This window comes from Liolophura sinensis, chromosome 12, assembly GCF_032854445.1.
Source record: "Liolophura sinensis isolate JHLJ2023 chromosome 12, CUHK_Ljap_v2, whole genome shotgun sequence".
Taxonomy (NCBI): Eukaryota; Metazoa; Mollusca; class Polyplacophora; order Chitonida; family Chitonidae; genus Liolophura; species Liolophura sinensis.
In genome coordinates this window covers 19673954-19746042 of record NC_088306.1, presented here as the reverse complement: position 1 = coordinate 19746042, position 72089 = coordinate 19673954, and the positions used below count along the sequence as shown (strand labels likewise).

At 40.8% G+C, this 72089-nt stretch overlaps 1 protein-coding gene across 3 annotated transcripts; it reads left to right on the top strand.

Annotated features, from left to right (window-relative positions):
- The first annotated feature begins 34443 nt into the window (after positions 1-34443).
- Positions 34444-68233, top strand: LOC135479012 (medium-chain acyl-CoA ligase ACSF2, mitochondrial-like). 3 transcript variants are annotated; one of them, XM_064758713.1, is made up of 17 exons: positions 34444-34526; positions 49699-49879; positions 50652-50786; positions 51857-51907; positions 52389-52498; positions 53855-53905; positions 54977-55091; positions 56449-56541; positions 57181-57353; positions 60779-60870; positions 61489-61559; positions 62537-62787; positions 63580-63727; positions 64259-64314; positions 65513-65570; positions 65916-65987; positions 67850-68233. In XM_064758713.1, the coding sequence occupies exons 1-17, from the start codon at positions 34495-34497 to the stop codon at positions 67916-67918; spliced, it is 1758 nt and encodes a 585-aa protein (XP_064614783.1). In that variant the 5' UTR covers positions 34444-34494; the 3' UTR covers positions 67919-68233. The 3 variants fall into 3 exon arrangements, with proteins under 3 accessions (XP_064614783.1, XP_064614782.1, XP_064614780.1); XM_064758712.1 differs by lacking the exon at positions 34444-34526 and adding an exon at positions 36575-37215; XM_064758710.1 differs by lacking the exon at positions 34444-34526 and adding an exon at positions 45393-48854.
- The last annotated feature ends 3856 nt before the right edge of the window (positions 68234-72089 follow it).

Genomic DNA, 72089 nt, shown 5'->3' with positions numbered 1-72089 from the left:
CGTTACTACAGTGGCAACCAGCAATGTTGGCATTATGCCCCCATGGCCGTAACATGCTTGTAACGTTAAGTGGGCTTCATACAAGTGATCATCATGAAGATGCATCCCTCTGTCAGCCCTCACAAAGGCAGGAAAGGTGAAGGCCATGCAACAATTACACAGAAAGCTTATGGCATTTTCTGTTTCATCAAGTCCAATTTCTTGTATGATTTTTCCTTACAAACTACGTCCATGTTTCGACTGATTTTATATAAAGCTCTTTTAAACAAGGACATTGATTCATGTTGTACAATAGGTCAATGTACAACGTAATACCAACAGTACTTCATACACTGCTGATGACTTACCTGTAACGCTAAGCATGCTTTCTGGGATGCCACAGTACTGTAAGCATAATGTTACCATTGTAGTTACATGCTAAGAACTCTTTGTAAAAAGAACTCCAGTACTTGTAAGCGTAACGTTGTTGTGGTTACACCAGACATGGATACTTTTTCCTCTGGATAATTAATTTTGCCAAAAGGCTTTCATCACAGCAGAATGTCTCCTGATATCAGCCATTTGAAGAAAAAAACTTTTTTTTTTATATATATATAATTCATTCATAACACTGGGGTGGCTAATCTGCGTGTTAAGGGTCACCATATGGTCGTCTGTTTGTTTGTGTGTCTGTTTGTTTGGCTGTACTTTTGTTTTTTTTTTTGGTGTGTGTGTGTGTGTTTGTTTGTATGTTACTAGACTATACGGGATGAACAGTATGTCAGAAACCAGCCCTTGGTTAGTATTAGGTACTGAATCTCAGAAACCATAATCAACTGCCTTTTGTAGAAATAATAATAATAAGCAAAAAATATATTTTTATCAGAAAAATTATTGTTTTGTTTGTTTTTACCTTCCTGGTCAAGTCTTCGTGGGTTACAGACGCCCACTGGTATTGTGGACGTATTTGACATGATTTCACTTCGTACTGTGACCACATGTGACAGGAGTTCACCAGATACCGGATATCTCCTGACATAACGCTGGGCTCGCGGTAACCACTGTCCTTGACCAGGTACCGGATTTATCTCCTGACATAGGGCTGGGTTCATTGTGAAGCACTGTCCTTCACCAGGTACCGAAAATACCTCCTGACACAAGACTGGGATCGTCGTAAACCATTGTCCTTCTCCAGGCACAGATGTATACATGGCGTAGATCACCTGGGACGCTTATATCAAAAATTTATACTTGGCTTAGGAGATCTCCTGGGACGTATCTATCAAAAACGTACACATGGCATAGGGGATCATACATGGCATGTAATGTATAGAGGAAATTATGGGTAGTGGTGGTGTGGGGTGTTATCAGAAATGCTTACACTACATGAGAGATTACCGTATTAATTACATGTAAATAAATGTCGAGGCTAGCAGCACAGCGGGTCGCTGTCAGTGTTACTAAAGAATCTCGTCCCTTCATGTTGTACGGCCTAGGAATTAAAAGATCAGCGTTTGGCTTGAGATAAACTGACAGTCGAAAAGGTAAGGTAGAAAAGTGCCCAGATATTTACGGTCATGGAGACTTATTTGAAGAGCAATTTTGTCTCAAACGCGACGTCATGATCTTTATTATTCTCGCATAATGGAGTGATATGATGTGAAATTCCCATAAGATCACGGGAGACCTGTTTTCGTGGCGCACGTTCAGCTTTAACAATCAGAGTAAGTAATGATTCAGAGCGGTTAATGTGAAAGCTAAAACCTGAAAACATGGCTAACCGATATCACAGCTGTGTACTGCTGACCTACAATAGAGCCAAAGCTGGGGTCTACGTGGCCGAGGTGTTTAGCACGCCAGCGTGGCGCACATTCAGCTTTAACAATCAGAAAAAGTAATGATTCAGAGCGGTAAATGTGAAAGCTAAAACCTGAAAACATGGCTAACAGATATCACAGCTGAGTACTGCTGACCTAAATAGAGCCAAAGCTGGAATCTACGTGGCCGGCGTCGTTAGCACGCAAGCGCGCCGCAATGACACAGCAGCTTGCACCAATGCGTCGCTATGAGTTCGCCCAGCTCATGCTGGCGTCCTCTCCTGCCGTACGTGGGAAGGTCTGCCAACAACTTGTCGTGGGTTTCCCCTGTTCTCTGCCCGGTTTCCTCCCGCCATAATGCTGGTCGTCGTCATATAAGTGAAATATTCTCGGGTACGGCGTAAAACACCAATCAAATCTGTACTGCCTCACTTCCTACACGCGAGGTAGTTATCAGTTTTGTTAACCAACAACTCGTTCCTTGTGAATGAGTAGATGCTTTATTAATGCAATGGAGATATGAATATAAGCGTCAAGTCCGACATTCCTATACCATTCGTAGTCCGTAAAGGGCGTTCCAAGTCGATAACCGCAAGATCCATTTCCACAACAACGTTTAACACTAAATCCCGAAGACAAACGTATGTAAGAAATTATACAAATAAGAAATAAAGCCGGTAACACACAAGAGAGAAGCGGTCATCAGTTTTCAATGATGCCGGGCAGACAATGAATATTCCAGGCATGAATTCCATATCAAAGTTCAAATTCGTAGTCCGTGAATGAGTTCCATGTCAAATAACAGCTAAACAAGTATCTCAGTCGCGCTTTCATTGCAACAGTTCATAAATGCATCATGCTGATGTAATTAGCATGGCTACCTTTACGGCCCGTAGATCCAGGTTAAGCGGTATTAGATACAGTTTGAAAATGACGAGCGCTACACACCCTAACCGATCAGATTATGATTCAAAAGTAACGGACGATTACGTCTTTCCTGTTAATATGTAAAGATCTCATGCTACAAGAGGCGCCATCTATGATGTTACACATGACATACAAGATAGACGGTTACACGGGCAACCAACGCCATCTATGTTGTTAAATACCATGTACGTGATAGATATGTACATAGGGATAAAGATACATAGCGATGAAGGTGGTGAGAACTTTGTGTGTCAGGTTTCTGGAAGGAATGTCCTGCATTATTGAATTCAAAATTTGACGAGTGGTCCGTATCAAGCGTTCCCAGGCTCCACACATGTGGGAAGAGTGCGGTGGGTTAAAGATCCACACTGTTCCGGTGTTGTAGAGAAAGACTTTGACTGGACCATCTTCGAAGATGATAGTGTTGATTTTCAGTTCTTTAGTCGCTCCAAAAAAGCTGGTTCCACGGTCTGAACGGAACTGAGAAACCTTACCACGGATAGCGATGAATCTCCGCAGGGCATTTATGAAGCTGGAGCTGGTCATTTCCTCGATGACCTCGAGATGAATGGCTCGAGTGATAAGGCAGGTGAAGATGACTACCCACCTTTTGGCGTTTGCTTGTCCTCGTCTGGTTTTCCTCGTGACAACTGACTAGGGTCCGAAAACATCGACCCCCACGTAGGTAAAGGCTGGCGCAGGGCTCAAGCGATCGACTGGCAGATCTGCCATCTTCTGGTCCCTTGGCTTGCCACGTTGTTTCCTGCATTTGGCGCACGCGTGGATGATCGTGGAGACTCGGCGTTTGCATCCAGTATTCCAATATCCTGCTGTCCGGAGAGCACCTTCGGTGAAATGACGTCCTTGGTGTTTTACTTCATTGTGGAAGTGTCGAATCAACCGTGTTGCAATGTGATGGCGCCTAGGTATAATCAGTGGGTTCTTCTCTGCAGACGGAAAATCAGCCTTGCTAATTCTCCCACCGACTCTGAGCATTCCATTCTTGTCAAGGATAGGATTGAGCTTAGAAATGGGACTGGTTTTAGTCACTGGTATGCCTTGTTGGATCTGATTCATCTCTTCCCCGAATATTTCTAGCTGTACCTGCTTGATCACGGGAAGCTCTGCCTCTTCGTAAAGTCTTACGGATCTCGATTCCGTTCCCAAGTCCCATCCCTTACAGGAGTTGTCCCCGTGATAGGATCGGCTGATGTACTTCAAGTGAGCAATGGTCTTGACTAGCCTTTTTCAGACGGAGAAACGTTCAAATCTGTGTGATCCCAGAAGCCTAGTCGTCGACGTTTTCAGCACTTGCACATCAGGTCTTATCTCTTTGTCACTTTCTGGAAATTGCAGTGGGTATGAATCCTCAAAGGTCATTTCCTCTTTGAGAAGACAAGGTGGTCTCTTCAACCACATGCTTTATCGCATATCTACAAAAGACTGTGGTCTGGTGGCAAAATCTGCTGGGTTCGACCCGGTTGGGACATACATCCACTGCCCTGTTTTTGGAAAATCTGGTGATGCGTTCTACACGGTTGCTGACGTACATGTGGAAGCATCTAGAAGTGTTATGGATGTATCCCAAAAAGATTCTACTGTCGGAATGGAATTTGATGGTATCTGGCTGGACATCCAACTGTTCTGCGATTCTTTCGGCCATGTCAACAGCCAACACTGCGGCGCAGAGTTCCAATCTGGGCACGGTGCGTCCATGAGAAGGTGATGAATCCAACTTCCTTGAAGTCATTCACGTCTGTCGTAGACAGGTAAGCTACGGCAGCGATTGCTTGTTCAGATGCATCACAAAAGACGTGCACTTCCTTCGAAACGGTTTCTGTGAGGGAGGTTTTGACGTATGTCAATATGAAGGTTCCCAAGTTCTTTTATGAAATCTCTCCAGGCTTCTCAATGTCTCTTGCGCTCTACAGGCAGAGGCTCGTCCCAATCCTTGGTTTGGGAGATCAGCTCTCGAAGAAGGAGCTTGCCTTGAATAATCACGGGGGAAACGAATCCTAGGGGATCATACAGACTGTTAACTGTAGATAAAGTCCCACGGCGGGTGTAAGGTTTTTCCTGAGTTGACACTTTGAAAGTGAATGTATCCGACTCCAAATCCCACAAGAGCCCTAGACTGCGTTGGGTTGGAAGAGTATCGGACCCTAGGTCGAGGTCTTTAAGTTCCTTGACGAGATCGTTCGTAGGAAAGGCACCCATGACATCGGTATCATTGGATGCAATCTTGTGAAGTCTTGTAAAGTGACTCCATCGTCTACATAAAAGTCTCTGTCGACGAAATTCCTCATGTCGGTTCCAAAAACCCTTTCTCCGGTCAGAGCTGTTCTTCGGAGTCCGAAAGTTGCTACAACCGGGGAGAACGTGTTTCCAAACACATGTACGCACATTCGGAATTCAATCATGTCCTTCGCTGGGTCGTTGTCGCGATACCAGAAAGAACGCAGAAAATTGCGATGCTCCGGGCAAATAAAGAAGCAGTGAAACATTTGCGGAATGTCTGCAGTGACATTCGATCTAGGGATCTTGCACGCTTCAGGACTTCGGATCCGTTGTTTGGCAACCTACGCCTGTATTGTCGAAAAAGGTAGAGGGGCAACCCTGTTGCCTTGAGAGTTTCTGTACATCTGTTTGTTCATGATAGCCAGAAAATCCCTGTTATCTGCGGACAGACCTGGTTTGTTGTCATCAGGACGCCTTTCAAAGACATTGGTACTGAAGTCAGACGTGGAGTCTCCTAGGTGAAGACTTTCTTTCAAGTTAAACTTGTTGGCGCAAGGCAGGAAGATTGACGGCCGTCCATTGTGGAGAACATTTGTTTTGTTTACGCTGATGTGGCCTTTCCCAGGCATGACTCACCGACTATGACCCAACCCAGGGCTAACCTTTGAGCGAATGGTGTGTGACGGGCTTCTGGGCGTTGGTCAGCGATATGGTGTGCTTCAGGGAGATTCCGGCCTACGAGGAGCAGAATGTCAACACTGTTATCCAAGGGTGGTACCAAGTGGGCCATGTCTCTCAAGTGGGGTAAGCCTGGGCTACTTGTGGAGTTGGGATTTCCTCTCTGATATTCGGGATGTTGTTGCATTCAATTAAACTTGGAATCCTGAAGTTGGTCTTGCCATCAAGGGACTGTACGATAAGTTTTTAGTTCTTCTGCCTGAAGAATTTACCGTTCCCACGCAAGATGAAAGTGAGTAGGGAAAAACCTCACCTTGAAGGCCGAGTGCGTCGAACAACTTTGATTTTGCAAGTGACGCATTGCTTTGATCGTCGAGCATGGCATACATGACAAATGACCTTTCTGGGTAGCCTTTTGGAAACACTTTGACGAGAATAGTTTTTTTCACACGATTTACCCTTGAATGCATCAACACATACCTGGGCACATTTCGTATGGAAGGCAGTGGAGTCCTGGCTATCATCCCTATTCTTCTCCCCGCCATAGTTCTGTGACATGGTGAACTCAGCTGTCCATGTGTGAAGTGCGGTTGGGTGTCTATCACTTTCACATTCCTTGCATTTTACAGACTCCTTACATGCTGGAGCAAGGTGTCTTGTAGAATCACAACACCTGTAGCAAAATCCTCACTGTTTCAGAAGATCCTTGCGTTCTTGGTAAGATTTGCTTCTAAATCCTGTACAGTCATTCAGCCGATGATTAGACTTGTGTAGAGGGCACCTTGCGTCACCTGGTTTAGAATCTGGTTCAGGAATATGCTGTTGGGCGATGGCGGTTTTCTTTGTTGCTACTGAACTCTTGACGTTTAACGACTTGGGCTGACCGTTGTGGACATCTGTTGACTGTTCATGGTTAAAGCTGGGGTCATTCTTGATTTTACTAATATCCCTGATGAACTGTGCAAAAAACCCAGAATGGTGGAAATGATACACCGAAGCGTTGTTTGAAGTCAACTGCCTTTGTCGTCCACTTCTCTTGAACTGAGTAAGGCAATTTCCGGACGACAGGAATAACTCCAGAACTGGTATCAAAGTAGTTTAATAGAGATTTATATATATTGTCTTCTTTCAGTGACTCTATCTCAGACAGTATATCTGAAAGATCGTATAGTCTCGCGCTGTCTTTGTTTGATAGTTTGGGAAAGTTCTCCAGTTTTGTCTTCAATGAAGATTCAACCATTTCTGGGCTTCCGTATTTTTCATCCAGACGTTTCCCAATCCGCTGTAATCCACGACTGGGATTGTGACAGTTAGATGTTCTCAGGCATACAGCATGCTTTGAAGATTCTGGTCCTAACCACTTGATTAAGAGGTCCATTTCCTCTTCAGGAGAGACACACAAGTCTCTCATGATCCTAAGAAAAGATCCTTTCCAGGCAGAATATGATTCCGGTTTATCTGTGAAGTTAATTAGGCGACACAGCATTAAATCCTTCTTCAACAAAAATCGGGTAAATTCTGAAGTGGGTCCACTGTCTGGAGGCAACTGTCGTTGGTAACCAGATGACAGGCCTTGGGGAACAACTTCAGCAGCATTAGCATTGTACCTAATCTGACTTGGTATGCAGATAACAGATTCTGCAGTATTTGACCGTCTGTCTATTCCCAGTGCGCTTACTTCGGCCTGGACTATAGCAGCCTCCCTTTCGATATCCAAAAGTCGTAGATCAGCCTCCAGTTCTTTTCTTTGGTGAACAAACTGGGTGAGCTGCTCCTGTTCATAAATGGCAGCTTGCCGTTTCCAAATTTCTGATTCCTGTTTAGCAAATTCAGCTTTTGCCTTTGCAGTTTCTGCCCGGGCCCGATTACGTGACAACACCGAGCTTGACACCGAGCTTTGTTTGTCCGATCGTGCCACAGATTGTTCAGGCTGTGCTTGTACCGAGCGGCGACAGATCCCAGGTTAAACTCTGATGTCTGGGGTATCCATGTATGTTTGGTCCACTATTTTTAGCCAGGAGCTCTCTTTCAATATGTCTGGATACGACATCTATGTCCCTGTACCTTCAGTCCGAGTCTTTTTACTGTACTGCCTCACTTCCTACATGCGAGGAAGTTATCAGTTTTGTTAACCAACAACTCGTTTCTTGTGAATGAGTAGATGCTTTATTAATGAAATGGAGATATGAAGTCATATGATGATCACAAGGTGTCGAGGTGATGAGAAGGTAAAAAAGCTACAATAGAGAAGAAACAACCTTCGTTAGGTATTTTCGTCATACAGTTAAAGGATATGCATCCACATATTATGAGTTCAATCATGACAAATGAATTAAATGCAATGGGCCTGGCAGTACACATATCTCAAAACGTTATAACGGCATGTAAAATTAAATACATTCAAAGTTCTATCTATTCTGACAACTTAAGAAATGGCAAAATTATCCCTGCCACAAAGTGACGGACTACTTTTATGTTCATCTGGGTTACAACATGAGGGCCTTTCACTAGTAGCTGGAATGTAGTGTATTACTACGAGCCCAGCAGATGAAAGTACAACCGAACACGTGCTTATAGAACTAACAGCATCTTTAACGAAATGACGCTAACAAAGAAGATATATCGTGATTAGATATTTACAGATCACAATTACAGACACCCTTAGAATGTTATTTTGGCGAACATGTGTGTGGTAATACAGTAAACCACCAGAATACTTTTAAAGTTGACCAGAACACATTCACTTTCGATATCAACAACAACATGCACTGAACACAACGATATATCTCTCTCACACTAATCCACAGTTTCATGATATGAAAATCACGGAAGTTTGTTCTGTTTCGTTCATAGTCAACTCACACTGTGGGCAGCTACACATGCAGGGGGAATCTGAAGGGATTCCAGTCCGTGACACGAGGTTTGTGTCGTCTGTGTTCAGGGCTGAACATCCAATACGGCTGCAAACTGCTTGCCGTCGCAAAATTCCATACACGGAATATACCAAGGAATAAACCGTGGCGTTACAAAATCAATTAATTTAAAAATAGAGCCGATGGTTCAAACTTGGATTGTACATTGCACGGGACCCCCATTTAATTGCGAAACGCCTGCCAGTCGCAGCAAATCAACTCTTTAATTCTGTGTGGCAGAAAGGCCCTAAGAAAGAAGAAAATAAACTCAATGCTATTAGAACATATATAAAGCTAAGAGTTAAGAAAAAATAAAGACATTTAGATCCATGGATGATATGTGGCCATTTTAAGCAGTGGTTAGCATCAGAAGATGAGTAGTCTGTCAGTTAAATAGATTTGGAAGGAAACTTAATTTTCCATTAATTTTTTTTTTCAGTTAAAAAAAAATCTGCTTTAAAAAATTTCCCAGAGCAGAAACAGCAGCGCGTATTCACTTCCTGTACACCTCTTCATGTTTCTTTGTCTTTTAGTTATTGACTGCCGTATGACTTACACAGGCATGGGCCGACTATGATATTAAAGTATCTCACATGGGAGAACAGGGTCAGCAGTTCTTTTTTCGTTTTTTTTTTCAATAGCCAAAAAGAAAAAAAATCAATAAATAAAAAGGTATAGAAGAGCTACGCCCCTTCCGCGGTTCCGTATATGTGGCCCATGGTGTGGAGAAAGGCTGAGTTACTGTGCATTCCTGGATAAGAAAGTATGAGGCGCAGAGCAACTCTTTAAGTGTCTGTGCCAGCGAGGGCCCCAAGAAAGGAAAAACTAAACCCCATGCAGTTAAACAGTTAAAAATATGAACAATTAAATAAAAAGGAATTGTTAAGACCCAAACTGTCTGTATTATAAAGATATGGCTTGTTCGAAATACACGACAGTTTAGCCGCACAAAAAAGTAACCCAAACCAGCAGATTTTATTTTACAACGACTTATTAGGTTTAACAAGAACAGATAACAAGACTTCTACAAATACTAAAGTACTTAAGTTTAACAAGAAGGGATAGCAGTATCTATACAAATACTAAAGTACTTAAATGTACAAACGGACGCATATACTCCACAATGCTTAAAAATTGCACAGAGGCGGCAATATTCATAAGAGGAAAAATCCACAGTATAACTGAGTGTATGACGAAATATACACAAAATTCCACAGAAAGGGTCCGTGTACTAATAAGCACTGTGTACACAAGAGCACAAATTAAATATACAAGTTCAGACTGAACAAGTGCTCGGTGGAGATAGGATATAACAAAGCCAGAGACTATAAAGACACCAAACTTCAGCACAAAAGGCCTAGTAAAGTAACACACAGCGAAAGCATCCAACCTCTCAATAATTCTCCTTTCTCCTCCTTTGACCCGCTTTCATAGGTCTTATATAGACTGGTGGAATTTTCTAGAATAAGAAAATTCCTGAACACTAGTTGTAGACAAACAGGCCCCAAACTGAGCTTATTCTGGAACATTCTAAGGTAGAGGCAGATAGCAGGCCCTGAACTCAGCGTATGTAAACAGTGGCAAGCTAAATTTAAAAGCTGACGGCAGTTGTTCACATAAGAAAAGGCGGAAAATCTTCATCCCCCCCCCCCCCCCCAAGCGCCTAAACGATGTGTTTATTTAGACACTGCTACTGAGGTTGGACCTTGTAAATAATTTTGGTGTTTCCTTTTTCGCGCCTTGGTTACGTACCGGGGTAACAGACCTCCAATATTGACCTCTTCCTCACACCAAACGCTGCGCTGTAGAATCTTTGTGAATACGGGCCCTGGGCCGCGATCTCATCGAAACCAAACTTCTAGTCCCTGTATACCATTAAGTAACTTTGACATTTCCCTCTAAAATATTTCACTAGCGCTTGAAATACCAAATGGGAGTCGAAGAAATCTAAATCGGCCAAATGGTGTAATAAATGTAGTCAGCTTACTGCTTTCCCCATCAAGGGCTAATTGCCAGTACCCTGATGAGGTGTCAAGTTTTGAGAAAACTTTGGATCCAGACAGCTCGTGAATTATATCATCTACAGTTGGCAATGTATAAAGCTCACGTTTCACAGCCTTGTTAAGTGACTTCAGATCTACACATATTCTTACTTTACCATTAGGCTTTGGCACAACCGCAATATTCGAACACCAATCAGTTGGTTCAGTTACCTTAGTGATAACATTCAGAGGCTCCATACGTTTCAATTCTTCCTCTACTTTTGTCAGTTGAGGTAAAGGTATGCGTCTAGCTGTGCTGGCACGACATGGCACAGCATTGTCTCGTAACTGAATTTGCACCTTTCTGCCTTTCAGCAAATCAAGTTCACCATACACTTCCTCACCAGCATCTGATTGTTTGACAGTGTCAAGTCGGGCAATCGGATACATAGACACAGCAGCAGTACGACTTAACAAATTATCTATTTCACCCTGTACCACAAAAACTCTAATATAGTGAACTTTCTGTTTTCTCAGACAACGAGCAATAAACTGTCCTAAGCAAGTCAATTTATCACATGGACTGTCCAAGATTACAGATGTAGACTTCAACTTTGGTTAGATTGTCCGCTTCGGGACCGATAGATCCAGGATCAATCCTTGATCGAGTCACGCCTAAGACTTTAAAAGAGGAAGTTGTAACTTCCTCGCTTGGCGTTCGGCATGAAGGGGATAGTGCAACGACTGGTTGACCCGTATCAGTATAATGGCTCGGGCGGGGCGGCTTACTTGCCTTCGGTAAGTCGTCTAAGTGAAGCAGCACTAAATAAAAAGAGCGGTGGAAATCCGTCCTGCAACAAGGAGGCACATTACACGTACATGCACCCTAAGGATTCCTTCGTCGTCATATGACTGAAAAATTGTTGAGTACGACGTTAAACCCCAAGCACTCACTCACTCACTCACTCAACTTTGGTTTGTCGCATAGCTGTATGTAGGACTTCCCTTACCGTACATGGCCAGATCTCAATACAAACCTGACTGCTTATAATGTACTTATGTGAATTAATCTTAGTGAAGTATTAAACGCCGGTAGGAAGGTCCAACAGCAACCTGCGGATTGTCGTGGGTTTCCCTTAGACTCTGCGCGGTTTTCTCCCACCATGATGTTGGCCGCTGTCTTATTAGTGAAGTATCCATGAGTAGGGCGTACAACAAATAAACACCAGTCAATTGAAAGTAATGAATTTACAACATAAATGAAATGTTTGTTGTAAAACAGGTCAAGCTTTGGAAGTAGTGAATGGTTGCAGAATGTGTCATCAATTTCAGTTTTTTGAATGAACAGATCACAAAAAGCATATACAATAAAATATAAAAAAAATGGTCGTTTAGAAATGTACAGTTGTCCCTGGACTTGACAATAATAAGAATGATGTGGAGATGGTGATATTACCATCTGTATCATGTGTGAGAAAAGGAAAATATCTACCTGGGGAGATTTTCTCATTACGTCCAGCTTATGTGCATTCTAGTAACTTCCACCAAGGTACTAGTGTCTAAGACAGCATATGGTGTAGCTGCCAAGTAAGGCAAATCAACACAAATAAATAACCCTGCTCTACGGCTTCTCACACCTAATTTTTTCTCGAACTGAGAAATGGCCTTTTGTTCATACTGTTTCCCATGAAGCATTGCTTTTGTTGTGGATTGCTGTCTTGTAAGTAAGGAGGCACACAAAGTTTGTTTGCTTCTGTGGCTTGTCATTTTGACGGTCTCTCCAAAACGTGAAGCCGTAAGACGCCATCTCCTTTCCCTATACCAGGTCTTGCTGGCACTTTGTTTTCTTGTATTACACTCCACAATCTCGGCCTGCGAGTTGGTTATCTAGAAAAGCGGAAATGTTTCATTGTAAAACCGGTGTTTAAACAGTTTTGTCAGCACCTGGAATAAATAAATTTTTGAAATGCCTCCTGCATATTTTAATGTTATCTAATCTAGAATTCAAGCTGGCTGGGCAAAACCATGTAGCAGAGGGCTTTCTGTTCTGGTAGTTCACTCATAGATTCAAGTAATTTCTAAAAACATTTACCCTGGATGCTGTGTCCACCTAATACTCTGTGTACGGCAAAGGGAGGTAATGATGGTCAGCAGCTGAAGCCTGCAGGTCTGCTCTAGGATAAAGATACCTCATGGCAATATCTACAGATGAGATGAAGCAGTAGTTAATCATGTTTCTCAAATGATCATTAAATCCTCCCATGTTATTGTATTTTGCAGGTCTTGGTCCTCCAGCATTCTGCCTGAGAATTTCCTCTTGCAAGGTAATTTCTCTGCCTTAACTGGAGATCCTGGAAAATAAAATGACTCGTCGCCTTTAGCAGTTCAGGGAATACCTGCACTTAGGTGTACAAAGGCACTAGTTTACCTCAACTGTCAGGGCCTGGTAGCCAATAATGTTGCCTGTTTAAAGCCAACAATCCCTGTTTTAGATGTGGCTTTAAGACAGGAGGTGTGTCATGTATTACAGTGGTTTACTCCTCATAATTTTGGCTCTCTGCATTTAAATGTTCTTTAATACAGCTTTAAACACCAATCAAATAAATAAAACAATCATACTATCTGAGCAGTTCTCCAGATTAGAAAAAAAATAATTACATCTGCTACTGTAGTCACTTTGAAATCCAATTATATTTAATCGGTCAAATTTCTCAACATTTACATGTCATAAACTTGCCAAGTATTAGTTTCTGAACAATCCAGGTCACTTTCCCCAGCTAACTGACAAAGTAGCAATCCTCTCAAACTGGAACATAAAATTTACCACTGTACTTGTTCTTTGGTTGGTAAAAGTTTGCAAAGCTGTCTGTACAACATCTCTCCACTTGCACTTTTCCCGTCTGGATGAAATGATAAAGCATTAACACACAGCTGCTAGATGCTAACAGGTACCATCTGGTCTCTTACCAGCAGGGCACTCACAGTTGGAATTCACTGGCCCGCCATGTCTATCCAGCTTAAGTTTGTAATTGTAGGTAACATGGTATATAAATGTGATAGTCAAGTGTATGATGTAAATGGCATAATGCATGTTTCATGAAAGTAAATTTTTAAATTTTTGAAAGTCAAAAAAGCTGCAAAATTCTAATTAAATACCCAAGGCCTTATGGCCTTTTTTAACTTTTAAAAGCAGCATTGTAACATCTGTGCATTTATATTACCAGCTTAAAGAAAGTACTGAGCTGAGTTCTGAACAGGTTCACACATTTATAAGGCAAGTGTTTACCTTGGTTTTCATAGACGCTCCCACAATGCAAGTGAGGTAAACATACGGTTGTGTAATATACACACCAGGCCAGTAGGCGGTATCCGGGTGTACATCTTTTCGCCTTTCTGAAGTGCTTTAATGTCTGCCGATGCCTGTCTGTCAGCTGTCGGTCTGTAGAGGAAGTAACCTTCAATATGCTTCATTGTTACCGGGGGGAACAAAACCCTATGTTGTGCTGTAAGCTGCTGACAACCAGTTGAAGGCCATATTGCCTGTAGCGGCTCCGGTATCTGAATGACAGGGGCCTTAAAATTATGATTTCTGTCCTATGCACACAACCTGTAAGAGTTCAGTACAATATTTCTATGTTACACCCTATTTCCCTATATTTATACCCTATTTTCCCTATATGTTATACCCTAGTTCATTATTTACTGTTACAATATTCCATCATCAGCAGAAGTCACAACAGGATTATTTCAGAAGTTCTGCTGACCTCACCATGGTGTTTAGAATTTATGATTTTGCTACTTTAAAATACATGTACATAATCATCCTAACAATGCCCCCCTCCCCCGCAAAAAGAAAACAAAAACCAAAAAAAAAAACGGCTAAATTTAATGAAGATGCTTATAAATTTCTTTACTTCACCTTTTTTACTAAGACGTGCATTTTTTTATAGCATCAGCTGAAATGTCATTTTGACGTATTAACTTTATACTACTTGTAACACGTTCGATTGTCGGTAATTACTTGCAAACATGCTTATTACAGAAAGAAAAAAAGTTAATGCGAGTGCATGCCTTTCAATAAATTCTGTTTTTCGGCCTGTTGTTGGCGCAAATCTATTTATAAGCTCGGATTTCAGCTTTGTAACAGACCATGGAGCCAACTGAGCCGCCTTGTTGCCGCGTCCGTGACGACACACTGACCACTGCTATGACACGAGCGCCGCCTGCCGGATTAATGTGCTGGCGCGCTCCATTACATGTAATATAGTAATTTGCATGTGTCCGTTTGCATTTGTTCGTCCGTACTCGTGTCTGGGTTATATCTGCAATTGTTTCCCATATCCAGTTTTAATTTTTGGTAGCTATATACGCCGACAGTGCTCCCTTTTTCAGAGGGGGTACGGTAATCCTGATTTTTCAAGAGAGGAAGGACGGTACTTCCGAATTTCCAAGAGAGGGAGTACGGTACTTCCGACTTTCCAAGAGGGAGGGTACCGGGTAGTCTACTGCAGTGCCTGGTACACACTTTTTTTTGGAGCATGTGCACCATGTTTAGGACTACAAGTATAGATGTACATGAAGACTGCCCAGAATTTACGACTTGTCAACTCATAATTTGATTTAATTTAATTTTTTTCCTTCTTTATCGAGGATTCTCTAGAATCAGGGGCCACTTGGGAGTCTCCTGAAAAAATATATAAACTATTTACATAAAGATATGTACAACATTTCCATGGTATTCCTCAATACATTAATGCCATGTAACAGTATGATATGGAAATATGATACAGGAAATATACAGTAGAGTCACTTTGGTAAACGGGTATTGCAGTCAGAATAAAGGATAGCTGTCTTTATCAGTGCCGAATCTATGGGTAGTTGATGTGCTATTGTGAATACTTTCGAATATTTTAAATTGTCGTCTAGAGTCAAGCCATTTGTGCCAGTCCGTAATATAGATAAGATATATTTTGGACAGTGCTTAAGAAAGACAGAGTGGTGCACACCAGGAGAGAAGATATTTATGAATGATTTAAAGATGTGCTCCCTTTGAACAGCAAATACGGGGCAATTTAATAAATGGTGTTGAATATCTTCATTTTCAGAGCCACATGCAGGGCATGAGTTGTGACAAATTATGTTATTTATAAATAAGTGAACGCAAAGAGCGCTCAACCCGATTCTCATCCTGCAGTGCAAAACCGAAGCAAAATTATTGAAACAGTATATATAGCTGGTTGTGCTGAGTGTGATGCGAAGAATTTGTAAAATGTTTGAGCTTTCACAGTGTCAGTTAACTGGTTGTGCTGAGTGTGATGCGAAGAATTTGTAAAATGTTTGAGCTTTCACAGTGTCAGTTAACTGGTTGTGCTGAGTGTGATGCGAAGAATTTGTAAAATGTTTGAGCTTTCACAGTGTCAGTTAACTGGTTGTGCTGAGTGTGATGCGAAGAATTTGTAAAATGTTTGAGCTTTCACAGTGTCAGTTAACTGGTTGTGCTGAGTGTGATGCGAAGAATTTGTAAAATGTTTGAGCTTTCACAGTGTCAGTTAACTGGTTGTGCTGAATGTGATGCGAAGAATTTGTAAAATGTTTGAGCTTTCACAGTGTCAGTTAACTGGTTGTGCTGAGTGTGATGCGAAGAATTTGTAAAATGTTTGAGCTTTCACAGTGTCAGTTACGTTACCCATCCACAAGTAGTGGTGGTATAGGAAGTTTTAATTTGCAGCCAAAGGCAGATTTCATGGTAGGCCGCTAAGTTTTTGGATTCAGTCATGGATTTGACAACTTGTTTTTTAGCTTTTCCGAGTAACGTTTTAATGCTTGACGTTTACATGTATTCGCCTCCCTTCCGACAATGTAAATTAATATTCTATGTTCTTCTGACAAGGTCTTGTCTTTAAATCAGTGATCAAGATTCGACAATGGCGGCGCATAACCCAGTTCCGTCATATAGCCCATGCTGTGGTAATTATTAAATCAAGAATGTTTGCGCTCTCTTTAGTATATCTCATCGGTTCTCTGATTAATTGAAACATATTTTTGCCTTTTATTATATCGCATTATCCCATTTTTAGTTCGCTGTGTGAATGGTATTTTCCTAGTCTGTGCATCCGCCGTTAAAGTCACCTGTGATTAATACAATGTCTGTATTTTCGGAGAGAACAACGTTAAGGACATTGCCGAAATCTTCATGAACATATCACGTGTTTCGACCAATACATAGAAAAAATATTTACACAGGGTATTTTTTTATGTACAGGTATATGGCGTGGGTAAGGTGATTTGGTTAGTATTGTTCTAAAGGCCCAAGAAGTGGAGGGAAAGAAAAAAGGGGATGTGGGGTCGAGAATTTGCCATCTCAAGACAAGACTGAAGAGGTTGGCATATAAGATACATGCTGGGATTCTTTCCATTTATGTTTATAGAACACCGCGGGGAGAGAGGGTTACACAAGAGGACAGGCATTTAAGAACCCCAAAACCAGTGTAGGATTTTTATAATATATGTGAGGATACCTAATTGATTGAATTTTATACAGTGGGATCAGCAAGACAAAGTGTCCTCCAGTCAGTTTAGGGTCGACAAATTTGGAATTCTAGTACACTGCACGAGACTCATGAAATCATATACAGGTCGACATGCGCAATAACGTTTATGCCATAGGCCCGTGTTAAACTTGGCGAGGTCGGGTCTTCTATACAGTACTTATAATTCTCGCTCCATTCCCGAATAGAACTACAGAATAAACTGAATTAGGCTGACATTCTGTATAAGATCTGGGTGGAAATAAGGACATAACTAAAAAACACTGAAGTCATGGATGTAAACTGATGAGCAAGGGATGGGGGGGGGGGGGCGCCTAACGTTCAGAGACTGATAAGGTCGTTCTTATGTTCGACTCAACATATTTAGCCCTTCTCAGCTTTCCCGTAGAAAATATTTCCATCAAGTCCCAGCGGTGAACAGTTTTCCATTTCCCTGCGATTTCTTTACTCCGAAGGAATGCGAGCAAGATAGATCTTTTAGCGTTAGAGAAACGTTTATTTGTTGTACTAATTTGTATTTAGCTTCACAAGTGGACTCCTTTTCTAGCACTTTAAGGTCACTAGTGCATGGGAATGTTCGGCGACTGTTTTGTTCGGCCTTATCATGGAGTTGTTCGTTTTCCAGTTTCAACGATGCAACTGATTTACTCGGTAATTCGGCCTGGGGCTTGATATGTTCTATTTCGCTATGCATTGAAGTGAATTTAGTTTCATACGTTTTAATAATTTCTTCATTGGCTTACAGTTTGGCCAGTGCATTTTTAAGGTCGTCGCCCAGAGAGTTTATTCTGGCATGGCTTACCTTGATCACATTTAGACGCTTGGCCATGGAGTTCACTTTACTATTAATACGATAATCTATCATCAGCACCCACAAGAATACTTTCCACCGGAGTATATACTCATCACAATATCCTGTTGGTATTCTTTTAGACATTTCAAACAAACATATTTGTTCGGGCGTATGTTGTGTTCAGTTTAACTCTTGTCGACCATTAGTGTGCGGATCTGACTGAACTTTGGAGAACATTGCTATCTTTTCCTCATTTTTACCAGAATTTACAGATTTTGTTCAACTTTCCTGGGGTTTGAGGCATTATATGTGATGGGTGTGTTTCTCGATATTCCTCATAACTATAGAAAAGGGAAGAGAGCGTGATGTGATTACCTATAGTTAACTCAACCTCCTACTCAACTCATAGTGACTTCGTCGCAGAAGCCCTACTCAAGAATGCTTAATGAGACATATCATTAGGACGTAGAGCATATAGAAAGAAAAACCAGAGCAGCGATGACAGAGTGAGAACTGGGAAATGGTCGCATTCATCGGGTGAAATACGGCCTCTTAACCTGTCAATATTGAGGACGGTGAAAAAATTGTGCTGTTATTATAAACTTCATCTGCAAAATGTTGAGACCGTTCAGATGTCTACTGCACATTTATCACATTTTGAATGGACAATCGAATGTTCAGTTTTATCCGGGGTTTCCCTTCCACCATCAGGTCACTCAGGTCGCTATATTTAGAAACATGGCCGAAGGCTGACCTTTTTGACGTGACCTCCCCTTCTTGTGTAGATGACGGGAGATATTCAGTGAACTTCATATGTAAGATGCGATATTGTGTTATACATTATCGATATTAGGAAGATCGTATTTTGCTACTAGACCCATTATTTGCTCTCAGTCCTTAATGATGTTTACATATGCAATCCAGAAGCGATTGCATTGTCGTAATCTTTGTGACAGTTTAGACCACTGACGGATTCCTCCTTATAATTCTCTTAATTGACATTTTTCGGAAAATATAAGTCCCGAAGGTTTCGTTATAAATCAAATGCAGTTCAGTTTGGTATTTAGCTGAAGGAACTGAAAATGGTGAATTTCTTTCCACGGTATGTGCCATTAATAACAAGATCACAGCCACGAGTGCGGATGAAGAAAAGTAAGTAAAACCCAGCAAAAGAGTACCGCCTTTCCCCAAGAACAATGAGAATTGCCTGATGTAAAGCTTCAGCTGAGAAAGATGAGCTGAATTAGATCATATATCCTCATTTGTACTATCAAGAGCTATCTTTTCATTTAGCTGTTAGTTGTTGTTTTAGGCTGTATAGTAAAGGATAGTTCACATATACATATACAACAGCGGAGAGCGATATCGTGTGAGGAAAGCGGACAGTCCGCTAGGTGGTTATTGAAATAGATAACACATGTATGCTCAATTGACCATCATTAAATGTTACTTCCATTTATACAGGGTTACATATATTTGCAGAGCAATGGCGGATTATCAAGACGGTGAGACATTGTGTGTGCTCCTTTCTGGATATAACTGTTGACCGTACATTTGATCTAGTAATATAGCAAAGAAATGAGTAAGTGTTGGAATGTTGAATGAATAGTACTTTTTTTTCATCAATTTTTAAAAGTTTCATAATTGTCAAAAGTGCAGTTTAATTCTTAGGTATAAAATTACATAAAAATGTTTTGTTTGTTTTGCTTTCTTTTACATTATATTCAAAGATTATGCTAAACAGGTTTAAGCATTATGTTCCAAAACTCTTGATGTGAAACCAATTGAATTAATTAAATTCATAAGCATAAAATAGTTTTTTTTAAATTATATTTTACGTCACTTTTTATTATATTCAAGGATATATATATATCTCTTGACCACTTGGCCAACCTTATCGTGTGTTTGTATACACCACTTCATCGCTGACTCTTCTCTGGGCCCATATTTATCAACTATCTTAGGACTTAGGAGGTTAAAAATTCAATGACTGCTACAGTAAGAAAGTTTGGAGTTGGAAATCCTTTGTCGTCAAAGGTAAAAACAGCCCTGCTGTGTCATGTGACTAGTGAAAAATGTTAGGCAACCTTTGTTGAAATTGACTTACTCATCACCTCTCTGACTTTTTTCCAGAGACACAAATGACGCCTCTTTCCTTTAGAAACTTCTCAAGATCACAAACGTTCAGCTTCTCTATTTTCTCTATCATTAATAAATTAACTTAATTTTAAATTATTTTGAGACACTTTCTTCAGACGACCATATAAAAGTGAAGGTGCTTAACATTTTTGAGTTCACAGGTCACAATGGATGGACAGTTGGACGTTTTCTACCTTCACTGATAAAAGAGCTCGAACTAGAAACTTCCTTATTAAACTGTTTTGCCCAAAGAACTTCAGACTTCGTACACTGATTCTTTACTGTAGAACAATGTACCAGCTGTAGCTCAAGTTCTGTCCTGATCTCACACTTAAATGTGTGACTAAAGTTATTTGATACAAAAAACGAGGCCTGGTTTTACATAAGGAGGATTGAAATTAGGGTGTTTGTGAAGCTGACATCGGCTCTCTTTTTCCATGTAGCTGAAGGGATTACTTGTAACATGTAGCTGCCATTTGTGATGTTCAAGGCCCTTGCTTACCCATTATGGCCACACCCATTTCTACAAAGCAGTAGGCTAATTTAATTGTAACTACGCTGTAGCTCATGTCTTGATGACATTTGTTTCCACGGTAGTTGGGGCCTCCGTGGCCGAGGATTAGAACGTCAGCGCGGCGCAATGACCCAGTAGCCTCCAACCAATGTGAGTTCAAGTCCAGTCCATGCTTCGGTCGTACATACGGAAGGTCTGCCAGCAACCTGCGGCAGGTTCCCCCGGGCTCTGTCCGGTTTCCTCCCACCAAAATGCTGGCCTCTGTGGTATAAGTGAAATATTCTTGAACACAGTGTAAAACACCAATAAAATAAATAAATCAATCAATGGGAGTTAGTCACCCTCTTCTGCAGTCTGGTTACAGGTAAACGCACATGTAAGTGGATCTGAGCATTGGACTGAAGTGATATTCACTGTATGAAGAGCGTCCATAATCTCTGGTGCTCTGCTTCACGATTGTGTCTAATTCCGTTTAACCCGGGACTATGGGCCGTATATTCATCGTGTTGAATAACATAGCCATATATATATAAACAGTTTCAATCAAAGCGCAACTGACATACATGTCTTATTATTAACAATTTCTTTTGCAGCATGGTACGCGATTTGAATACTGATTTTATTCAATCGCCTAGAATATACCTTGCTCACCACTTCTCTTTGAATGATTCCCTCCTGTTTTCGCACTTTGTATACTTTCTTGAGCCCATTGGTATTCTGTGTTAAACGTCGTTTTGGGGAATTGGCCTTGCGACTATTGACCCGGGACGGGTTGACGGCTGGTATACGACTGTCTGTTTCGAAGCATAGATTAAAATATATAGTTATTTTATGGCTATATGTTTATCAGAATCCCGTGTGTGTGAAGATCCTAATTTGGATGTTCACCTGAGAAAACTTGGGTATTCATTGGCACTTCCGGCCATTCTTACCCACGTCAAAGATTTGAGCAATTTCTGTAACGCCCTCTTCTTGAGTGGTGTGCTAACGAAAGAGGAGATTGGCTCGTTTTTCTCCATCAGTCGACAGAAGGTGGTGTGTTTGCTCATGAGTAAGGAGGAGAATGTTGTCTGGCTAATCCGACCTTGACGGCAAAGGCAGAGAACATGGAAAGGAAAGGTATGGTAAGACGAAGTGTAGTTAATAGACGGTAAAAGTAAATAACCGCTATTTATGAAGTGACAGGACCAGTTAGAATAAAACCCTGGGCGAGGTATAAACTCACAAAACACCGTACAATGTTTTTGTCTCATTATCATGGTACAATAACCATTTCTTGTTGTTGTTGTTGTAGTTTTACTCTTGTAGCTTACAACTATGGTGTAAATGTTGTGCTAGACCCTCCATCAAGACAACCAGACACAAGCAGTAAGTATATACCTGTCGAAACTGGTAACCAAGAACACGCAGCTGACCAATCAAAAGCAGTATTGATGGAAATAGGTCAACCGGATGTCCTACACATTGGTTACAAATGTTCAATCTTTCTGTGACGTCATATGATGTCACAATTGCTTTCAGCGGGAGTGGAATAAAAAGTAATGTTGTCACGAGAAGGGGTGGTGGGGGACATTGGATGTTTTGGATCCATCCATTGAACGATGTAATATTTCACACGAATATTATACGAATAGGCTAAAAGACCCGGTGAAACTAGTTTTGCAGAAATGTATCAACAGTAAAATATGCTTGCAAAGCAATATGCCGTATATGTATTTCTAGTAATAAATTTATACCAGGGGGAATGACCATATCGTCACTTACAATTCTGTAGCAAGGTGTGATTTTCTCTTTGCTTTACAATTCATGAGAAAAAGTCATATTCTCAGCTGACTGAGGATCCGGAGCATATCCTAATTTCAAATATTTTATTTTAATGTCTTCAATACCATTATCCTTTATTTGCATATAACAAGTTAATTTTTATGTTTAAAAACTTCAAAATATTTACAGGAATTGGTAATTGTATAAAGAAAAACATTTGCACTAGGAGATATGGTAAATTCCCTTTGACATGCATCGTTTCCATCCAGTATTCCTTTGTTTTGTTCACAGGTGTGCGGAGGTACGCTCTAATCGGTGTGGCATCGGTCGGTACGGGGAATAGCTGCCATGGTGTCCGCACCGTTTGTGATTGCAGCTGTTTGCTTTGGCAGTGGGGGGATTGCCGCTGGCTCCTCTGCCGCCTGGTTCATGTCCACGTATGACGGTGCCGTCTCCGCCGGAAGCAAGTGCGCCCTGCTCCAGTCAGCTGGAGCAGCCGGCCTGGCAGCGTCCACAACCGCCGGGATCGGAGCTGCAGGCACTGGCGCTTCCTTCGGAATTGTGTCCGGAGTTGTGGCGTTAATCAAGAACTTCAAGAAAAGAGAACGCCAGAGGATAATCTGTGAGGATAACCTACAACAATGTTTAGGTAACGTGTCTGTACTGTTGTTGTGACATTACAGAGATGGTTAGGCGACATGGCCGCGTCGTAGCTGTGACCTTACAGAGATGTTTAGGCAACTAGCCTTACTGTGGCTGTGACATTACAGAGATGTTAAGGCGACTTGGCCGCACCGTAGCTGTGACTTTACAGAGATGTTTAGGCGTCTGGCCGTACCATGGCTGTGACGTCACAAACGTATATAACTAAGTTAAGTTAATTAAAGTCTGGTTTAAACCTAAGGCGGCTTCCCGATCCAGGTAAGTTCCAAACGGAAATTTCTTTAGTAACGTTTGAGATCAGAAAACACATTTATGGCACCAGTGGTCACTGGTGGAAATCAAATTAGCGAACCGGGGTATTGCCAGCGGAAATTTAATAGTGGAAGGTACTAAACAATTGTATGGCCATTGCGGTGTTCTTACTTTGGGTGGTATTTTACAACACGGAGTTGTATATCGTGCTTTTCGGTAGGTGGCATGTAACACCATGTCAGCCTATACGATGCAAATACATGTATACCATTGGTTGTTCATTTTTCTCATACATGTATGTAACGCTGTGAAACTGTATGTCGATGGTGGTTCTTTAGGTAGGACCTATACGTCCCATACTTTACCCAGCGGTCACCATAGCTTTGCACCTGTTCTGTTAGTCCCTTAAGAATGCTTGTTCTGCTGTAAGCTTTGGTGAAACGAAGTTATTTATCTTTGTTCATGCTAAAGATATACGTTTTGGTGATATTTGACAGAATGAAGTTGTATATTGTTGTGATTTTGTTATTTGTGATACTCGATTATCTTGTATTTGGCTTTGAATTGGCGATGTGCAACCTCATGAATCTGTATATAGTTTAATCTGTTCTTGTTTACAGTGATATGAAATACCATGAAGCTGTATTTGTTCTCCATTATAATGTTGTTTTTTGTCATACTTGTATTTACATACAAGACCATAGACTAGGATATCGTTTATTGCCATTTTGTTTTTCGTGATATAAACAAAGCGAAGTATGAATAAACGAATCCCTCTGGTTTTACGTCATACTTAAAAATTTTTCAATTACATGACTACGATGAGTCATTAGATGTGTGTACATATACTGTCTTCTTGTAGCAGGGCGAGTCCATCCTGGCAAGGTGCTGCCACCGCTGAAGTATCATGCCGAGGACTCCAGACTTGACACCCTACCCATTCACATTGTACTGACACACGGCGAACCAGTCCTGCTTCCTCGCTCTAACAGGCAGCAACAAGTACTGTTTTTAAAGTCTTTGGTATGACCGGAACTGGGTTTGACGCTCAGCGTGAAGTAGAGCTGATATCCTTAGTTTACAGACTCTCAGTGCAGTGTGTGTCATGTTTTTTAAGCTGTGTTAATGGAGTTTTATTTTTCCATTGCTCATGCCGACATGTCATGAAAGGCATGGTGTACCTTTACTTAGTGGAGTGATCGATCAATAGTTTGTAATCACTGCCTTCCGCATAAGTGGGTCATCACAATAATAACGTTAGAAGTAGTAGGGGGAGTATAGGTTCTGGCACCCCCCCACCCCCTTGGTAAATAGAGGCTCCCAGCCCCTATTCCCGGCGAGGTCCAGAAGTTCTAGTATAGGGGAGTATAGGCTCTGGACCACCCTCCCCTTGGGGCCCTCCCCATAACAAATAGAGGCCCCCCCACCCCCCCCCCCCCCCCATCTGGGGTTCTATTAGACATACCCATTGCTCAGATATGCTTCTACACCAATTGTGTATACAACAACATGCCAAAGGGTTACAATAATTGCCGGTGGCTACCCATCGGCTCCACGGAGCTCTGTGGTAAGAGTTGTCTGGGGGAGTACTGTGGGGTTCACCTAAACCGTCTGCGCAAGGGTCTTGGTACCCTGCCATGTATTAGCTGTGGTCGGGGTGTTAAAAACCGATTTCGGCTTTGCATGGCCTGCGGATATAATAGGGTCCAGACGCGTGAAAGACAGCGGAGGCTCAAGACTTTCTTGGATGAGTTCAAACGGCTGGCGGCTATCGAAATTTACAATTAGAGAGTTGATGTTATTAGTATAATGATGATATAGGCGCGTACAATGAGGCATCATCAAAAAGCGCGAGCACTACGGGAGGAGTTTGAGACGCTCCTAGGTGTGCGGCCCAAGTACCCACGGTCCCGCAATGCCTTGGAAGAATTGCAGGGGATCCTCGACAGGCATAAAACGGCTGTGGCTGAGTGGAAGCGGTTGCAAGATATCAAGAACTCCCGAAGTAACGAGGAGTTGAAGCAAGACGTCAAGAACCCCCGCAGTAACGAGGAGTTGAAGCAAGACAACAAAAACTTCCTCTGTAACGAGGAGTTGGATGAATTGCTAGGTGGAATACAGGGTGAAAAGAAACTAGAATTCATTAACACCGGCACGGCCATAAGGAATCTCCTCCGGGTCTGGCAGATGGGCGTACCCGAAGGTGTTTGGACGCACCCAGTAGCCTTCTTAGAAGAAATTCGAGCCAGTATTCGCCAGAAGCTAGAAGAAGAGATCCTGGCACTCAACGGGGTTAAGTTCCAACTAGGCCTCAGGGTTCAGCTGCGAAAGGCCCACGCCGATGGCAGTGAAGAGTATACCAGCCCAGTATTGACCATACATTGCAAGGTATCAGCCGCTGAGAGGCGGGTCCTACATCCCCCTACCTGCAGCCGTGAGTAACAAGAAAGCAGTCATCAACGTGAAGAACAAAGACGACGACTGCCTCCGATGGGCACTCCGGTCTGCCTTATTTCCAGCCGCCAGAAACCCCCAGGGACCAACAAAGTATCCCACCAATGATGGTCTTGACTTTGGGGGGATCGACACCCCCACACCCATCTCTCAGATCCCTAAAGTGGAGGGGAAGAACGACCTCGCCATCAACGTGTTCGGGTGGGACATGGGCGTGATCGTGCACCGCCTCAGCAAGAAGCCCGGCGACACGCCCCGAATCAATCTGCTGCTGATTGAGAAGGCTGGCAAATTCCATTATACGCGGATAAAAGACCTTACTATAGCGCATTTTTTGCGGATGGTAGCCCCAGTTTCGGCTACCTTTTGTTGCCGTGGGTAGGGATACCCCACATACACACCCCATATGCACCCCCATAAGCAGCACACATAGGGACACCCAGCATGCGCACACCAGAACACAGCTGCATAGCAACAAGGGATACCCCGCATACACACAGTTGCAAGGGACACCCAGCATGCACATACTATAGCGCATTTTTTGCGGATGGTAGCCCCAGTTTCGGCTACCTTTTGTTGCCGTGGGTAGGGATACCGTGCAACATGCACAGCAACAAGCCAAGGATACATGGTATGTGGCAGAGCAAGCACGAGCCGAAGCCAAGCACGTCAAGGAAGACGCCGAGCAAGCACGAGCAGAAGCCAAGCACGCCAAGGAAGACGCAGAGCAAGCACGAGCCGAAGCCAAGCACGAAGCAAAGCAAGCACGAGCCGAAGCCTTGGACACCAAAGAAGACGTAGAGCAAGCACGACCGAAGCCAAGCACGCCAAGGAAGACGCAGAGCAAGCACGAGACGAAGCCAAGCACGCGAAGGACGCCGCCGAGCAAGTACGAGCCAAAGCCAAACACGCCAAGGACGCCGCCGAGCAATCACACAACCTTGTTGTAGAGCCCCATAGCCTTGCCATTTGCATGGGGAAAAGTGCAGCAGTTCGAGAGCCTGCGGAAGCACAATCGGCCCGTCTATCTTGTGGGCACAACAGGAAGAGAAGAACCGACCAATTCCGCCGAAGGCGGTTCCGCAAGCGGCACATCTACAACGTAGTTGCAAAGCAACGCAGGAAGAAGTAGTTGCAGCAACAAGAGGACCCCACGACCATTTTCGGGTTGCCCCAAATTTCCAATTAGACAGATGGTAGCCCAAGACGTATCGAGCAACCGAAGCAATACCCAACAAAGTAGAGTTACAATACAAGCAACATGGCAGTACAAGCAACGTTCCAGACCATGGGCCTGCGGTCCGAAAAGGCCGTGGCTGCCCATCTTCTCCTAGAGAACACGCACGAGAGCAATCTTGTGCCCGATGTCGCCCGGGTCGACTACCTAGCCGACAACCTGGGCCGCACACATCTGCGCCCCCTCCCGGGGCTTCCGACGTTCGTCGACGACGTCTACGTCTTTGGCTATCTGCGCCGCAAAGACTGTGTAGCCCACGGTGGGCGCCTCTCTTGCACGACTGGAGAGAACAGCGCCGCGAAGGTCGTCGTCGCGCGGATATCCACTGCCATGCTGGGTGTCCCTATGTGTGCTGCTTGTGGGGGTGCATGTGGGGTGTGTATGTGGGGTATCCCTACCCACGGCAACAAAAGGTAGCCGAAACTGGGGCTACCATCCGCAAAAAATGCGCTATAGTAAGGTCTTTTATCCACGTATAATGGAACTTGCCTGCCTTCTCAATCAGCAGCAAATTGATTCGGGGCGTGTCGCCGGACTTGCCCATGTCCCACCCGAACACGTTGATGGCGAGGTCGTTCTTCCCCTCCACTTTAGGGATCTGAGAGATGGGTGTGGGGGCGTCGATCCCCCCCAAAGTCAAGACCATCATTGGTGGGATACTTTGTTGGTCCCTGGGGGTTTCTGGCGGCTGGAAATAAGGCAGACCGGAGTGCCCATCGGAGGCAGTCGTCGTCTTTGTTCTTCACGTTGATGACTGCTTTCTTGTTACTCACGGCTGCAGGTAGGGGGATGTAGGACCCGCCTCTCAGCGGCTGATACCTTGCAATGTCAAGCCAGAGTGTTTGCACGCTATTTACAGCCCACCCTGACCCTCGCTGCGTCCATTTTTCCAGCGCCTCCTGGATGGTGGGGAAGAACTTATCTAGAGCCCCGTCAATGTCACCGACCTCTAGGAGGGCCTCCTGTTTGCTGCGGAGTACTGGGCTGGTATACTCTTCACTGCCATCGGCGTGGGCCTTTCGCAGCTGAACCCTGAGGCCTAGTTGGAACTTAACCCCGTTGAGTGCCAGGATCTCTTCTTCTAGCTTCTGGCGAATACTGGCTCGAATTTCTTCTAAGAAGGCTACTGGGTGCGTCCAAACACCTTCGGGTACGCCCATCTGCCAGACCCGGAGGAGATTCCTTATGGCCGTGCCGGTGTTAATGAATTCTAGTTTCTTTTCACCCTGTATTCCACCTAGCAATTCATCCAACTCCTCGTTACAGAGGAAGTTTTTGTTGTCTTGCTTCAACTCCTCGTTACTGCGGGGGTTCTTGACGTCTTGCTTCAACTCCTCGTTACTTCGGGAGTTCTTGATATCTTGCAACCGCTTCCACTCAGCCACAGCCGTTTTATGCCTGTCGAGGATCCCCTGCAATTCTTCCAAGGCATTGCGGGACCGTGGGTACTTGGGCCGCACACCTAGGAGCGTCTCAAACTCCTCCCGTAGTGCTCGCGCTTTTTGATGATGCCTCATTGTACGCGCCTATATCATCATTATACTAATAACATCAACTCTCTAATTGTAAATTTCGATAGCCGCCAGCCGTTTGAACTCATCCAAGAAAGTCTTGAGCCTCCGCTGTCTTTCACGCGTCTGGACCCTATTATATCCGCAGGCCATGCAAAGCCGAAATCGGTTTTTAACACCCCGACCACAGCTAATACATGGCAGGGTACCAAGACCCTTGCGCAGACGGTTTAGGTGAACCCCACAGTACTCCCCCAGACAACTCTTACCACAGAGCTCCGTGGAGCCGATGGGTAGCCACCGGCAATTATTGTAACCCTTTGGCATGTTGTTGTATACACAATTGGTGTAGAAGCATATCTGAGCAATGGGTATGTCTAATAGAACCCCAGATGGGGGGGGGGGTGGGGGGTGGGGGCCTCTATTTGTTATGGGGAGGGCCCCAAGGGGAGGGTGGTCCAGAGCCTATACTCCCCTATACTAGAACTTCTGGACCTCGCCGGGAATAGGGGCTGGGAGCCTCTATTTACCAAGGGGGTGGGGGGTGCCAGAACCTATACTCCCCCTACTACTTTAGAAGGTGTATTAGAAACCCTCTTTGAAAGCTAAAGTAACACGAATGGTGGGACTCGATTCAGTTAAGTTAATATACACGTAGTTAGGCAACCCCTAAAACATGTGATGTAATACTTAAATGTGTGTTTACAAAAAAAAAAGAATAGTGGAATAGGGTGGGAGCCGAGGTGGTTAACCTACTCTCTCACCAGTGCGGTCGCTTTGGGATCAAGTCCAGCTCATGTTGGCTTCCTGTCTGTCCGTATGTGGGAAGGTTTATTAGCCACCTGCGTATGGTCGAGGGTTTCTCCCTTGCTCTGTCAGGTTTCTTCCCACCAGAATGCTGGCAGCCGTCGTATGAGTGAAATATTCTTCAGTACGACGTAAAATATCAATCAAAATAAATGTACACATGGTGTTATATATTAGGATTAGGTATTGTGCAAGAGTTCAAGCTTATAGCGGCCCAATTCTTCAACCGTACGTGGGAATGTAAGCAATCTGCGGATGATCGTGGATCTGCGAGTTTTTCCTCCCACCATGATGCTTGCTTCCCACCAGGAGAAATATTCTTCACAACGGCGTAAAATGCCAGTCAAATAACTAAATAAATAAAGCATAGCAGCCTGCGATGGAGGCTTGTGTTTCAGTCAATATAGGGCAGAATTTGCTAATTCTCCCGCTCACATTGTTTATTGGCCTTGGTGCCAATAAATGGTCAGTGACGCTCGTGTGATTGTATGCGCAGTCTACGTCACAGGTGGGAAAGTTAATCAAAAACTTGCCAAAGTTCAGTGGTTTGCCCCAGGCGCCTTGGTTTCCTCCGCGCACCTACAGAAATGGCCGCCATCAGCATGTTAGATGTGTTAGCCTATTAGCTGGAGCTATGATGTATGTGATTTGTTTCATTCACGCGGTTAAAAACATTTCACTGGATAGTAAAAATAGTTAATATATTTACGTCGTGGAAATAAGTTTATTTATTGCTCATTGCTGGCTTTTTTCCCGGTGGTATGGAAAATTCTGTCAGAAAAATCCCGATGGCTGTGGGCTCCTCAATGCTGGCCGCCGTCGTGGAAGTGAGTAGAGCGTCAAATATCAAATAAATAAATTAGTTTACTTTGTGAAAATTCATTAGTAAGTTGTCCTAGTTCGGTGGTTTACTCCAGTATCTTCCATAAAACTGACCGCCATCGTATATAAGTGAAAATTCTTGAATACTACGTTAAATACCTGTCAGATAAATACATAACTAGGACTCTCTTTAATGTCCAAAAACTACCGTGTATTATAATCTCTTTCTTTTAGAGAGTCGCCTATATTCAGCTGTCAGTAATATCATTGATTCTCGCTACCAAACTTGCATTGAATCAGTGACACGTAACAACCCAAGTCCTACACACTGACATAGCGAAGGTCTATTTTATTACAAGGAAAATGCAGTTGAAATACTTTTTCTAATTCATAATATTAAACTCTATGAGCTAAATTTCGACACCAAGAACTCATTGCCTCGGGTGACGTCATAATTATTCAACAGCAAGTTGCATATTGGGCAATGGAGGTGGAGAGTAATTTGTTTTGGTAATGGCTGCTCCAACAAGCGGTTGGAACAAACTTTATGCAGTAACACAGCCTGTACTACTGCCTGTGGGAACAGACTACATGGCTTTAATATCCTAACATCCATCTCTAAATTCACACCGCCGTGAGATCATATACTACAAGAGATTAAGGTTATTTCATGCTAAAGGGTGTAAACTATTTCAAATATGGCTTTGTCAGTAGTGTTGCCCTTCCTATGGTCTGGCGCAATGTAGGGACTGTAGCACAAACGAAATGAGACAAATCATTTAGATGGCAAAGAACTTTTAATGGAAGATGGCGGACAACTAGTCTCAAAACAACGTATACAATGTCTGTCACTCCAAACAGACACTGATAAGGCAAGTTTAAAGCATCCCACATTTTTTTTTGGGGGGGGGGTGTATATACGTAGCACGGACTTGATTCTGTTCTGAAAAAAAAAACTTGAAGGTTTTATTTTTCATAGGGCCTACATATTTTTTTATGGCATTACATTTTACACCATACACTTAATCCTTAAATTCACAGCAATACGGTAATACAATCCACCAAAAGATCGTGAGAACCTCCAAACTCGGAAAACAGGCATGTTTGAAATCGCTGTTCTTTATTCTTTTTTTAAATGGACTGTCAAAATAGTTTATTGTTAGAACGAATATTAAACTTAAGAAATACAAAAACGGTAAATGTCCAAGCACCGATGGGTTCTCAGCCGAATTTTACAAATTATTTTGGATAAAATTAGGAAGATTTTTATTTCGTATTGTTAATTCAAGCCTCCAAAATGGAGAGTTACCATTGTCTTTCAGGCAAGGTGTAATCACCTGTTTACCAAAACCCAAAACACCACATCATCTGTTAAAAAATGGTAGGTCAATATCACTTTTAAATGCAAAATACAAACTTATCTCAAATTGCATTTTATAGAGAATTAAATCTGCTTTATACGAACTGATTCACTAACACCAAAATGGGTTTATCCCAGAAAGGTACATATGTGAAAATATTTGCGTTTTAAATATGCCCTGATGTTTCAAACCAAAGACAAACAAAACCCCGGACTTTTATTATTGATTGAATTTGAAAAGGCCCTTGATTCAATTTTCTTTGGCCTTTATTAACGAAGTCATAAAAATTTATAATTTTGGTGATATGACTCAAAATTAGAATAATGCACTATATAAGGATATAAACATTTGCATTATTCAAAACGGGCATTTGTCTTAATTTTTCGAGGTGCCGCGTGGAAGTAGACAAGGCGATCCAAATTCACCATACCTATTCTTACTTTGTGAGGAAATGTTCGGAAAAATGATTCGAGAGAACAAATCTATCAGAGGAATAATTTACAATGATACTGAATTTAGGATAAGCCAGAACGCTGATGACACTGATGATACACAGATAGCCGTTAATGGTTCAGAATTATCCCTTAGAACCTTATTAGAATGCCTAGACCTATTTTATCGACACTCGAGGTAAAAATAAATATTGGCAAAACAAAAGCAGTTTGGATAGGATCTCTGAGGTGGTTCGTAAACAAAGTTATGCAGAGAGATATATCTTTACTGGTGCAACGAATTTACAATACTTCGTATTTATTTCTGTAAGCTCAGATTTTCAGGATATTTGGAAAATAAATTACATCAGAAAAATCGATGAAATAAAATCAGATTTGCACAGACTGCCTAACGGTCTTAGGCAGTCACAATAGTTAAGTATCCTTAACAATGTCCAAATTGGTACATCTTTTTTAGCTTTACCAAACCCACCAGGAAAAATTATGAACGATATAAGCAGAGCTATGTTTAAATTTATTTGGAATGACAGTAATGACGGCATAAATCTCAGAAAACTGGTACTAGATTACAAAAATGGGGACGCAAGAACACTGGTACTAGATTACAAAAATGGGGACGCAAGAACACTAGTACTAGATTACAAAAATGAGGGATGTAAATGGATAAGAAAACTACTTGTGAAGAGGAAAAAATGGCATAGTCTGGTAGCTAACGATGTCTATAACAAACAATTTAATGCTGATCCTCTACATGTATACGGCTCTTGCAAATACTAATAACACATTTTGGAAAGAGTGCTTCCAGGCATGGCGGAACATCTAATTAAAAATGAAACCCAAATGTGCAAATAAAATATATAATGAACCTCTATGGTATAATCCGTTTTTCATAACCTTTTATAAAACACTGGTATAATCACCCAATTAGATATATAATGGATATAACAGATACAAATAGAGATTTTCTCCCAGCGCATTACATAAACAAAAACATAAAGTATACGGAGTGTGTTAACTACGAAAGATTACAAAGATGCATCCCACAACACTGGAAAACGCACTTGCTCAACAGCAGCTAGATACATGGCCAAGCCAGCCGAAGCTTTCTAGATATATTAAACTTTTGCTGCACCAAACAAAAGCTTGTCGTGATTTCTATAATATCTTAAATAATGGAAGTGTAGAAATGAACTCATGCGCCAAATGGGAGAATTGTCTAGGAAGGTCTCGTCGTCATATGACTGAAAAATTGTTGAGTACGACGTTAAACCCCAAGCACTCACTCTAGGAAGGTCAAATATTAATCGGGAGCGGGTCTTTTCTACCTTCTTTAATTCCACTAATTCTGTTTACAAAATTACAAAAATACAAACTTATGATATACCATAGCAGCTGATAACATCGTAACGGGGGATGAGGGTGGTTGGGAGGGCGGGGCGGGAGGAAAGCAAATGTATAGAAACAGTAAAGTCAATATCATAACAGGATGGAGGGAGGTAAACAAATGTATAGAAACAGTAATGCTGCTTACAAAATGATGTATATATACTCCTCAAAATTAAAAAAAAAAACTTTTTTTAACCGGATTACTGAAAACCTTGCAAAATTGAAGACTTTTTTCGAACGTGCCTGTCAAATAAATGTACGTTAAGTCTGAATTTATGTTATGTTCAATGTTTGTATGGGTGCATTTCTATCTATTTGTTATAATTATATGTGTTAAATATGTTTGTCTCAATACTAGATGTATATCTATATAGATGTATGAAGGTCTGCTAGCAACCTGCGGATGGTCGTGAGTTTCCCCCGGGCTCTGCCCGGTTTACACCCACCAAAATGTTGGCGCCGTCGTATAAGTGAAATATTCTTGAGTACGGCGTAAAACACCAATCAAAAAGCAAAAATTCTTTATCATATCTATGCTACTTGTTCTACCCTACATGTTCTGTTACCTGTGTTTATGCGACGAAATGTATGTGCTTGTTTGCAGAGGTATTTTTGGGTGCTAAAAATATTAAGAAATTCATTTTCCTTGCAATGATATAAACTTACAGCATATCCATGTGAAGAGCTTTTGTGTTACAGGTCACAGGCTAAAGAAAATCTTGGTAGTGAGTATGACTGATTTTACAGAGAGCTGAATATAGGCGACTCGCTAAAAGAAATACATTATAGTTGAACACAGTGTTGTGGCAAAAATGCAAATCCACCTAATTTTGTGTACCAGCAGTACACAAATTGTGTAATTCATGCCACACGTCCACAGTGACTTGTGCACATATGTGTGTACCGCTGATACCCTTATCTGTGTGCATGGGCAAATTTGTGCACAGTCGTTTAGTACACAGAGAGTGTCAACCGCCTTATTAACGCCGCTCTATATGGCTATTAGATATCAGCTGACAGCGTAGAATAGATCTGTGAGCCGTTGTGAAGTGTTTCTCTATAGTCACGAGTTGATCGATATCATTTGTTGGGACAGATATTGTGAAACTAAACGTCGCTCCACCTGAGGATGTTCCGTGCAAGACGCCTGCCAGTTATATTTTGTTGATTTTTCTCATGACAAAATCTAGAAGCATACTCATCTGTAATCAATTATAGAGGTTTGTTTAATACCTTACGGACAAATATCAAGCTGAGGATGGAATTATCTCAAACAGATTTCAGCCTCCGGTGAGTGCTGTGTTAGTTCGTTCAGTATGCCTCCATTATTAGCAAACTCGGTCTCTCCAAAGCACGGTAATATCCTTTCATAAAGTATTCTATGTAGAAGTCGTGTCAAATATTCACTGCATGGAGCTGTACGTTTAGTGCAGGTGTCAATCAATCAATCAATCAATCAATCAATCAATCAATCAGTATGTCAGTGAGTCAGTCTAATCAACAAAGCAAACAAACAATCAGCCAAGCACAAGCTTATACAGGTGTACCGTGTATTTAATTATCACCACGTGAACAGATCTTTACTGGATCATTATTATACTCATTGAAACTGATGTGCTCAACAAATGTATTTATTTATTTATTTATTTATTTATTTATTTAAACGTCATGTGACATGCAAATATGTACGCCACAGATCCCAAAAGCATTGATTGTATTTATTTATGGTGTTTTACGCCCCTAGCGGTTGAGTTTACTATATAAGTAAAAATATAGGTCCGCACTCTTTGCTCTTGTCGGTTGGGTTCATTTTATGGGACATACTTTTTGTGGTGAGCGCCGTGTGACCTTTTGTTCACAATTCCCATGTATGATTTTCAATCAGTTGGTCGGCTGTGATTTATTTTTAGCTGTGATAAGCAGCGAGGTCAATGTTTCTTGTTGCTATTGTTGATGGTGGTAAACGTTGGGGATATTCCTCGTGTACTTGATACTGGCATACATTTTTTAAATGTGCATCATGGGCTCTGTCATGATGCACATGAGGTTTGAATGTTTGGCTAAAGCATTAATATGTTTGATAAATATTGGCCCAGGGGTTTGTCTAACCAAGACGGTTGGTTTAGAAAGATAAAAATTGGACTTGGAGCTGTTTTGGAGGATGGGGGTGGGACCTTGGGGGTGCGGGTGGGGGGGGGGGCCGTGTCTATATATTTATAATCTAGTTTTTGACCCTTTAGAAACTGAAATTCGTACAACGCAAATAATGCATTCTTTAAACCAACGTTAGGTTAATAATGGATAGGATAGGGTATTTTATGAAAAATCTTAAAAGGAGAAAATAGTAAAGGTAAGGAATCGTGTCCTATATTACCAGTATGTCGGAAAGACACAACTCTGTTTGGAAAATAGATCTTCCAGCAACCCGCGGATGGTTTTGGTTTTCCCCCGCGCTCGGCCCGGTTTCCTCCCACGACAATGCTAGCCGCCGTCGTAATAGTGAAATATTCTTGAGTATGGCGTAAAACACCAATCAGATAAATCATATTATGGGCATATATTTGTTTTCAGTTACTTCATCGTTGTGATTATTATATTCAAAGTAGCAACCCCCCCCCCCCCCAAAAAAAAAACAAGATTTTTCTTTATCCTGTAATAATGTGTACAACAATCGCTGACTTTCGTACAGCAATTGATGACACTCTTACAATAATACGTGACAACTCAGACAGTTATCCCTGACACTCGTATAACAATCCGTCACATTTATACAGTAATCCTCAATATATTTGTTAATAGGTTCCATGACTGAGTAGTTAGCGTGCTATGGCACATCACAGTGATCCAGGAGCCTCTCATGAATGCGATCGCTGTGAGTTCAAATCCAGTTCATGCTAGCTTCCTCTTCGTTCGTAGGCCTACGTGTGTCCGGTCAGTTAGCAATGTACGGATGCTCGCTGGCACCAATCAAATAAATAAATGAATCATATATATACACGAGGGCGCCCAAGTTTCGGAAGAAACTGGACAGACTCTGGAGGAAACCGCCACTCTTAGGCCAGCCCCTTGCAAATCACCAGCTGAAAGGCGCCGCCGAATCAGCTAGAGCTTTTTTTGATCAGAGGAAAACAACTCCCGCAGTATATCACGATTTTTGAGCCCATGGCCTGACTAAGAGAGGCTACCCTTCCATATTATAGCAAGTGGGGAAGGGGGGGGGGGTGAGACATCAGACAATTTGTCCGTTGAAATACAGCTGAAACCATTACATGAGTGGCCATCAACCTGCGAATGGTGGTAGGTTTTCCTCACGCTCTGCCCGGTTTTTTTGCCACCTATCATGCTTCTCTGCTGTCGTAGAAATGAAATATTGTTGAGTACGGCGTAAAACACCAATCAAACAAACAAATAAATCACTATGAGAGTGCTTGTTGGGTAAATGCATTCTATAATTTTATCTGTAACAGGCCTATATGTAGTTGCTTACTTTCCGGTTCGAACCCTATTTTTTAACAATGCCCTCAAAAAGTAGGCCTCAATGACTGTTGAGGTTTGCTTCCTCGCAGTTTTGTAAAGAGACAGCCCCAGCTTTTAACCCATTGTCTGACCCATGACCTGTGAATGGACTCTGAATGGGGCTATCATATAATCCCCAAATCGTTCAGCAAAGAGCCACGCGATTAAGAAGGTAAACATTTTGCTTGAGCGTACCCCTCTGGGGCCTCGCATGTTTTGCGACCTGGTACCTACACAAATCATACGGAGTATATATAAGGCCAGTATATCGTCTTACCCCCACTGTTGTGTTTTATTCGGGTAAAACCGAGGACACACCACTGGCATTGTCCTGAACCTGCAGAAAGCATAATGACTTCATGTATGTCTTAGGGAAATTCGTCCACCTCAATCCGTTTTGATTTGCCAGCTGAAGCTTTTTTGACGAAGTTATGGAGGAGAAGGAATTTGTGGTGGACAAATTGTAAGTAACCTGCCATGTAAATATCTTTCACAGTACTTTGACTTCAAACATGTCGCTATCTTGCTACCTCGAACTTCCTAGTACAGGGCGAGGCAGCAAGGTAACGCGGCAGCGAAGCAAAGTAACGAGGTAGCGAAGCGAAACGAGTGAGTGAGTGCTTGGGGTTTAACGTCGTACTCAACAATTTTTCAGTCGTCCATCAGTTCAGTCATATGACGACGAAGGAATCTTTAGGGTGCGTGTACGTGTAACGTGCCTCCTTGTAGCAGGACGGATTTCCATCGCTCTTTTATTTAGTGCTGCTTCACTGAGACGACTTACCGAAGGCAAGTAAGCTGCCCCGCCCGAGCCATTATACTGATACTTGCATGCTGAACGCCAAGCGAGGAAGTTACTTCCTCTTTCAAAGTCTTAGGTGTGACTCGATCATGGATTGATCCTGGATCTACCGGTCCCGAAGCGGACGCTCTACCAACTGTGCTATCCGGGCCGGTCGAAGCGAAACGAAGTAGCGAGGTAGTGATGTGAGGTAGCTAGGTAGCCATGTGAGACAGCGACTGCATAAATTTCATAAATAAATAAATAACACATGTAACTTTCAGCCTTATATTTCTCCTGTGTTTCCAAACTAAAACAAGCGAACAAAGATTTCAATTCTTCATTAAGGTGCAACCTCCACAATAACTTGGTTAGTTCACTGGGCTATGAAGTATGTGTGATCGACTATGCCAGAAATACGGATTTTAAACTTGCCAAAATAAAACAAAATTGATCACTTTATAAAGTTTATGTTCTGCATTTGAAGGGAAAATGTTAATCAACACGGAATTTTGACAGCACGTAGATATACACACATGAAAGTCTTAACAAAGATATGTTTCTGGTTAATTTTGATCTTCATACTGTAAATTAAGAACACAGTGCCTCGTTTGGACGAAAAATTGGCGTTTTTGATCGAGAGTGCAATTTAATCGAGCTATTATTAAGTTACCACCTCTTTTTGCGGCCATATGACGTGTATTGGTGCTTTCACCAAGTTGTATACTTCCGATTTGGAAATTAACACAGTTCTGCTGGGATTTTGAAATTTGCTCTTTCTGATCGTACCTCTGTGGGGCCGATTTTTCGCCTTACCGTACCAAGTACCTTTATTTATTAATTTACTTACTCAATTGTTGCTTTACGCTATACTCAAGGATATTTCACTTTTAAGACGGTAGCCAACATTGTAGTGGAAGAAAACTAGACAGAGCCCGCGGAAAACCTACGATCATCCGCAAGTTACTGACATACCTTCCTGTGTACGACTGTAGTGGAAGCCAAAGCTTCCGAAGTGGAAGTCAAAGCTGGTCTTTAACTCACAGGGAACGCATTGGAGAGAGGCCCGCGGCCGCTGAAATTTGAGTGACCTAATCATCTTGAGTGATGTAATATTTAATAAGGCACCGAGGTGCAAGAAGTCAAATTACACACGGTGTTTGTCTCAGCCTGACTCTAAAGTAATTATAATAACTGTTCCCCACCTGTTTTTCCCATGATATGACAGTGTATAGAAGTTGAACGTTTAATCTGGTGATCCCCAAAGTTCTCCCCCACTATATAACACTATAATCCTTAAAGCCTTTTCCACAACATGACATCATACAGAACGTTTGCTCGGGTTGTCCTCAAAGTTTTCCCTACATTATGACATTATACATAGCCATTAGTCACGTGATCCTGAAGTTTTTTCCACAACATTATACTGCATAGAACATTTAGCCGCGTGAACGTCAAAACATTACTTTATGCAGAATGTTTAGTTTGGTGATCTTCTGTAGCTTCCCACATCTTTTAATAAGAGGATCCTGAAAGTGTCCACCAAAACATGACATTGTGCAGAATGTTTAGTTTGGTGATCTTCTGTAGCTTCCCACATCTTTTAATGAGGTGATTCTGAAAGTGTCCCTCAAAACATTACTTTATGCTGAGTGTTTTGTCTGATGATCTTTTGTATTTTCCCCACATCTTTTAATCAAGTGATCCACAAAGTGTCCACCAAAACATTACTTTATGCTGAGTGTTTAGTCTGGTGATCTTTTGTATTTTCCCCACATCTTTTAATCAGGTGATCCAGAAAATGTCCACCAAAACATTACTTTATGCTGAGTGTTTAGTCTGGTGATCTTTTCTATTTTCCCCATATCTTTTAATGAGGTGATCCAGAAAGTGTCCACCAAAACATTACTTTATGCTGAGTGTTTAGTCTGGTGATCTTTTATATTTTCCCCACATCTTTTAATAAGGTGAATCCAGAAAATGTCCACCAAAACATTACTTTATGCTGAGTGTTTAGTCTGGTGATCTTTGTCTTTTCCCCACATCTTTAATCAGGTGATCCAGAAATGCCCCCCAAAACATTACTTTATGCTGAGTGTTTAGTCTGGTGATCTTTTAATGAGGTGATCCACAAAGTGTCCACCAAAACATTACTTTATGCTGAGTGTTTAGTCTGGTGATCTTTTGTATTTTTCCCCATACCTTTTAATCAGGTGATCCAGAGAGTGTCCCTCAAAACATTACTTTATGCTGAGTGTTTAGTCTGGTGATCTTTTGTCTTTTCCCCACATCTTTTATGGGGGTGATCCTTAAAATGTCCACCAAAACATTACTTTATGCAGAATGTTTTTTCTGGTGATCTTTTGTATTTTCCCCATATCTTTTAATGAGGTGATCCAGAAAATGTCCACCAAAACATTACTTTATGCTGAGTGTTTAGTCTGGTGATCTTTTCAATTTTCCCCATATCTTTTAATGAGGTGATCCAGAAAGTGTCCACCAAAACATTACTTTATGCTGAGTGTTTAGTCTGGTGATCTTTTCTATTTTCCCCACATCTTTTAATGAGGTGATCCACAAAGTGTCCACCAAAACATTACTTTATGCTGAGTGTTTAGTCTGGTGATCTTTTTGTATTTTCCCCATACCTTTTAATCAGGTGATCCAGAGAGTGTCCCTCAAAACATTACTTTATGCTGAGTGTTTAGTCTGGTGATCTTTTGTCTTTTCCCCACATCTTTTATGGGGGTGATCCTTAAAATGTCCACCAAAACATTACTTTATGCAGAATGTTTTTTCTGGTGATCTTTTGTATTTTCCCCATATCTTTTATGAGGTGATCCAGAAAATGTCCACCAAAACATTACTTTATGCTGAGTGTTTAGTCTGGTGATCTTTTCAATTTTCCCCATATCTTTTAATGAGGTGATCCAGAAAGTGTCCACCAAAACATTACTTTATGCTGAGTGTTTAGTCTGGTGATCTTTTCTATTTTCCCCACATCTTTTAATGAGGTGATCCACAAAGTGTCCACCAAAACATTACTTTATGCTGAGTGTTTAGTCTGGTGATCTTTTGTATTTTCCCCACATCTTTTAATGAGGTGATCCAGAAAGTGTCCACCAAAACATTACTTTATGCTGAGTGTTTAGTCTGGTGATCTTTTCAATTTTCCCCATACCTTTTAATCAGGTGATCCAGAAAGTGTCCACCAAAACATTACTTTATGCTGAGTGTTTAGTCTGGTGATCTTTTAATGAGGTGATCCACAAAGTGTCCACCAAAACATTACTTTATGCTGAGTGTTTAGTCTGGTGATCTTTTGTATTTTCCCCATACCTTTTAATCAGGTGATCCAGAGAGTGTCCCTCAAAACATTACTTTATGCTGAGTGTTTAGTCTGGTGATCTTTTGTCTTTTCCCCACATCTTTTATGGGGGTGATCCTTAAAATGTCCACCAAAACATTACTTTATGCAGAATGTTTTTTCTGGTGATCTTTTGTATTTTCCCCATATCTTTTAATGAGGTGATCCAGAAAATGTCCACCAAAACATTACTTTATGCTGAGTGTTTAGTCTGGTGATCTTTTCAATTTTCCCCATATCTTTTAATGAGGTGATTCCAGAAAGTGTCCACCAAAACATTACTTTATGCTGAGTGTTTAGTCTGGTGATCTTTTCTATTTTCCCCACATCTTTAATGAGGGTGATCCACAAAGTGTCCACCAAAACATTACTTTATGCTGAGTGTTTAGTCTGGTGATCTTTTGTATTTTCCCCATACCTTTTAATCAGGTGATCCAGAGAGTGTCCCTCAAAACATTACTTTATGCTGAGTGTTTAGTCTGGTGATCTTTTGTCTTTTCCCCACATCTTTTATGGGGGTGATCCTTAAAATGTCCACCAAAACATTACTTTATGCAGAATGTTTTTTCTGGTGATCTTTTGTATTTTCCCCATATCTTTTAATGAGGTGAATCCAGAAAATGTCCACCAAAACATTACTTTATGCTGAGTGTTTAGTCTGGTGATCTTTTCAATTTTCCCCATATCTTTTAATGAGGTGATCCAGAAAGTGTCCACCAAAACATTACTTTATGCTGAGTGTTTAGTCTGGTGATCTTTTCTATTTTCCCCACATCTTTTAATGAGGTGATCCACAAAGTGTCCACCAAAACATTACTTTATGCTGAGTGTTTAGTCTGGTGATCTTTTGTATTTTCCCCACATCTTTTAATGAGGTGATCCAGAAAGTGTCCACCAAAACATTACTTTATGCTGAGTGTTTAGTCTGGTGATCTTTTCAATTTTCCCCATACCTTTTAATCAGGTGATCCAGAAAGTGTCCACCAAAACATTACTTTATGCTGAGTGTTTAGTCTGGTGATCTTTTGTATTTTCCCCACATCTTTTAATCAGGTGATCCAGAAAGTGTCCACCAAAACATTACTTTATGCTGAGTGTCTAGTCTGGTGATCTTTTGTATTTTCCCCACATCTTTTAATGAGGTGATCCAGAAAGTGTCCAACAAAAACATTACTTTATGCTGAGTGTTTAGTCTGGTGATCTTTTCAATTTTCCCCATATCTTTTAATCAGGTGATCCAGAAAGTGTCCACCAAAACATTACTTTATTCTGAGTGTTTAGTCTGGTGATCTTTTGTATTTTCCCCACATCTTTTAATGAGGTGATCCACAAAGTGTCCACCAAAACATTACTTTATGCTGAGTGTTTAGTCTGGTGATCTTTTGTATTTTCCCCACATCTTTTAATGAGGTGATCCAGAAAATGTCCACCAAAACATTACTTTATGCTGAGTGTTTAGTCTGGTGATCTTTTGCATTTTTGCCATATCTTTTTATCAGGTGATTCTGAAAGTGTCCAACAAAACATTACTTTATGCTGAGTGTTTAGTCTGGTGATCTTTTATATTTTCCCCACATCTTTTAATGAGGTGATCCACAAAGTGTCCACCAAAACATTACTTTATGCTGAGTGTTTAGTCTGGTGATCTTTTGTATTTTCCCCACATCTTTTAATGAGGTGATCCAGAAAGTGTCCAACAAAACATTACTTTATGCTGAGTGTTTAGTCTGGTGATCTTTTCAATTTTCCCCATATCTTTTAATCAGGTGATCCAGAAAGTGTCCACCAAAACATTACTTTATGCTGAGTGTTTAGTCTGGTGATCTTTTATATTTTCCCCACATCTTTTAATGAGGTGATCCACAAAGTGTCCACCAAAACATTACTTTATGCTGAGTGTTTAGTCTGGTGATCTTTTGTATTTTCCCCACATCTTTTAATGAGGTGATCCAGAAAATGTCCACCAAAACATTACTTTATGCTGAGTGTTTAGTCTGGTGATCTTTTGTATTTTCCCCACATCTTTTAATGAGGTGATCCAGAAAGTGTCCAACAAAACATTACTTTATGCTGAGTGTTTAGTCTGGTGATCTTTTGTATTTTCCCCACATCTTTTAATGAGGTGATCCTGAAAATGTCCCTCAAAACATTACGCTCTAACAGTTTTAACTGGTCTTTACGAAACTGGCCAATGTTTCAAACTGTTATTTACACCTCACAAATATTTATGCAATGTACATACTCATCATCGAACAGCTGGAAAGCGTGTAATCTGTACATTTCTGTTAAATACCCTAAATAATTTTAAAAAAGAATGAAGTGGCTGGCATATCAGTTAAGCAATAAGCAAATTTATGACTGCACATATGACTGCTTGTGGTCGAGTTGCGTAGTAAAACAGATCACGCCCATTGTCTAACATTTTCATTTATGTATTTATTTTATTAGCGCTTATATGAAGTATTCAAGAATATTTCACTTATACGACGGCGATCAGCATTATGGTGGGAGGAAACCCACGACCATCCGCAGACCTTCCCAAGTACGGCCGGAGAATTGTCTAGCATGCCACTTCTTTCTGAATGATAACAACGTTACCATAGGCAGTTCCCTAGAAAAGAAGCTGGCGGATTTTAACATTATGAACTAAAAATAGTACACTAGCTACAATTTGTTTGCAATAACATAACATCCTGCATATATAGATATATGTAGCTTACTGGGGGTGACACGCATGACTGATTTTACAGAGAGCTGACTATAGGCGACAAGTTAAAAGAAACAGACTATAGTGCAGGCTGAGATCATATGTAGTCTTTTTCGTAGCTTTTGCCATAAACCAAATAACCCTAAAGAATACTTTTCATACAAAAAAATAGTCAAACATATTGATCTGGCATAGGAATACTGTTATTCCAGCTTCATGCACATGACGGGGGGCCTCCGTGGCTCAGTTGATTAGCGCGCTAGCGCAGCGCAGTTACCCTGGAGCCTCTCACCAATGCGATCGCTGTGAGTTCAATTCCAGCTCATGCTGGCTTCCTCTCCGGCCGTACGTGGGAAGGTCTGGCAGCAACCTGCGGATGGTCGTGGGTTTCCCCCGGGTTCTGCCCGGTTTCCACTTACCATAATGCTGGCTGCCGTCATATAATTGAAATATTCTTGAGTACTGCATAAAACACTAATCAAATAAATAAAAATAAAATCATGCACATGACAGATGTCATGCATCACTGGCAATGTAGCTATATAATGTATTCGACCATTTTGACCACATATGTGTATCAATTAACCACACATTGTTATAGATTATTCAAGTATATTCTGGTTAATGTATATAATGAAATGTATTACTGTTTGATTCTTTACTAATTTATAATGAGTAATAGTTTTGCTTTTTGATCTCTCTCTTTCTCTCTTTCTCCCCGTTTCCGGCCAACATAATGCTGGACGCTGTCGTATAAGTGAAATATTTTGGAGTACGGTGGAAAACACCAATCAAATAAATAAATCAACACATTACCCTGTTAGTCTAATAGATCGTGGTGATTTTATACAATATGACACGGATATTAAATAGACTGTTGAATGAATAGTAGAATATGTGTGTTAAATTTAAGAGAAAAATATGTTGCAATAACAGAATACATTCCAGCATCACTCAGATAACAGACCTTCTTTAAAATGTAACCGATTTGCTCTTTTGAGAATATATACACGCACATACACACAAGTTGTAAATGTGTGAGTTTTTATGTGAACACATTTTTAACATGGAACAGTTATATATAAGTTTTTAGCTAGTTAAGTTCAGGTTGCAGAGCAGGTTAAGAGCAGGTTGCATTTTCATACACAGATGTACATTCTATTAATCCTGCTATCCAAAATGTTGCCTGTATGAGTTTAAGCCATAATCATTCATTCATTCCTGTTACCAAGTAACATGTTTACGGGCACATTTTTTTGAAGGTTCAGAATATTATTAAAATTACCGCTGATTTTAGTCGACATGATCATCGAAAAATCCTGCGACGCGACGAGCTTGGTTGGTGTATTATTTGTAGGCACAGCTGATTACATGAAGTCAATGACCGTTTCTCGTCCCTCTGTCTAATAATTTTAAGCGTGGGCAAAGCCATACTATTGAATTAAGGTCTGACCTTACCATAACCCCGGTAGCTTCTCGTTGTATAGATACGTAGGAAGGCACTGGGGAATATAATGCTAGCAGGCAGTTAAACAATATGTCCTGGGGGTAGAAAAACAAACATTATGATCGTCACTACACATGCAGACGAAAAGGATGGGGTCTGAAAGTAGAACAGGACATCGCCGGTTGTATAACAGCTTGACACCTTGTCGGAAACGGTTGTATTTCTTCAAGCACATTCCAGGACTTGTTTTTATATAACTGAATATTGTGAGCTTGTGAATCGCGATTATCAGTTGTGTCGTTGTTCTTTGGGGGGGGGCGAGGGGGGCGAGAGGGGGTCGCTTGATTCATTGGCTAGTTGAAGGGCTGGTTATTTTTATATGACTGGAAATTTTCACTCCATGCAGAATATTAAGTTGTGATTGCTTCATTGGTGACCTTTGAGTAGATGTCATTTATCACACAGCTGGGATTGCTTCATCGGTTATGTTTGAGCAGATGTCAGTTATCACAGAACTGCGATTGCTTCATCGGTTATGTTTGAGCAGATGTCAGTTATCACACTGCTGGGATTGTTTCATCGGTTACGTTTGAGCAGATGTCAGTTATCACACTGCTGGGATTGTTTCATCGGTTACGTTTGAGCAGATGTCAGTTATCACACAGCTGGGATTTTTCCATCAGTTACGTTTGAGCAAATGTCAGTTATCACACAGCTGGGATTGTTCCATCGGCTACGTTTGAGTAGATGTCATTTATCACACAGCTGGGATTGCTTCACCGGTTACGTTTGAGCACATTTCTTTATCACACTGCTGGGATTGCTTCATCGGTTATGTTTGAGCAGATGTCAGTTATCACACAGCTGCGATTGCTTCATCGGTTACGTTTGAGCAGATGTCAGTTATCATACAGCTGGGATTGTTTCATCGGTTACGTTTGAGCAGATGTCAGTTATCATACAGCTGGGATTGTTTCATCGTTTACGTTTGAGCAGATGTCAGTTATCATACAGCTGGGATTGCTTCATCGGTTATGTTTGAGCAGATGTCAGTTATCACACAGCTGGGATTTTTCCATCAGTTACGTTTGAGCAGATGTCATTTATCATACAGCTGGATTGCTTCATCGGTTACGTTTGAGCAGATGTCACTTATCATACAGCTGGGATTGCTTCATCGGTTATGTTTGAGCAAATGTCAGTTATCACACAGCTGCGATTGCTTTATCGGTTACGTTTGAGCAGATGTCATTTATCACACTGCTGGGATTTCTTCATCGGTTACGTTTGAACAGATGTCAGTTATCACACACCTGGGATTTTTCCATCAGTTACGTTTGAGCAGATGTCAGTTATCACACAGCTGGGATTGCTTCATCGGTTACGTTTGAGCAGATGTCATTTATCATACAGCTGGGATTGCTTCATCGGTTATGTTTGAGCAGATGTCAGTTATCACACAGCTGCGATTGCTTCATCGGTTACGTTTGAACAGATGTCAGTTATCTCACACCTGGGATTTTTTCATCGGTTACGTTTGAGCAGATGTCAGTTATCATACAGCTGGAATTGTTTCATCAGTTACGTTTGAGCAGATGTCAGTTATCACACTGCTGGGATTGCTTCATTGGTTACGTTTGAGCAGATGTCAGTTATCACACAGCTGGGATTGCTTCATCGGTTACGTTTGAGCAGATGTCAGTTATCACACAGCTGGGATTTTTTCATCGGTTACGTTTGAGCAGATATTTACCACACAGTCGTGATTGCTTCATTGCTTTTTAAGAACAGATTCCAGTTTTCACACATTTGAAATTGCTTCATCAGCTATGTTTGACCAGGTACCAGTTATCACGTAGTTGTGATCATTTCATCAGTTATCTTTGAACAGACACCAGCTATCACAGAACTGTGATTGCTTCCTTAGTTATGCCATATGCATTGTATTTATTGCCATGCATATGCAAAGACTGCATATCCAAACAAACAAATGCATAGATTTGCATATATAGGTATACAAGTAGAGTGTTAACTTGTATAAAGAAAAATAAAAATAATAGTAATTATATTATATATTATTTTACTGATTATATATATGCTTCATCGGTTTTGTTTGAGCAGGTAATAATTGCCGCTGTTTTATTTGATTGCTATTTTACGCCGCACTCAAGAATATTGCACGTGTACGACGGAGGCGACCGTCAGTGCTACTGTTTCATTTTACTATCTTACGAGGCCAATATTCATCCAAGGTCAAAAGTCTCACAAGGCCGAAAATTTGAACAGCCCAAATGTTTTACTAGGCCGAAAGACTCTCTAGGTTGAAAGTAGGCCGAAAATTTTACTCTTTCAAAATTCTTACTAGGTCGAAAGTTATGCTGAACGGAATCTCATAATTATATGCTCAGGAAAAAATCAATGTTAATTTTGCCCTTTACTGTTTTAAACTATGTAATTTTTATGCAAAAAAGAAAATATGTTGTATATCAGCCACGACGAGATATCCGACACCAGTTGGACACATTATGCTATGTAGCCTATTCACCTTTAGGTTTATAAACCACCTCAGAATTGTCCTACATTTACTTCGATATCTGGCACAGACATCTCGATAACATTATAAAAAAGAAACTTAACAAAGGCACCAATGGGAACTTATGTCTGTGAAGTTACCCATTAGACCAAAAGTGGTTTGTTTCGAACTCACCGATGGGTTAATATCCAGGTGATACAACAATATGTATGTGTGAGCTACCTTTTACATTTCACTACGTGGTTTTGAAACTAAAGGAATTGCTATATTTTTCTTGAAGGGTTTATCATTATGTGCTTTCACGAGGACGCTTTATTGCAGTGTTTTACTGTTGCTAACTATACTTCCCATGCCAGTGGTCATAAAAATCGATGATTTAAAAAAATTGACTTTTTACAACAGATAATCGCTGCAAGGTCTGTTTTGGACACAATCTTTAGAAAAAAAGGGTAGCCATATACATATTGTATATCATCAGAAATATATAGCGTTACTCTTTCCGAATAGGTCTGTCTACAAACATTTTCTTAGGATCTTTAATCAGATCATGAACATATTTTAATTCATATTAACAGACAGTTTGAAATGGGCTCTAGCAAGTGTAGCCATGTTTACATCCAAATAATGCAAAAGGCTAACCAGTAGACAAAAGTAACTACAGAAATCACCTTCTGTGATGTAAAATCAGCTCGACATCAATGCGCTGTTTTCGAATTACATCATCACGACAGCACAATGGCGTCACAGCACAAAATGACGTCGTCACTATTCGAAAGAGCACGGCTATTTGCCTATGTTTTAACATGGCAGTGATCGTGTTTAGATCAAAGTACCGGCAAAACATCACTATTTTTATTATCATTATTAGGAGCCCAAACCCAGCCCAGAGCATAATTCCGAGGATCAATCAAATCCTTTTTAATTAGTTTTCTTTATTCTATGTACCACCCCATGTTAAAATTGGCAGATTGGCCCTACCGGCGCGGTAGACGTAAAGTAACAATGTCATGTCACAAATGGACGTCACTGTGTTGTAACGTCGTATCTGGAAACCTACGTATTACTCGAGTGCTCGAATCATTACATTTCTCACTGAGGAACATATCCCGTCTAAAAGTAGATGTGCAGGTTATTGTTTATTCCTGGATTTGTGATGACGGTTAGGGGGCAAACATGCATCTATGCATCTTATCCATTGCAAAAGAGCAATCGTCAAGTCTGAGTGGAAACGAGTTGCATATTGTGCAAGAAAAGACACCCCATTGACGTGAGTAACCCGAATGATCCCTAATGACTGCTTCCAATCAGAGATATACGTTGTTTACATTTTATCATTGGGTGATTTTTACTGGAGCGGGGTCTCCATGGCCGAGGTGTTTAGCATGCCAGCACGGCGCGATGACCCAGCTGCTTCTCACCGATGCGGTCGCTTTGAGTTCAAGTCAAGCTCATGCTGGCTACCTGCGACCATAATGCTGATCGCCGTCGTATAAGTGAAATATTCTAGATAATTTTTTTAAAATTAAATTCTAATATTTGTTTTTACGCCAATTTCTGTACAGATAGGTTATCATCACAGTAAGAGATGAGCTTTATTGTATAAGGTTGGGTAATCTGATGTCGGCCTCTCCTGTCAGCCGCGCTAATATGATAATCCTACCCCAGACACCCAGGCATAGGACAGGCGGCATAACTCTGGGGGTTGTCAGGCACATGCCCAGATGCCGTGGTTTACACTCATGCAGTTTACTCTTCCCATAAGCCTGACCGCCATTACATATTAAAGGCAAAGAAAACAATAACGTAAAGTATATGTCAGATGAAAGACCACTAAGTATTGTCCATAAAAAAAAGTTTGATTTAAGTTTTTAGGATGGCTGGGGCTTCTCTTGATTGATTTTGATTTAAACTCAGCAGATTAAATGGAATAGCCCTGGCATTTTCACCTTCTCTGTGAAGTTTCATTTTGGAATTAAAACTGATGTTTCACATGTTAGAACTCCCATACGATTTTGAAGAAAATTAACTTTTGAGACGCATTAATTGGCATTATATGAACTGTATCCACATTTCGTTTCCACTGATTTGTCTTATCCTGGCTTGTATTGCAGTGACTGTTTACCAGCTCGAAACCTGAAAGTGAGTTATTTCCATGGCGCTACCTCTCAGCCGTTATGTGGCCTCACCATTGGTCAAATGCTCGAACAAGCCGCACGTGAAAAGCCTGACCACGTGGTCTTTTCTCTTCCGGAGTTTAACCAATCGCTGACCTTTTCAGAATTATTGAAGAAGGTAATGTATCACAATTCAGTTATTCTTCTGGAACACCCGACATTTGCAGAATCGTGTACTTATTATTATCATTATTATTATTATTATTATTATTATTATTAAGATTTGTAGATATCATTTAGAAAGTGGTTAAAGTAACAGTTTTATCGTTGTCTGGGGTTTAAACTTTCTAAATAGGCCTACAGAACCGATTCTAATGATGAAAATTGGCTGCGACCACACCTGGTTTCGAGCTTGTGACCTCAGAATCAGACATCCTCGTCGCCAGTAGTACTGTCTACCGTTCTGACAACAAGCCTCCCAGAAACAGAAAGAGGAAGTAGCTGACCGGTAGACTTTACTTCGAACATGCATTTTACCTCTGATGCACTGAAACGAGACAACCTTCATAGCTAAACATATCAGATTGGTAGAAATTAATTAGAAAGTGGTTTACGAAACAGTGTTATCATTATTTGGGATTTACACTTCTGGAGCATAACATAGATTCTAGAGCTGACTGTCGCCTGAGACCACATTTGTGTTTCGAAATAGCACCTTCAGAGTCAGGCACGTACTCGCCAACAATACAATGTACATCTGCCCTTTAACATTTAATAATCAATGCTTAATAAGCTGAAACCTGCAGATTTTCGTGACCGGGTTTCCTCCGGGCTCTGTCAGCTATCGTATAAGTGAAATATTATTGAGAACGGCGTAAAACAACAATCAAATAAATAAACAAGTAAGCTGCTTTAGAATCTTATAATATTGAGCAAAACTTTCACTGCAGGCAAATGAGCTGGCCAAAGGATTCCTGGCGCTTGGTATGAGGAGAGGGGATCTTATATTCTGTTACCGCCTTTGTGACCAGCATTTCTTCATCGTCTACATCGCATGTGCACTTCTTGGTCTGATGTTTACCAACGTGAGTGCGTAGGCCAGCATCAAACTGGTATTTCCGCGTTTGTTTGGGTTGGTTTGGGTTGGCTTGGGTTTTAATTTCGTTTTAAGCAATATTTCATATACTTCAAGAATGAGTATCCTTATATCAGGTCGGATCCAATGCAGAGATATTCTAGTGCTGCCTTACTGAAATACCATGCCGAAGAGATGAAGCGGCACCTAGTAACAGTCTTCTGATAGCGGGCCTACCAATATAATGTATATACAGTGTGTACCTTCACGAGCATCAAGGCATAAAAGTATTTATTTATTTATTGGAATGGTGTTTTGCATTCACTTATGTGACGGTTGTCAGCATTATCGTGGGAGGAAACCGGTCCGAGCAATCCGCATTTGTCAGAGGCGATATAACCACCGCCATGGAACTATTAACCTTTCCATTTCGTTTCAAGTTGGCCGAGGTGGCTTACATTTAGGAGCCTCTCACCAATGCGTTCACTGGGAGTTCAAGTCGAGTTCATGCTGGCTTCCTCTCTGGCCGTATGTGGGAAAATCTGTCAGCAACATGCGGATGGCCATGGGTTTCTTCTGGGCCCTGTCCAGTTTCCTCCCACCATAATGCTGCCGGCAGTCGTATTGGTGAAATATTATTGAGTGAGGCGTAAAACACCTATAAAATAAATAAATAAATAAATACCTACAAATAAATAAATGAATAACTACAAATAAATAAATAAATAAATAACTACAAATAAATAAATAAATAATTACAAATAAATAAATGTAGCGAAAAACTGAAAAGTCTTGTATGTATGCAGACTGGCCGTGCATTAACTGTGATATTAAATAACAATATCATAGCAGAGAGGGATATATTTCGACTGTATTACAAAATCGACACTTTACTTCCCATGTCAAGTTTGAATCTGTGGTTAGTTTGACAGACAAATCGGGCAATAAAACGTAGCGTTTAAACATGTGTGATTATTGCTAAATGGTGCAGTAAATCCCTATTTTTTTAAAAAAGATTTGACGTCAAGACGTGACATTACGTTCAAAATTGCTTAAATGTTCCTACTCTTTTCTCTACAGCCGTTCATTTTCACGCCGAACGATGTCTTTTTGAAACGGTTATTAGCAAAGGTAAGTTGACAGCTCACAAAAGTTTTATTACAGTTTATTACTGTATCATGTACAGCTATAAAATCGGGCAGCTTCTCGGGGAAGAGTAATATAAGAATAATATACTTTTCTTCCCCGTGGTCTTGGTATTTTACCATGAAACATGTGTGAATATCATCGCTGGCAACGAATCCAGCTATTTCCTGTGAACGTCTTTGTTTGGCTTTTTGTCGACATAGTTGGAACTCACGTAAACGATTTGATATCAAGATAACAGAGTGGGAAAGTTTTTCACTAAGTTATCAAAAGTCGGTGGCTAACCCCAGATACCTCGTTTTTCTCAAACCCCTGACTTTAGACTGACCACTATCATATGAGACCAAAAATCTTGAGTATCAATGAAACAAATAAATAAATCAGGAGAAAGCGGAAAGTTTCTCGAATGAAGAATTATACGGACTCATTAACAATCTCGTCTCATCTATTTTATTCTTCTGAACAGGCACAGCCTGCCATGTTGATAGCTGACGTTGGGCGAGATAGCAACGTAAGGAGTCTACTGGAACAGCTCCAGGAAAACAATTATACTACAGACACGAACAACTTCACTGGGTAAAGCTAGACCAGAATATATATATAACAATGATTGACTGATAAGTTGATTGTTTGATTTTTAACGTGATTTTTAACATTTTTAATAATAAACGATTGCGTTCTTGTTTGAGTGTGAAGAAACGAGAGTGCCCGGAATAAAGAATTGCCCTTTGCAAATTACATGTATCTGACATAGTCGGCGTCGAAATAGGCGTACTATGTAATATTGATGTAAACATTGTCTGTAATGGATTTTAAACAGATTTGGGAAACCACTACTATGTAAGGAAATTAAAACGATTGCCGTGGAAAATGTACATAAAATCTTTTAATAACGAACGAAGTATAACAAATCTAACGCAGGGAAATAAGAAAAGGAATAATTAAATAAATTAACAAGAAATTTGGACGCAAGAAAAATTTGGAGAAAGACGAATTGTACATCTGCTTCAGCGCATGGAAAATAAGGATAGGGGAAATAAATACGTGCAGAAAATGTATAAGAGAAGGATCTATAATAAGTCGGAAACAACTAGGTAAGGGATCGTGGTTTTGTGGTTAAAGGCACATGCTTTTCATGCGTTAGGCATGGGTTTAACCCGGGATTTGCTGATTCACCCGTTCTCATAGGGCGGGGCCCCCGTGGTTGAGATGGTTAGCGTGCCATCACGGCGCAATGACCCATAAGACTCTCACCAGTGTGGTTGCTGTGCGTTCAAGCCCAGCTCATGCTTGCTCTCTCTCCGGGAGTACGTAGGAAGGTCTTCCAGCAGCCTCCGGGTGATCGTGGGTTTCCCCCAGTCTCTGCCCGGATTTCTCTCACCATAATGCTGACCGCCGTTGTATAAATGAAATATTTTTGAGTGCGGCGCAAAACACCAATCAAGTAAATAACACTTAGAGCCTTGATGACAGTCGCCCGTGGGACAGTTTTTGCAGTTCAACGCGGGTTGAAGATCACTTGTTTCACCAATGTTGTTTATGTCATATGGTCGTCAGGAATTTGCCAAAGGTCGAGCGTTTATATGCGACACTCAGGGTTCTTGCATCTATAAAATGACCGCTACGTGCCTAATGAATTCCGGCAAGAAAATAGTGAATGGTACATGTAGTGCAAAGGAAGGAAAATGAGAAATTAGAGTGCATGAGGTATTAATAGATAAGGGAACAACAAATTAGAGGTTGAGTGTTACAGTGTGTAACTGTTATTCTACTGGATGAATTGAAAAAGACACTGAAACGAATAAGTTCTCATCGCTGTTGTATTTATATATGGAAGCGAAAAATAATACTTTTGTTGTATAATTTGAGAACCTATAGCAGTTTTTTGACGCATAATTTCATTCTCTAAGAATATGTGTTTCTCCATTCCAGATTTAACACTTTGAAGTCAGTTGTTACCGTGAGATCGTTGAAACTTCAAGGGTAGGTGCATGTTTTCACAAACAAATCAGTCCAGAAATATCCTCAGATTCAATCTCTTTGTAATTCTCCGTCAAACCCTTGAAATCTACATAAAACAAGTAAAAGATCTTCCTTCTTACACGATATAGCGTTGGATCCCGTCCACGCGGTGAGAATAACAGAATAACAGAATAGAGTTTCTGTCTTGTGAGCAGAAGGTCTGGGTTCAAGCCTATGTTTTGACATCCCTTATGGGCCTAATATCTGGTGTTTTTTGCATGGCGTTCCAGTGAGGTAGCACTATAAGTATGTTGGCATTTGATTTATTTATTTATTTGATTGGTGTTTTACGCCGTACTCAAGAATATTTCACTTATACAACATTATGGTGGGAGGAAAACCGGGTACAGCCCGAGGGAAATCCACGACCATCCGCAGGTTGCTGAGAGACCTTCCCACGTACGGCCGGAGAGGAAGCCACCATGAGCTGGACTTGAACTCACAGTGACCACATTTGTTGGCATTTGGATAACAATGCTGCAAGGAGGCAACGTCGTATGTCGATTCCATTATTGGTAAATCCCAAACAAACGAAACAACAAGCAAGTGCCTGATTGTTGATTTTAACCAGAATGCTATGATTTGAAGAAAGTTTAAGCCAGAGTCTACAAAAACATGTCAAGTAGAACCTTGTTGTAAGCTATATGGAGTCTAAGGGAGAGCAATTGGGATATTGTAAACTCAACGTGTGGACATAGAATGTGTGTACATCTGGGGCTCTCTTCCAAACAGTTTAACAAGTGTCTCTTCACTGTCCAAGGGAAGTAACTCTAAATGGAGTCCAGCATTTATGCATAATCATATACACGTGATATCACACACCTGCCGTATTTTCAGTCAATTAGCCACATGTAGCATCTTGACGCAACAAAGAAATTCAAACCGTTTATTTTTTAAAAGAATCAATCATTATTGCTTGAGGTCACTTCAGACAATTGAATACCATATGTCTGTACTTGTAATTAACGTGATAATGTCTACATGATTCTGAACACTCTACAGTAATAAGCGTCGCTCGGTATCGTTTTACAGGATTCCCACAATAGATGACGTCATCAAAAAGGGTCAGTCGATACAGGATAACACACTGATGGCCGCCAAGCAGAGGGTGTCTCCAGATGACTGCGTCAACATCCTGGCCACGTCAGTAAGTATCCATATAACATAACAAAGCCGTACACCTTGGCCGTCGAGGAGAGGTTGTCTCCAGATGACGACGTCTGTGTCTGACCGCATCAGTAAGTATCCATATTACATAACAAAGCCGTACACCCTGGCTGTCAAGCAGAGGTTGTCTCCAGATGACGACGTCTGTGTCTGACCGCATCAGTAAGTATCCATATTACATAACAAAGCCGTACACCCTGGCTGTCAAGCAGAGGGTGTCTCCAGATGACGACGTCTGTGTCTGACCGCATCAGTAAGTATCCATACTACATAACAAAGCCGTTCACCTTGGCCGTCAAGCAGAGGGTGTCTCCAGATGATGACATTTGTGTTCTGGCCACATCAGTAAGTATATGCATATATAGCGGCAAAGCCTCACACCTTGGTCGCCTAGCAGAGGGTGTCTCCACATCACGGTGTCTATATCCTGACCATATCAGTAAGTAGCAATATCATACCCCAAATCCTTACATCTTAGTCGCCAAAGAGAGGGTGTATTCAGATGACGATGTTTATACCTTGGCCACGTCCGTGAGTATGCATATCACAGCCCAGAGCCTTACAACAAGGCCGTGAATTGGAGAACCTTACACCTTGATCGCCAAGCAGAGGGTGTTTCCAGATGACGGCGACTATGTCCGGACCACATCAGTAAGTATCCATATCACACCTCAAAGCCTTACACCTTGGTAGCTAAGCGTGTCTCCAGATGACGATGTCTATGCCTTGGTCACGGCCGTAAGTATCACAGCCCAAAGCCTTACAACATGGCCGTGAATCGGAGAGTGTCCCCAGATGATGGCGCCTATGTCCCGACCACATCACTAAGTACCCATATAAGTGCCCTTGACCGTTCATCAGAGAGCGTTACTCTATCTTGGACTCGTCATTAAGCACCCATGTCACACCCTTAAGTCTTACACCCCGGCCCTGGAGCACAGGGTAGTATTTAAAAGTGACGGTGCTTTTGCAAAGCATTGCCACGCTGTCGATATTTGTGAACAAACGATATTTTTAAACGGTAATTTTGCAACTGTAATGACGCTTGCAGTAATACTTTAACATCTGTGATATGCAGTTGTGATAGTATTTCTTTTGTTCCATTTATACCCAGTTCATGTTATTGTCGCGCTATATCGTCTTCCAAAATTTGACTAGTGTTTTAAATTTAAAGGAAGGCTTAAATTTCCTAAATTTTAAGGAAAGACGTGAAGAAGATTCCTATCTCTCTTCAAGATCGTTGTAACGGGTTTATAACATACAAATGTCTTTTTCTGGGAGGAAAAAAGTGTTAGAACTATAACATATGTGAACAGCGGTACTGTTTCCTCTTTCAGGGTTCCACAGGTGACACAAAGATGGTGTGCCTGAGTCAGTACGCTGTTGTCAACTTCTCCATTATTTGTGTGGCCCGCCGGGCACAGGGAAAGGTGGGTAGTTTATCTCACTTTGCTGTCTGCAAAACCGGATGTTCTTCTCATCCTCACTGACTAAAATCACTTTCTATTTTTGTAACCCTACGGTGAGAGGTCCATGGCCAGCAGTTAAATATTTATTTATTTATCAGATTGGCGTTTTACGCCGTACTCAAAAATATTTCACTTATACGACGGCGGCCAGCATTATGGTGGAAAGAAACGGGCACAGTCCGGGGGAAGCCCACGATCATCCGCAGGTTTACAGGCAGACCTCCCCACGTACTCCAGCAGTTAAAGGTAGCTAACCCACAGCATGTTCTTCAGTAACAAGAAAAACGTCGCTTGAACTCAAGATTGCCACGTGTGAGAAAGTTCCTTATTATATTGCCAATGGTTAGTGCTTTATCCCGGGCATGCACTTCCCATTCATAAAACTGACCGCCATCGTATAAGTGAACGATTCCTAAGAATGGCTTCAAACAACAATCAGCTAATGACTAAATAAATGTAATTCTCTATTATGCATTGTAGATAAACCAACGAATTTAACGTTGCATTTCCAGTAGTTCAGCGGTATGGTTGCGATCTAAAATTAAACGTTTAGTATGATAAACTAATGAGAACTGACATTTGCTCTTTTGGGCCTTTCAGCAAGAAGTCATGGGTTACATAAATCCCGTAAATGATGACGTCATGGCCTCGCTTGGAACGATAGAAATGATTAGTCAGTGGAGAGTGGGAAGTGTTGGGATTGTTTTTCCACAATGCGTGAATTTCTCGAACAGTTGCATGGTGCCGCTATTACAAAGCATTCAGGATTACAGGCAAGTACACCTCTTCGGTGGCTACTGGTTAGAGTGCCTGCCTTGATGTGGCGGGGGGGGGGGGAGGGGGAGGCCAGGAATTAAAACCAGGTCGTGACAAACCAAAGACTTTAAAATTAGTACTTGTTGCTGCTTTGCTTGACCCTCGGCACTGAGAGGTGTTAAGCAAGGAAACAGCACTGGTTGGCAAGGTGTCGTTATAATGTGAGTGGATGGGGTGTCATGTCTGGTGTCTTTGTCACGATACTTCAGTGGCAACAATTTTGGTGGCATTGACTCGCCCTGGTACGCGCACCCAATGATACCACGTTTTCATATGACTGAAATATTGTTAATATAATTAAAAACGTATCCGGTGAAATACGGCTTCTTGTCAGTTTACCTCATTCAGGTTTTTATTCTGCTCAAGTAACTGCATAAATAGTAGCAATTTACACGCCCCTAGAATCATGGCTTAAGTAGACGTAGGGAAAGAATGCAGTGATGTTCATTGCAATTTGTTAGACTTTCACTGGTCTAGAATGACTTCAAATGCTGTATAGTCGTCACCATTTAACAATCACATCGAAAGTACGACTTTAACCCCAAAGCAGATATACACAAGGCTCCAAAACACACCAATAATCCATTGAGCTATCAGGGAAGACAATACCACTTTCTTATTTAAGGCGGCTAAACGTTTGTTGTGACGTCATAATGCAGTAATCTTTGCAAGAGACAAACGGTCAATACAATTTTAACATTTGATCCATCTTTGTAGAGGCGAAAAGTGACTTTTGTTGTACACTGCTAGAGGGGTTTTCAGTTCCCACTGATTATTAGTGTATTTACGTGAACATTTAGATTAAAACCCTATCTGAGTTGAACTGGCAAAACGTGAACGTGTGACCATTTGGGAACTACCACATCGTCGTCGCTGTTCTGGTTTTACTCCCCATGCTATACCGTCTTTTCTTTGTATACTTGTGTACCTACGTAAATCAGTCTTCTGCTGATGGACTAAGCATCCTCGAAACTTTGTCCCCTTTACATGGATTTTCACAGCATTTTGAGTCAATCTAGACCGTGACTTGCAATGAACATTATTGCACATTTTTGTTTACCCCAGTTTGATTTAAGTCGTCCATAATAGTGTTAGGGGGTGTATGCATTTGCTGGTTTTTGTGCATTTGCGTGAAGTTAGAATAAAACCGTATCTGAGGTGAGACTAGAAACCCGATTTCTCCTGTTACCATTACACTAGTCTGCTCTAGTCTTACTATTTATGCTGTAATCATTTGTATCCCACGTTCCCCCCCCCCCCCCCCCCCACCCCCCTGTGACAATTCAATGAAGTTACGTGTTCCACTCCCGGGGGCCTCAGTGGCTCAGTTGGTTAGCGCGCCAGCGCAGCCAAATGACCCAGGAACCTCTCGTTAATGCGGTCGCTGTGAGCTCAAGTCCAGCTCATGCTGGCCTCCTCTCCAGCCGTACGTAGGAAGGTTTGACAGCAACCTGCGGATGCTCGTGGGTTTCCCCGGGCTCTGTCCGTTTTCTTTCCACCATGATGCTGGCCGCCGTCGTATAAGTGAAATGTTGTTGAGTACGGCGAAAAACACCAATCAAACAAATAAATAAATGTTCGACTCCCTCTGTCGCTAGATCGGCCGATTTTAGTTTGTCAAGTACCGGACAGCGGGCTCCACAGAATTTCTACTGAGTTACTCAATCCATAAGGCTGGTCAGAAAGTGATACAATCTAAAAAGATATAAGCAACCTTCACAGCATTAAACAGGAGTGGAATGAAAACTCAGAGTCAAAAGTATTAACTCTTTGGACGCTATTCCTGTTTCAGTCCGCTAACGCATTGTTCTGCCCGCAGTCTATTGGGTTTAGACCGCGGAGGTCACAGGCTCGAATCCAGCTTTCGCTAATTTAATTGACTGTGGTTTTTGAATCGGGACTTTTGTCGACAACACACGGAGAAAGGCGGGATCCTGAGGTTTTGTCCACCCTTAAACGTTTGCTGTGACGTCACACTATTGTATGAGCGCTTGATTATTTTTCAAGAATCCACACCTGGGAATTTGTGGTTTGAGTGGTGACAACATGTACCACATGTATGCGCCTTTGTTTGGTATAGGGTAGAGCGGGGCTCGAACCCACGCACACACACAAGGCTCCATAACACACCAATAATCCATTGAGCTATCAGGGAAGACAATACCACTTTCTTATTTTAGGCGGGCTAAACGTTTGTTGTGACGTCATAATGCAGTAATCTTTGCAAGAGACAAACGGTCATCAGGCATCACCTACAGTGCAAACTCACACAGAACTTGTATTTAACAGCAGTCACAACATAGGCAGTTACCAATCCGTGGCTGTCACAGTACGGAAGAAGTGCGACCTATTTTCTCATTATATGTGGCAGTAGTTTTGTTGTTGTTGTTGCTGTTTTCTTTAATTGCTTTGCTATCAGCTGTTGTCGATGACATCATATTGTTGCCAATTCTGGAGCGTGTATGATACAAGGTAAGAGTACAAATTCCAACACCACGTCATAAACGGCCTTTGTAGGATTATGACCTGTCAATAAAAACTTGCTGATCTGTTTTGTTGTACTTTACTGCGTGCTAGAGGTCATTCACATTTGAAAGAAATTAAACGATGGTGGATTTGCGCTATTACTACACTGGGTCAGGAATAATGATTACACACCCAGTGTACGCTCATGTAGTAACCTTTATAGAGTACAACCGACTGAACCCCCCACTGGCTAAAAGCTCTATTGCTTTTGCACTAAAATTTCATGTAACACCGTCACGAAATATCGACCATGTTACGTATTCTTTTCAACTATGCAAATAAATGCGGCTGAGCCGGCACGAAAGAGCATTCATTGACACTAATTGTGATGTAACGTTTTTATTTGTTTGAAATGACACCGCGCCATTCTTGAAAAATAATCGATTTTATATTACCGTCTTTTGACGTAAGAAAGTATAAATAAATAAAAGACTCGAAACAGCGTCTCCATTCAGACAGTCACTCTATTCAACTCACTTCCATCACCTTGAGCAGTCCCGCAGTATGTTACTTATGTAATATTAGCGAATGGCTATGCTGCAACGTCATGAATATTAATATAGGGGAGCTGATCATGTGATGTATACACATGTGCTATGATGTAAACAAATGCACGTGGCAAACTATGACGATATCACAGTTACATTAATACAAACACTTTTAAGCAGGAGAATCAACCGTTCCTCGTGGTTTCTCCACTACATTAACTACCTAATTGCTATGGCTATGCCTATTAAGTAAAACACATTGCCTTGTTAGATATCACTGAAATATTTACAATTATATATTTTAGTTAAGTACATTTAGTTTTTTAAAGACATAATGTTCTTATTCTCGCTACGTGTTACGATTTCAGGATTACCAGACCCGGGGCTTACCCTTTCCAGATATTAAACATGGTAAATTCTCCCGAATTCGAGGAATACGACACATCCAGCTTGAGAGGAGGTAAGTTTTATGGACCTGTGACACAGGAATACAAAATGAAGAAATTATGTAACACTCATCGAATAGTTTGGGAGTACTGACTAGCTTTGTGTCACAGCTGACGAAGTCTTTAATGCATGGTTTAGTGGTTAGAAAAGGCTAGAATTGCTTGGCTCTGTTTTTCCCCAAAAACGTCTACGAAGGAACTATATTTTTTCTTTACTTTCAACTTGGTAGAAAAACATTCGAATACACAATACCTATTATTGATTACACAAGCTTGCTATCAGTGGGTGCAGGTGTATTATTGTCTGTCTTATCAGACACGTGATAATCTGTATTTGTATCTTGTATCAAATACCGAATTGATGTATGTTTTTCTGTTACAAGTATACAAGGTGTGTTTTTTTTAATATAAATTGTGTGTCTGTGTTGTTGTAATTTGTATATTTGTATATTTAAATAGGATTATCGGATGTTGTTTAATTTTTTCATTTACTAAGGGATGCGTATTTGTTTTAGGAAAAAGTCATGTATATGTCATTTCTACGGATATTGGAGGTATTTATTTCTTTTAAAAAGTGCAGTTTTGTATTTTGTCCGTGATGTTGTTCATTTGTCTACTCCTCACACATCTAGTAACATTGGTTGCCCAGGCCATTTCCCCAGAGACCCGGCTCAAACTGCTAGAGCTATTTCCAGAAACAGTTGTAAGTTGAAAAATAATTTGCAGTTAAGTTTCATTTAAAGACAGAAACTATGCTTTCTCAAAAGATGCGCTCTTTTACTATAACTAAGTGAAACAATGATTTTCTGAGTCACTGAAGCAAAAGATGGGTCAGTCAGCAAATATTTAATTTCAGTTTGGGTTTATTTCAGTTGAACACTATTATGTTTGTTTATGTTAAGCTCTGATATTGTTTATTCGATTAAGCAACATCACTTTTTTCATTTTTAGTTAAACACCATAACGTTTTATTTCACCTAAATATCAATATGGTTGATTTCAATTCATTACATCTTGGTTTATTTCAATTAAACACCATCCTATTTCAGAAAAATTATACGACTGGAAAAATTGTAGATTTATCACTGTGTAACCTATCTCCCTTTAAAAGAGAAATGTAACAGGCTATATATACACATCATAACCTACTTAATGATTTCTTTCTGTACAAGTTTGCATGGATACGTTGTTTTCTGGGGTGTGTATATATAACCAGAGTCTGATTCCATAAAGCCATATCTGAAGTCAAAATTTGAAAGACGGCCTCAAAGCTTACTTTTTTGAAATTAAAATTCTGTACCCCTCATCAATGTTACCTGAAGACAAATGTGTCAGAATTCCACCTTCCAGCAGCAAAAAATAATAAGTATGGCACAGGGTTTTTAAATTTTTACTCAAGTCAGAAAGGGCTTTTTGAATCGGCCAGTTCTTTTACTTTTTCTGTTTTATATAATTGCTAACCTGGATGTCTAATAACCTTAATTATTACGATATCCTATTTCGTTTCAGATATCAAAACCGCCATAGTTCATTTTAGTTAAGCGCCACTATGGTTTATTTCGCTGAAACACCTTCATGGCTTATTTCAGTCAATTAACCAGGATTGTTTCAACATCAACTGTTGAACCCAACGGATTATTTCAGTTGAACATCAGTTGTTTATTTTGTTTCCCTTGACAGGTGGCCTTCGGACAAAGTGAGTGCCTGTCCATAGCCTGCACTTCTCCGGGCAACATGGGAAAGGACATGCGCACTGTGGGTTACCCGTTGGCACATCACGAAGTAAAGGTCGTGGGTGAGAGTGGGCAAACACTTCCGGTGGAGGAAATGGGAGAGATCTGGGTGCGCGGACCGTGCCAATTTCTCCGCTATCTGAACGACGATGAGAGAACACGGGAAGTGCTTGACAGCAATGGCTGGGTGCATTCAGGGTGAGAAATATCACTACATTCCCTTTTATTGACTGATTGAAAAAGTACTGAAAATTGTATAAAAAATTAGAACATAGTCGATCAAGCCACTCGTGAATCATAAAGGGTACGCTACAAGCCAATATATCGTAAAACCCATTTCAGAAACAACATAATACAAGGCACTACGAGACTTCAAACCTCCGATATATGGGAATGTACGCATTTCCCAGTAAAGATAAAGGAACGATACTGCATTTTTGTCCCCTCTCGGAATGTGAAGGGCCGTTTAAACAATTCCTGGATCCGCTTACGGATCAGAACCGAACTGTAATGGACTGGTATTCGTACAAAAGTCAGGCTAATCAAGACTTTTCCCACATGTTGAAAGACAAGTGATCTGCAGGGACGGTTAGGCAGCTCAACGGGCCACTCAGGCGTCTACGAGCGCTCATACGACCGCCCCACTCCACCCCAACCCCTCTTGCCACAAGTAGTAAGAGCAGAGAACTGTGCAATACCGGGTATTGAACGCACAGCTCGTGTAATATGTTTTATTTATTTTTTTGATTGATGCTTTACGTCGTACTCAAGAATATTTTACTTATACGATGCCGGCAAACATTATGGCGGGAGGAAATCGGACAAAGCCCGGGGAAAACCCACGACAATCGGAATATGTTTCAAGCAGTAATCAAATAAATGAATAAATAATTAAAAAATGTCCCTCCAGAGAACAGTCAATAGTCGCTGTTTTACAGAGAAAAGACGGAATCTTAATAATTTCCTATATTTACGTTTGCTTATCTCCAGTGATGTCGGCAAGATGAATTCGCAAGGGTACATAACTCTGATTGGAAGAAAGGCCGATTGTATTCGGTATAAATACCAAGGAGATGTGATTTATCCAGGACATATTGAGAAACTCTTCATGGAATTTGAGAAAGTCAAGGAGGCAAAGGTAATGAGGCGAAGTAGTGTTCATAAACTGGTAGATAAGAAGGTAAATGAAGACAGCTATAATGATAACTATATTTAAATTACAACTGCTTGCACTGAAATTCAATTTCCTAAAGACGCGCTGCGACGTCGACGTTGCAATTTCTGCAACCTGCACAACGTAACTAGGTTTAATAGTCATCTTACAACTTTTCTGAGTGATCATTCAAAATTCAAGCTTTCAAAAGTTCAAAATGTTAACGAAACTTTGATATTCTTTTACTAATATCTTTAAAACTGGAAAAGTCATCAAAAATATATGACACAGACTTTCATTTTAAGTACACAGCTATTTGTGCGTAAAATTTCAAAACATTAAATTGTAAAATAAGCCAAAAGTCAAAAGATCTCACCACAAAAGCAAAATCAAAAAGAAATAATATAAACGAAGTGTTTTTACAGACAAATCGTGTATGACAAATGCCGCCACAAATTTAATCGTGAATTGTTCTATCTCAAGTCTGAACGTAACTGAGTGAAATCTTGACCACAGGTTGTTGGAGTCCAGTATGGTGATGAGGATGGGGAATCGATATGCCTGTGTGTCGTGTGAGTTATCTTGCCACAAGGGGGCTGGTCATATTAATTTCAATGGCTTCCATTGCAATTTTTTTATTGGATAACGCTAAGATATATTTATTTATTTATTTGATTGGTGTTTTACGCCGTACTCAAGAATATTTCACTTATACGACGGCGGCCAGCATTATGATGGGAGGAAACTCTACCCGGTTGAAACCCACGACCATCCGCCAGAATAGGCTGGACTTGAACTCACAGCGACTGCATTGATGAAAGACTCCAGGGTCTTTAGGCTGTGCTAGCGCGTTAACCAACTGAGCCACGGAGGCCCCCGCTAAGATAGAAGAGATCTTAAGATTTAAAAGATATAAGGGATCCTAAGTAAGACATATGCTCTGTAAACCCATACAAGCCAAAGTAAACATAGTATGCTACCCATTGCTAGTATGTTATTTCATGTTCAGTCAAAATACAGACGTATGTGGGAAGATTTGCCAGCAACCTGCGGATGGTCGAGGATTTCCACCGGGCTCTCGGTTTCCTCCCACCACAGTGCTTGCCGCTGTCGTATAAGTTAAATATTCTTGAGCACGGCATAAAACATTAATGAAACAAATACATAAATAACTAAATCAATAAATCAAAATACGGACTAATTAACGCCCTACCCACTCTAGCATCCACAAACCGTATTCTTCCGTTGGTGTGTGATCAGATATTCCTATATTCAGTTTTCCTACTTTTGTCGCTGTATCAGATTTACTGCCATGGGCATTTATATTGTCAACTTTTTTCAGTAAGTCACGTTAAAAATACATTAAAACTGTCCGTTGCAGTGAGTAAAATTGATCTCTAATTTGTTTGTTTAATTATGTTTTACGCCACCCTTTTACGATCTCACTTACACAACGGCTGTCATCATTATATTGTGAGGAAATCGGCCAAACTCCACTTGGAAACCCGCGATCATCCACAGGTTGCTGGCAGACCTTTCAACGTATGTCTGGGTGAGGAAGCCAGCATAAGGTTAGACTCATAACGATCGTGAGAGGTTCGTGGGTTGGTGTGCTAGGTTAGCACCCTAACCACACTCGGCACTGGAGGCTCGCGATTGGTAACTAGCATTAACCAATGGAATTGCTAAATTACATAAATGGCAAAGAAGGATTGGATAAATTAACACCATTCCAAAACATATTTTTGTTCCCGTTTTCTTTAATTTCAGCCCAAAACCTGGAATTTCTCTAGAAGAGACAGAATTAAAGACATACTGCGTAGATAAGGTAAGAAAAAAAAAACCCTAATGTAGTACAATGAAAGAAAAAACAGGAAATTTTTGCTTGAGGATGAGACCTTGTTCTATGTTCGTGGTTCTCTAATTAAAACTGTCTGAAAAAATTACCTGCAAACAATAATGTTGCACTGATGATATCAAGAATATTAATGTACCCGGTATATACTAATGAAAGAGCTAATAATTATTTAAGACACATATTTTGAGACGTACATTGTTGTTATCATCACGACCCGTATTATTCGCTTAATTTCTCTAATATCAGATTCGAAGAACTGTGACACAATTTGGTGCAAGGAGACTAGGTGGCCTAATTATCTAACCTGTTTTTCAGTTAATTTCACGTGACCGTCCAAGGTACTACTTCATCATGGATTCGTTCCCATTGACTGGAGCTAGACAGAAGGTATGCAGATATTTATCCTATAAGTGTTGAACGATGTATTAAAAAAGGTTTCACTTATACAACTGCCGTCAAGTAGAAAACCATATTTTTCGAAGTACACAACAGCTCTTTGCCTAGTATCCGATAAACATGTTTACTTGAAGCTGTAGCCAAATCCGACATAGCTGGATTCGAACCCGCGCCTTTTCTGGTCAGGAGCCGATTAGCTTAGACGAGACCAAAGACCTGTTTCACAAAATTTCTGTAGCCGTGTAAAGTCTGTCGGCGATAGGTCATTTAGTCGACTTCTCGTAAGTAGGCTTCGACAAAAATTGACTTTCACAATAGTAAAAGTGTTTAAAGCTGGCTTACGATGGCCGTCTATGTGGCCGTTCTGCAGCATCCTGATTGGTAGAATCCATGGTGATAATTCTTAAATTGCCTTCAAAATGTTTGTTTATTTATTTATTTGATTTGATTGGTGTTTTACGCAGTGCTTCAAAATATAAATAAAATAAGCGTCTTAAGTGACTTTAGGCCACGTGATCATGCAACATGGACTTAAAAACAACATGTGATATATTACCGGGTAAGTTATGACCTGAGAGATTTCATTGGATAACCCAATTAGGACTGGTCCGTAGCTGAACTAGTTGTTGAGTGAAAGGGTCGTTAGCTCCGTAGGACTGTGATTACGTATATTATCATAGCCCTGTCTTGTTCCATAAGCTTACCTTGAACATCTCTGCGCTTCCCGTGTTGGCCTCAATATAGTAATGCTGGTGGCCAAATAATATGTCTGTCCCTATTCCATATTTTGTCATTGCTGTAGGCTGTCCGTTATCAGAAAAGGACGACAAATCTCTTTGCTGAGCCTCACCGCTTATGAGCGCCGCCATCGTACCAGCGCCATTTTAGTGAAAACGAGGCTTCCATAACAGAACGATTAGCTAGACTCAAAACAAGCTCGACCATAAGCGGTGAGGCTCAGCAAGAACGTTTGTTGTCCTTTCGTGATCACGTACAGCGATAAACAGACATAGCTCATATGCAGAAATGGACCTTGAGGAAAGGGACAGACACATTATCTTGCAGACAGCAGTAGTATATTGAGAGGCGTTCTGAAACAGGACAGAGCTGTGATGGTATTCATAGTTTTGCATAGATGTCATACCTGCTCTGAGCCAATCACCAAAACACTTTTTGGCCACGTGACTAGAGTACTGGAGGTAAATATAAAGCGAATTTAACCCTGGTGAGATTGGCACTGAAAACGATTTAGCATAAAAATATGAAAACTATAGCTTTTAGATGAGAAATTCTTTCTGGAAAAGTAATCAGAAGGTATCTAGCCTTCAGATATGATAGTTTTCAATGTAGTTTTCAATGTAAAGTACTATGAGATAAATCAAATCGAATTAATGCGCCACCTTGAAATAAAACTACAGCGTAATTATTCTGTGATTCTCCTTATATTCCATAATTTTTATGAGACAAAAAAATGAGCGGTGCAGTTTTAATTTCATATTGACATTCGCCCTTTTTGCATTCTTTCAGTCGGTGGGCTATAGATAATATGGGTATATGTTTCAGTGGTATTTATGTGTGGTTGTTATCTGTCGGCACCTGCAGGTGGTCGTGGGTTTCCCCGGGCTCTACCCGGTTTCCTTCCGCCATAATCATGTATGCTTAATGGATCCACCTATCGCGTAATCTGAATATGTAAGGGAGACTACTTATCCATAAGGTCAGTGTTAATGAAAAATAACATCACACAGCTTGGAACACTGAATTAATCAGATACCATGCAAATGAAATCCTCTTGTACTCAACATAGAATAAAAATAGCACGAAATTGTTCTCGTTTCTTTATTTTTGTTCAGGTCGCAACGGAAAAGTTGAAAGAGACAATCAAGGCGAAGTTTGCGGATTCTACTTCAGACATATCATAGACTGGACGTTAGATCTGACGGATTTGTTAGTCAGACTCAGTATTGGGTGATACTAGTATTTGTGGTATAGTGGATACGTATATACTTATACGTAAAAAAATACTTTCGTTTCTACGAAAAAAAAGTGACCAGAAATATGATTTACGAAGTTTTGTGGAAGTGGCCCAGGACGTCTTTTTTGGAGGACATACAGTGGAAATCAGTCGTGTCGTCCAGTGGAGGTCAGAAATATCAGTGTAAGTCAGAAATGTCATACTGGCGCTTAGAAATGGCAGTGCAGGTCAGAAATGTCAGTGAAAGTTAAAATGTCAGAATGTGGGTGTGTATGTTGCGCTATGTATTTGTATGTTGCGCTGCGGGTGTGTATGTTGCGCTACGTGTATGTATGTTGCGCTGCGGGTGTGAATGATGCGCTACGTGTATGTACATTGCTGTGCCGGTATGTATGTCGCGCTAAGTGTATGTATGTTGCGCTGCGGGTTTGTGTGTTGCGCTACGTGTATGTATGTTGCACTGCGGGTTTGTGTGTTGGGCTGTGTATTTGCATGTTGCGCTATGTGTATCTTACGCTGTATTTTTGTATTTTTTCAAGTATGTGACATGTTTCCGTTTTGAAATGTTATGTTGGCTGTGTGAAAATGCTAGTTCGCACCTCTGTATGTTATTTTCGTGTGATACGAGGTCTCTTTTAAGGTGATTTTTACCAGCACCATATAATAACACGTTAGACAAAATGTACAAAATGGACGAGACACTGTCCACGGTTTACTAGCCTTGGAAAACACATGAAGTATCCGCGGGAGTAATTTTGTATAGACGCCATGAATATCAAATATTCACAAAAGCAAAGATTGCGATCTTTTTTCACTTCCTGTACCATTATCTTGATTTGGCAATGTTGCAGAATCTATTGATATTACCGTGGTTATATGAGTGCAAAGCGCTCTTGGGGATAACGCATTCCACAATAAAGGCTATAGGCTTAAATTTCCAAGGGAGACAACACTGTGCGGCTATTTTGGTCGCAGCGTTGTGTATATATTATAGGAGATTTGGGAATACTTGATTATACGAAAGTTAACGATTTTTGTTTACCACTGTCATGTAATTATTTTTAAGTTTTCATTACTTAGTCAAGTTTTAGCACAGAAAGCTTGTTTAGATAAATTAAAGAATAAAAAAATGAATAAAACGGAACTCTAATTTATTCTTCAGGTATTCATTGTTAAGTAAGAATATGTATATGCACACTATAATCGCAAATAAAATTTATATATACATATAATTATTATTTTTCATTGTTATTGCATAAGTCAATTCTGAAAGTACTTATATGTATGCAATTTTATTTTGGTGATATTTTCTATAATATTTTTTTAGCAATGATTATAATTATAATTTTGCATAAATAGTGCTGAATAAATACCAAAATATTTTTAATCAGATGGGTAATAATACTGGTTATCCATAACATGCTGTGTATTGAGTGAACATCAATCATGTTCAGATATGATGTTTGAATGAAAAATTGTGGTCAATATTACGTATGTATTATGTAAAATGATGAGTATATTTCATGGTAAAAATATATATCATGTGTATACTTGACAAGGACGTATTGCATTCATCTTTCAGTGACACGTGTTTTTGTTTCCGAAATAACTGATAAATGTTGTATATGTGAGCAAATCGTGACGTATAAGTAACATACAGAATCATATATTTATATACATAGTTGTTACTATTAAAACATATTTCATGAGCAGTTAGAATAACACACCAACTGGGGTAAATTGACAAGAGACCGTATTTCACCCACCGGTTAAGTGTGACCATTTGCCATATATCACACTGTCGCGGCTGTCATGGTTTTACTCCTTATGGTGTATAAAGTTTTTATTACACTATATTTAGAAAATATATTCAAAGGTCATTGCACTAAAGGCCAAAGTCTTTGTTTTAAAAGATATATGTTGAAATATATTCCTTAATAACAAGCTTACAGGCTTTGGGGCATATATTGGTTTATTGACGGCTGTGGACTGTTCTACGTTAAGATGTAATTAAATGTAAACAGAACTGGAGTTTGCAGGTTGTTTTCTGTTAAAGAGGCTATACAGGAGATTTTTGACCCCCCAAAAAATCAAAACTCGCCAATCAACTCAAATATTCTGTACTTAACCCGAACAGATAAAATCATAGCCTTTCGGTGATTATCATATTCGTTCCTGTACTATTTATACAGCTGAAATAATGTGCCAAAAAGACAGTTCGAAAAAGTTGTAAAACTACCTGCATTTTAAACTTTATGAACTTTATTACCGATTTAAAGAAGTGACACGTGCACAGACGAGGCCCATATTTTGTAAAATATACTTATTTGGGTATTTCTGAAATAATTGCAAAATATATTCATCTGGATTTACTCGGACTGAGAGTTGGCCAAAAATTCCCGGTATAGCCTCTTTTAGTACATACATATTTTGTTACTAAAACAATACTCTATATTGCGTGACACGACTCCTATCATTTAACGTCAATTTTTGTTTCTTTCTGTCTTAAATGAAGCAGATGTATAGAGCCTTGTAATATACAAAGAACCTCTTTGAATTTTTTTGTTTTCTATTACATATTTTTTCTTTAAATTGTTAATAAAACTGACAATATTAAACACGATGTTCATATACGTTTAGATTACGTGTTGCTTTGTTAATTTAGGGCAACCCATGGAAGATAGGTCAAATTCTCGACGTCATGTTCATGGTTCGCCAGGCTGTTTCCTTCGAGTTTATTCTCGTGACAAGACAGCTGTCTTCAGATATACATGAAATTTGAACCTCGACCGAGTGGAAGGGGTGTATTTTGACAGCTGCTGTCGATGCGGTGGCTGTGGCTTATGATGTATGTAATCGTAACATATCTGTTATCACAAACAATCTATCTTTCCAGCATATAGGCGAAATTTTTCCTCCAACACAAGATGACTTTTGTTCCCTTTACTTTGTTGAAATATTTGGCGGAGGAGATGACTGATATATTACAGGTCACGTGGAAGGTCCAAGTGCACGTGCAGGAAGCATTAAACCCCACGTGACAGGAAATAAAACCTGTGGTGATTCCACAACTACATTCAAGCATGGAAACTGGAGGTAGGATTTACCGGGCCGCGAATGAAGTATTTTTACTTCTCCTGGAGGAAAGTGTAGCTGTGTGAGGGCCGTCTGCTGAGTATCCTACGGCTTAGAGAAGCCAGTCTCTCAGACAAGTCATAAACACAGACTCGGAAAGACATATGTGACCATTAAGCTTTAGCCGTGTAGCCTTGTACCTTCGCCATCACACGTGCTTCGTTCTTCCCGCCGGCACGTGGAGTGTGCACAACTGGTATTCCTTAACGAACATACACCGGAATATGTCTTCACGTAATCCGGGCAAGATTTCATTGGTAAGCCAACCGAGTGGAAGCGCCGGCCACTTATCCCGTTAGCAAGAGGATGTATATAAGCGTGCATTTGCCGTAGTGATTACTGCATGGTTACATTTGGCCCGCATTTCTCGATTAGCTTGGTTAGACGGTAATTCAGGGTGGATAGAGTTAGAGACAAGTCTCTCTGTGATGGTGGATAAGCGAGCTGGTCGACCAGATAGCCGTCTACATCGGGAAGTAAGCAGCAGGTGGACTTCCAGACGATAGTACGTATGAAATTTCTCCTAGCTCTTATACCGATTGTCTACTACTTGGTTTACAGAAATGTGAGAAAATTAAAACTCAGTTGAGGATAAAGGATATATATAAATGGCTGTTCTTTGTGATCAACAATCGGAAATCCTTTGATTCCAGATCTTTTTGACTAATTCGTGTACTACTTCGTGACGGTCAATCCTACTTCTATATGTATGCACGCATGGTTTGGATCAGGTCTACAGGTACTTTTAGACTTCTAGACAAAGCCAGCAGCTTGTTTACAAAGCATCAGGAAAACCGAAACGACAAGTGAAGAGGGATTTGCGGACGCAAGATCTCGTAATGCCAATTAAGTATGTGTTCCAGGAAATTTTGCAGTGCATCTCTGACGACACTTTACTTACATTACACCCCTATTGGATACCGGCCACAAATGTGAGATGCGAGACGGGGTTAATAGGAATAGCCGGGAAGTTCGTCTAGCGC

What these genes read in the sequence shown, in the direction of transcription:
- LOC135479012 (XM_064758710.1), top strand. Translation starts at nt 48,769, where the DNA reads ATGCATCTTATCCATTGCAAAAGAGCAATCGTCAAGTCTGAGTGGAAA. An exon ending in TGAAACGGTTATTAGCAAAG is followed by an intron (nt 51,908 to 52,388) that starts GTAAGTTGACAG and finishes TCTTCTGAACAG; the next exon opens with GCACAGCCTGCCATGTTGAT. An exon ending in CCCGCCGGGCACAGGGAAAG is followed by an intron (nt 56,542 to 57,180) that starts GTGGGTAGTTTA and finishes TGGGCCTTTCAG; the next exon opens with CAAGAAGTCATGGGTTACAT.